Source organism: Schistocerca piceifrons, chromosome 2 (assembly GCF_021461385.2).
Source record: "Schistocerca piceifrons isolate TAMUIC-IGC-003096 chromosome 2, iqSchPice1.1, whole genome shotgun sequence".
In the NCBI taxonomy this organism is placed as follows: Eukaryota; Metazoa; Arthropoda; class Insecta; order Orthoptera; family Acrididae; genus Schistocerca; species Schistocerca piceifrons.
In genome coordinates, this window is record NC_060139.1 from 53,383,224 (window position 1) to 53,455,312 (window position 72,089).

Sequence of the window (72,089 nt, forward strand, 5' to 3'; positions counted from 1 at the left end):
TGCGAATTTCTTTATTGTTATCGATGCCATTAGCTGAACTTCTGAATTTGATTAGTTAAAAGAAAAATACCTTCAGTAGACCAGAAATTTAATTATTTTAAAAAAAGCAAGGAATTGACACGTATATTTGACATTTATGCATTGAAAATTATTTCTGCGCTGAAATATTTAAATTTTAATATGTCACAGCAAGGCTGATAATGCCATACTTTCAGAAGTAAGAGAGATTAGAACTTAATAACTCGCAAGCACATGGCTTAATCTGTATGTTTCTTCTAGTTCAGGACATGGACGTGCAGCACAGTACAGGGTAGAAACTCCAGTAATGTGGTACATAATCACGGCTCCCCAAAGCATGTTCCACACTCTGAACATTATATTTTAGTTATTTACAGGCATCGTTTGTGCTACAGTTATGCAAAACAAACCCCTGAAGATAATATTTAACTTTAGATCAATAAATTACAATTTTGTCATAATTTAGTTCTCGTTTCACTGAAACATGACACCAAGTACCTCATCAGGGCCCAGCAGAGTTTTATGCACGATTACATAAAAGATACTGTGAGGTATCTTACCAATTGCATCTAAATCATTCACGAAACTATTACTGAACAGAGCTTTATCTGCAGTTGCCAGTCTACTGGGTGAATATCGAAGAGATTTTAAATAGGCACGACACTGCTTAGAGCAAATTTTCAACCTGAAATCCTCAGTTCGTCACAATCAATGAATTCAAATGATATGGTCGTAGCATTTATTCATATTGAAGTCACATGTGAATTAAAAGTTATATCCAAATTGGCAAATCTAATCTGCAAAATCCTTAGGAGCACAATCTCAAAATCTAGGTGACACACCACGACCTGTCAAAAGGTACGATGTCGGATAAGGCCTCTTGATACAAACTGTGAGAACTTGCGAAGGAATACTAAGAGGACTTACTAGTCATTCCTGTAAAAAGGAATTAAAGTAGTCTTAGTAGACGTCTGCAACATTGTCCGAAAGCCTTGCAGGTGCAGCAATGTAAGTCAGTCTTCCCCAAGAGAACATGGCAGGTTTCAAATCTTTGCACGAATTGGAAACATTATTTTTAATACAAAAAAATTGACAAATTTTGAATAACAATTATTGTTAATGTTAAAGTATGGTAATTAAAATGATTCCAGGTTATAATCGATGCAAAGGCTTCAGAAAAATCTTCTGTATGAGGAAGGTTACACAACAAAGAGCCACGGAATAATATGGAATGTGTACTGCACAACTGATTATGCAATAAGCTTAAAATAATGCACTGCGGCACAGCAGTCATAACGGAATGCCTTGATTCCAGTCAGTGTCATACTAATATCTGAAAATTTCAGATATTACAGTAAATTATAAGGAAAATAGTAGTATATATAGAAACTTCAGATTTTGCAAATAAAGAAGTAAAAAAAAATATCATAGTATAGATAACATAATAGAAACAAAGAGTAAGATAACACTTGCGCACTTTGGAAACATTTACAGGGTGGGTGATACAGACTAAGGAAAGGGTTGTCAAAGAGTTTTGGAAAAATACTTACAATTTTTCGGATGCAAGACATCTAGAAAGCCTGGGAAAGGAGCCACATAATAGAATAAGTTGAAGTAATGGTAAAGATCATATTTGGAAATAAAGAAAAAGAAAATTTGTGTAAAGTGGTCTGAAGAAAGAAAAACGAAACATTCAAAAATAAAGATGGAAAACTGGAGGGATGAAACAGCAACGAAATATGGAGAGCTGAAATGGGACCTTGGTTCCTAGAAGCCCCCTAACAAGAAAAACGACTTTCACAGCCAGATGATATATGCATCCAGAAGATCTGTGACTGCCCAACTTTTTTATCTTCCATGACCGTCTATGGTGAGTCTTCTTCTGCTTCTTCTTGTCTACGTTTCAGTCCCACTTTCGTCATTATCGTGAGCAATGCAGCAACGGCTTTGAAGAAATGATTGAGTATAAAGGAAACGATATTATGCGACATAAGAATTTTGATTAATCTCGACGGTAAGTTAGGACTGTGATCAATCTCGCTGTCATTTGGTGTCTACAATCAAATTACAGTTGCAGGCTAGTCTCATACGAATCCCATTAACTGGCACAAAACAAGTTTCTCGAAATAACAACCTCAAAAATTTATTGATGCCGCCACAAAATTTCACAGGAATCAGTGTAATAAGAAGGAAGACAAGACGTCCCGTGTCTCATCGACACAGATGTCTTTAGAAGTGGATCACATGCTCAGGTTTGGATAGGTAATCGGGCATTCCCTCTCAAAGGAACCAGCCCAACATTCGACTCACGTGATTTCCATGGGAGGATTTGAACAGCAGCCCTGCTGAATGTGTCCTACCACTGAACAGCCTCGCTCGCTGCGCTAATACAATAGCGTGTGTCTTATATTAAACTGCACTGCAAATCTACGCAGGTGTTTTACGAGACTGTCAAAGAGTACACCACGAAGAAATGGATGATAAAAACTATGTCAATCTCAACGTCAGTAAACCCAGTGCACTATCAAAATAAAAGCCCATGTCCAACAACAACAAAATTTCATCTTTCATTCCCTACTCATGAGAGCTGGATGGGCTTTAGCAGAACTCTGTTCGTCTTAGCCAAACGTAACAGTAGGCTGGGAGTTGGTCAATTGGATTTAAGTGGAATGGAATACCCAGTGCCAGCGTACGTCTGACAACCTGGATAACGAAAAAATGTGTGTGTGTGTATGTGTGTGTGTGTGTGTGTGTGTGTGTGTGTGTGTGTATGTGGAACCATCACTGTGTATGTTGCCCGATTCCGGTACTGTATTCGTGATACGACTCTCTTACGACTAGGTTTTTAAACAGATGTTTTCTGAACACTAAATATAACCCGCAGTTTGCAAGTAGCCTGCAGTTGAATCAAAGACTAAAATGAACTTTATCTGCACTTAAGTATACATAAAAATTCAATCTAATTTATCTGTGCGTCGTTGCTATTCGCTGTATACGCAATAGGACTGAATACTTTTCAAGCTCTTTTTATCTAATACCTATGATTTATTTTACATTAAATACTTATTTTTCAACATCAACCCTGACGTAGGTTCGTTATTTCACTGGATAGTACTACAAGCTTCTCTCAGGGACAGATGCGGAAGTGTGGTTATACAATGTGCACTACCCGCTAAGTTAATGGTCAAATGGTTCAAATGGCTCTAAGCGCTACGGGACTTAACAACTGAGGTCAACTGTCCCCCAGACTTAGAGCTACTAAAACCTAACATCACACACATCCATGCCCGAGGCAGGATTCGAACCTGCGACCCGTAACAGCAGCGCGGTTCCAGACTGAAGCGCCTAGAATCGCTCCGCCACAGCGGCCGGCGCTAAGTTAATGGAAGAAAATGGTGACTGTATCGGAAATTCCGGGATCGCGAGAACATTTTCCTGGGATCGCGAGAACATTTTCCTCTACTTTGTATGTCAGAGAATCAAGTGCAATGTTTGTCGTTCCTAAAGAAAAATTGTATATGCGAAAATGATGATTTTCCAGACTCTTCCTTATTCATTTCCTACCTGGCTGAGAACTCTGCCCCACCTTTCGTGACAGAACTCGTTCCAACGCTGCTGCTGTTCTGATATTTAGAAGAGTAGTTCGTTTCATTGTGAGTGTCGAACTTTCAATATGTCCTACCATAACAGCTGTCTTACCGTTATTGGAAACTTTTTTTGTCAACTTTGGATTACGGAGCACGTGGTACATACATTAACATTCGGTCTTGTAGCTGGCAGTAATTCCAACGAATAATAATAATATAATTTTATGCGGCATACGTATTGCTCACACATACGACTCATTGTATCTCTTACCAAAAGTCATTATGTATGAAATGTTGCACTGTTTGAGCCGTTCGTGGCTCGTGTTCGTGCCATCTCTTATTTGACACCCTGTTCTTAGCGTACAGCCGCTTCGTTATGTTAATTTTCAATTAGTGGTGTCACTGAGTTGCAGCCTTGCCTGCCCGTGAGCGGCAGTAGCAGCGCTTATCGATATAGGCCCTGCCGTATTATCTTTGCTGGACTGTTATTACTTCCTGGTCGTGGTGTGTCGTGAAACGGGTTGGAACGCGACAGCAGTGCGGTTCGGACCGGGCAATGAAGTCAGCTGGAACGCGCCAGTAGTGGAGTTTGGACCTGGCAGTCGGACAGTTGGGACGGGGCAGAAGTTCGGTCGGGTTGGAGCGGCAGTGAGGTTCGGATAGCCATGACTCGTCCAGATGATCCCGGCACACATGACTGGTGACGGTCTTAGTTGATCGTCCGTTGGTCATCTTACTGAACGACGTGTATTTGCTCGCCGATCCCTTGTGGATGGCGGTGTGTGTGTCTCTACTCGTGGTTCGTCCTGGTGATTGCACAGTCACTGCTGTTAGCATTGTCTACTGCTTCGTGCAAGTGTTCGTGAAACTGTGTGTAGTTTATGTGGTTCGTCAGACAAGTTATGTAAAGGTTGTCAGCATACTGGCTCTGAATTGGTCGATTGGCGTGGAGTAGTGAGGAAGGACAGGATAGCCATCACTCGCCCGACGATTGCCAACACACACCTTCGAGTGGCAACGACCTTGCTTGGCCGTTTGGGAGGTCGTCTGATTAGATGACGTGTATTTGGGTCGTCCACCGCTTATGGGTTGTCTGTGATCCGTTCTGGTTATTGTTCCAGTCTCCGCTGTTAGCATCGTTTGAGTTTTGGTGCAAGTGTGGAGCGGAACTGATCTTGACCATTAGTCTGCTGACTGTCTGTCGGTCTGGTTCCCAGCGGACTGAAAATGGTTGGGCCGACTGCCTGTCACACCTAAGCAAGCTTTAGTGTTTGAATTCCAGGCCAGACCCTCGAACATCTGAACGCCCTTGGGTGCACTGCCCTATTTTTTTTTTAAATTTGTATGCCTTCTAGCCAAATTTTTTTGACAATTAGAGTTGCTCTTTAGGCCTTCAGCCTAGTTTAAAGTACTGTTTCACGTAAGCCCTTTGGCATTTTAAAAATTTTAATGTCGTTGAATTTTTAAGTCTTGGGCCTTCAGCTGATTTTGAGTTATTTGCCCTTAAGGCCTTCAGCCTAAATTGAAGAACTGTTTCACGTAAGGCCTCTGGTATTAAAAAAATAATGTTATTGAGTTTTAAGTGTTAGGCCTTCAGCCCATTTGAATTTAGCTTGTTTACTTCAGCCTAACTAAAGAATTGTTTTAAGATGAGGCTTGTCTTTCAAATTTCCGATAATGCTTTCGTTTTAAGTTATTGGCCTTCAGCCGCTTTTAAATTAAAGTGGCTTTCAGCCGGTAACTAACTCCCAAAGATTGAATGTGTTTGCTGAAAAATTTTGTTGGGGAGGCTCTTGTAATGTTTCATCAAAAAAATAAAGTTGTATGTTTGAGTATAACTGACAACCTCTTCTTTTGGCCCCTTTCCACAGCTAACTATCTAACCTGTCCTGCGGGCTAAGCGGGACGTCTCACTGTTGTTTCACATAGTTCGAATAAAAGTAAACTTAGTTGTGTATAATCTGGAACTGTTTACCTTTTTGAAGTCTGAAACGCGAATAATATTATATCTCCGTTCAAACTTACATTATTACCTTACAATTGGCAAATAATTGCAAAGAATGCATAACCACTAAACTATCCTAAATGAACTACCCGACATTAAATAAAGTACCCAGGAGACATGGTTGCTTGTGGACGTAACTTCGTAAACGTACACACCATTGGAAGTTAGCTTAGAGATTAGCGGCTTTCTTTTCTTTTATATTCTCATTTTGTTCGTTTTTTCGTTCATTGTAGCTGCTCGGGGCCGACGTCGCAAGACACCCGTTTCAGTTCGTCGTTGATCCATTAACTCAGATTTTTTATTACAGAGGGCAGCTAACCCTCTGACCGAACACGCTGAGTTACCGTGCCGGCATGGCTAAATAGAGCAGAAGTTCTCTGTGACAGGTAGAGTAGCTGCCAGCGTATGTAAGGCAGATGAAGACACGAGAAGCTGAGTCATCGCGGTGAAGGACACTAAAATCCGCTTAGGCACGGGAGACAACTTTATCGGCACCTGGGCGAGGCCCACGAGAAAGACAGGATATGGCGCATGCGTCAAAGAACGTGACGCTGCAGGTCTTAAAGGCCTGTTCCCACTAGAGCGCGGCAGCGCGTCGTACGACAACGGCAACGGCAGCGGCAAGCGTTTTCCGCTTTGACGCGGCGGCTCGCGGAACTGGCGTTCCCATCTGGAAGCGGCAGACACCAGCGGTAGCCAATGACGGACAGCCACTGAGGTACGGGGCGGGACCCACTGAAACGCTCGGTGCGTTTGATTAACTATATCTTACACCTACATGAAGGAAAGACGAAGTTGGGTGAGGACATACCAATTTTTCATTTTCTGTACAATGTACTCTTTCACATATTTCATTATTCATGTTTTCTCATGTCAACATAAACAGATTTCATGACTACCATTCATGATTGTTTACTATCTCCTAACACATTGAAACAATGTACGATAAAAGAGATTATTCAGACAGTTAAGCGAGACAAAAATTTAAAATGTGGTACGGTAGCACGTACACGAAAACAGTAAGAATACACAGGCTAGGGGGAAGGGATGAAAGTGGAAGCCAACTGATAGAATTTCCCACAGAGCATAATGTAATCATCGCCAGCACCTTGCTTAAGAATCACGAAAAAATAATACATACTTCGAACAGAGTTTTCGAAACCAGATTTTAATTTATAAGACATTTCCTGGTGTACACGCAAACCTTTATTTTTTATTTATTTATTTATTTATTGTTCTGTAGGACCAAATTAAGGAGCAATCTCGATGGTCATGGAACGAGTCAATACATGAAATTATAACACGATAGCAGAAACAGATAAAATGAAATATAAAAAACAGATTCAGGTGACAAGTCGTAAGTTTAAATAACGAAAATCAACAATGTAACACTGGAATTTGCTTAATTTTTTAGCTCTTCCAGGAGCTCCTCGACAGAATAGAAGGAGTGAGCCATCACGAAACTCTTCAGTTTGGACTTAAAAGACTTTGGGCTACTGCTAAGATTTTTGAGTTCTTGTGGTAGCTTATTGAAAATGGATACAGCAGAATACTGCACTCCTTTCTGCACAAGAGTCAAGGAAGTGCATTCCACATACACATTTCATTTCCGTCTAGTAATAACTGGGTGAAAGCTGCTAACTCTTGGTAATACGCTAATATTGCTAACAACAAACGACATTAAGGAAAATACACGCCTGGAAATTGAAATAAGAACACCGTGAATTCATTGTCCCAGGAAGGGGAAACTTTATTGACACATTCCTGGGGTCAGATACATCACATGATCACACTGACAGAACCACAGGCACATAGACACAGGCAACAGAGCATGCACAATGTCGGCACTAGGACAGTGTATATCCACCTTTCGCAGCAATGCAGGCTGCTTTCTCCCATGGAGACGATCGTAGAGATGCTGGATGTAGTCCTGTGGAACGGCTTGCCATGCCATTTCCACCTGGCGCCTCAGTTGGACCAGCGTTCGTGCTGGACGTGCAGACCGCGTGAGACGACGCTTCATCCAGTCCCAAACATCCTCAATGGGGGACAGATCCGGAGATCTTGCTGGCCAGGGTAGTTGACTTACACCTTCTAGAGCACGTTGGGTGGCACGGGATACATGCGGACGTGCATTGTCCTGTTGGAACAGCAAGTTCCCTTGCCGGTCTAGGAATGGTAGAACGATGGGTTCGATGACGGTTTGGATGTACCGTGCACTATTCAGTGTCCCCTCGACGATCACCAGTGGTGTACGGCCAGTGTAGGAGATCGCTCCCCACACCATGATGCCGGGTGTTGGCCCCGTGTGCCTCGGTCGTATGCAGTCCTGATTGTGGCGCTCACCTGCACGGCGCCAAACACGCATACGACCCTCATTGGCACCAAGGCAGAAGCGACTCTCATCGCTGAAGACGACACGTCTCCATTCGTCCCTCCATTCACGCCTGTCGCGACACCACTGGAGGCGGGCTGCACGATGTTGGGGCGTGAGCGGAAGACGGCCTAACGGTGTGCGGGACCGTAGCCCAGCTTCATGGAGACGGTTGCGAATGGTCCTCGCCGATACCCCAGGAGCAACAGTGTCCCTAATTTGCTGGGAAGTGGCGGTGCGGTCCCCTACAGCACTGCGTAGGATCCTACGGTCTTGGCGTGCATCCGTGCGTCGCTGCGGTCCGGTCCCAGGTCGACGGGCACGTGCACCTTCCGCCGACCACTGGCGACAACATTGATGTACTGTGAAGACCTCACGCCCCACGTGTTGAGCAATTCGGCGGTACATCCACCCGGCCTCCCGCATGCCCACTATACGCCCTCGCTCAAAGTCCGTCAACTGCACATACGGTTCACGTCCACGCTGTCGCGGCATGCTACCAGTGTTAAAGACTGCGATGGAGCTCCGTATGCCACGGCAAACTGGTTGACACTGACGGCGGCGGTGCACAAATGCTGCGCAGCTAGCGCCATTCGACGGCCAACACCGCGGTTCCTGGTGTGTCCGCTGTGCCGTGCGTGTGATCATTGCTTGTACAGCCCTCTCGCAGTGTCCGGAGCAAGTATGGTGGGTCTGACACACCGGTGTCAATGTGTTCTTTTTTCCATTTCCAGGAGTGTATATACTGTTAGGGCAATGTCAGAATTCCCAGACTATTGAATAGGGGTCGACAAGAGGTTCTCGAACTTACACAACATATAGCCCGTTTTTGAGCCAAAAATACCCTTTTTTAATCAGAAGAATTACCCCAAAAAATAATACCATACGGCATAAGCGTATGAAAATATGAGAAGTAGACTGCTTTTCGTATTGAACTGACACTTATTTTAGATACTGTTCTAATGGTAAATAAAGCAGCATATAGTTTCTGAACAAGCTCCTGGACATGGGCTTTTCACAACAGCTTTCTATCTATCCAAACGCCTAGGAACTTGAACTGTTCCGTGTCGCTTATAATATGCCCATTCTGTCTGATCAAAATATCGGTTCTTGTTGAACTGTCAGTTAGAAACTGTAAAAACTGCGTCTTACTGTGATTTAGCATCAAATTGTTTTCCACTAGCCACGATCTTATTTCATGAACCACATTATTTGATACTGTTTCAATATTACACACAAGATTCTTCACTACCAAGCTGGTGTCATCAGCAAACAGAAATATTTTTGAATCACCTGTAATACTAGAAGGCATATCATTTATACAAATAAGAAACAGCAGTGGCCCCAGCACCGACCATTGGGGAACGCCCCACTTAACAGTGCCCCATTGGGACTGAACATCACTACCACTCTCAATATTGCGGAGAATTACCTTCTGCTTTCTGTTCTGAAAGTAAGAGGCGAACCAATTGTAAGCTACTCCCTTTACTCCATAATGGTCCAACTTCTGCAGTAATATTTTGTGGTCAACACAGTCAAAAGCCTTCGTTAAATCAAAGAAAACACCTAGCGTTCGCAATCTTTTATTTAATCCGTCCAACACCTCACAGAAAAAAGAGAATATAGCATTTCCAGTTGTTAAACCATTTCTAAAACCAAACTGTACATTTGACAGCTAATTATGTGAATTTAAATGCTACAGTAACCTTGTATATACAACCTTCTCGATAACTGTAGCAACCTACAATAATTTATTGGTTACGAGCTGCAGTTTACAGCTAAAGAGACAGTAAACGGTAGCAAATTAAGGAGACGGAACTTGAGTAACTCAAGACCCACAGTTTTCCGATAATCTTAAAGTTACCGTAATGCAACGACTGACTGATACAGAGGATGGAATCCGCTAGAATACGACTGGATATCTTTGAGAAAAGAAGTGGTGAATGCAGCAGAGTATGTGAACGAGAAAAAAGTACAGTAGAAATCGTTAGATAAAACGTGATACATTAAATCTGACAAAAGGGAAAAATATAAAAATGCTGCAAATAAAGTAGGCCATGGGAAATAGAAATGTCTAAACATGACGTTGACAGAAAGTCCAAAATCGCAGTGCCAGCAGCCGTCTCCGGCGGGGAATAGGTAACTGTTTCAGACGAGTTTAGTTATTCTTGTGAGCGTATTTAAATGCATGCAAGCTCTCGGTAGAACACGACAAAGAGTACCTTTTCAATTGCATACTGATTTCCTGTGGCGCCTGAAGAGAGCCCAGAGCTCACGAAGTGTGACGGACAAGCCGACTGGTGTGACGTTTCAAGTTCGTTGCTAGGAACGTGTTTCTCGTTGGCTCCGCTACTGACAGAGTGTGAAGGGCTCCTTATTGTGAGTTTCCATTCGGGCCGCTGGCTGAATTGCGCAACACCCGTATATTTGGGCCACTATAATGCAAAACTGGCTGGATGTTGGGCAGCATAGGAAACTAAGTGAGGGAACAATCGTCGCCTAAATTCCGGTCGACCACGTCTGTCCGCTACAACGGAGGATCGCCGTATTGTGCCCCAAGCACATCTGCTCCCGCCATCCGAGAACTTGTACTAGAGTCCGTGCAACACTCTGCGTCGTACCACACCAATAGTCGAAGACTTGCAGTAGGTGGAAGAGGGGATTACCGTTCCACGCGTGGGCTACTCTTAAGGCAACACAGAGGACAGCGTTTCGAGTAATGCCTTGGTCCGGAAGGACAGATCGCCGGTGAATGGCGTCGTAATATCTTCAGCGACAAATAGACTACTACCCCGGAGAGTCAGCTTTGACGAGTATGTAGGCGAGCTGGGGAGAGGCCCCATTTGCTTCGTACAGCTAAAGCGGTGTTTGCACTGGTGTCATAGTGCGGGGAGCCATTGGCTACGACCTGATGTCGTGGCTGTCAGAATTAAAGGGAACAGTGCCAGCACAACGTGCGTCACGGACATCCTGTCTTCATGTTTCGCTTTTCACTCTACAGTATCGTGGTGCCATTTTTCAACGGGAGAATGCTCGTCCACTCTTGGCTCATGTCTGTATGAACTGCTTGCGTGACATCGAAGTACTTCCGTGGCCAGATCCTAGGAAACGTTCGTGATTGGACACTGCACCAGAGCCAGTGTCCACAATATCAGGGACAGTTGCAACAGTTGTGCGTCATCTTGCCACTGAAGAGGATACAAAGGCTTTGTGACACCCTTCCCAAAGTAATTTGTACGTACTTCCAGGCCAGAAGTGTGTAACGTTATACTACTTAGTGGGCTTATACCGCCAAATTTGTAAATTTTACTCGAGCTGTGCTCACTGAAGTAACACCACTTACCCCCTTAAGTAGTAATATTTAATTTCATTTCCTCATCTGCTCCTATGTCCTTCACTTTGTTCCCAGGCGGTGTACAATGAAGTGACAAAATTCGTGGGATAGCAGTATGCAAATATACAGATGGTCTTGTACATGATGCTGCCAAAATCTGTATATGTTCATATTACTATCCCACGGATTTTGTCACTTCAGTGTATGCTGCCTGGGAAGAAAGTGAAGAATATAGGAGCGGAGGAGGAAACGAAATTAAACATTACTATTTAAGTGGTTAACTAGCCTGGTCGGTTAGCCATGCAGTCTAATGCAGTGCTTTCCAGGCAGGAAGGCGTACCGGTGCCCGGCACGAATCCATCCGGCGGATTAGTGTCCAGGGCAGGTGTGCTGGCCAGTCTGTGGATGGTTCTTGAGGAGGTTTTCCATCTGCCTTACCGAATGCTGGCTGGTTCCCCTTATTCAGCCTCAATTACACTACATCGGCGAGTGGTGCACCAACGCTTTCTCCAAGTACGCGTACACCATAATTACTCTACCACGCCAACATTGGGGTTGCACTAGTCTGGTATGAAACGTTGGTGTGGGGCGGTGGTAGGGTGGGTGGACTGCTGTAGCCTGTTGTGGGTTTGTGAACCAGTGAGGGCTACCGCTGGGACGAAGCCTCTCCGTCGTTTCTAGGTGCCTGGTTCCATACAGTAAGTATGTGGTGTTCTTTCAGCGAGAACAAAATCAAGTAAAATTTACAAATTTGACAGTATGAGCCTACCAATTAGTATGACGTTACACACTTCTGGCCTGGAAGTACGTACAAATTACGTGGCATCACGTACACGAGCTATAAAAACCCAGCCATTGACAGAGCTGTCTTTTTCACTGAGGTGATTCATGTTAAAAGGAGTCCGACGTGGTTGTGGCGGCACTACGGGAATTAACAGACTTCGAACGCGGATTGGTTATAAGAGCTAGATGGATGGATGGGACATTCCATTTCGGAAAGAGTTGGGGAATTGAATACTCCGAGTTTCACAGTGTCAATAGTATGCTGAGCATACCAATTTTTAGGTACTATCTCTCACCACAGACACTGCAGTGGCCGACGGCCTTCACTTAACGACCGAGAGAAGCGGCGTTTACGTAGAATTTCCAGTGCTGACAGACAAGAAACACTTCGTTAAATAAATGCAAAAATCAATGTTTGACGTAAAAGTAACCTATCAGTTGGGACAGAGAGGCAAACTTAGGTTACGGCAGTAGACGACCCATGTGAGTGCTTTTGCTAACAACACGACATCGTCTGTAGCCCCTCACCTTGGCTCGTGACAATATTGGTTACACCCTATAGATTGGGAAATGGTGCGTTAGTCAGATGAGTTCCGATTTCAGTCGATAAGAGTTCTTGGTGGCGTCCCAGTGTGGAGCAGACCCTACGAAGCCACGGACCCAAGTTGTTAACAAGGCACTGAGCAGGCTGTGTGCCCTGCGTTTACATGAAATACACTAGGCCGCCTGCCCAACTGCAGTGATCCTTGACTGGAAATGGTTATGTTCGGGTACTTGGAGACTATCTGCATCTCTTCATGGACTTCATGTTACCGAACAACGCTGGAAAGCGCCATGCCTCCGGGCCACTGTTGTTCCCGATTGGTCTGAAGAACAATCTCGACATTTGGAGGGATTGATTAGACCATGCATCTAACATTCATAGGACAAAATCAAATGGCTCTGAGCACTATGGTACTTAACTGCTGAGATCATCAGTCCACTAGAACTTAGAACTACTTAAACCTAACTAACCTAAGGACATCACACACATCCATGCCTGAGGCAGGATTCGAACCTGCGAACGTAGCGGTCGCGCGGTTCCAGACTGTAGCGCCTAGAACCGCTCGGCCACTCCGGGCGGCTTCATGGGACATAATCGACAGGTCAGTTCGTACCTAAAAGCCCGCACCGGCAACACTTTCGCAATTGCGGACGGCCAAAAAGGCAGCATGGCTCGATATTTGTGCAGGGGGACTTCCAACGACTTGTTGGGTCTACGACATTTCGAATTGTACTACGCCGGACAAACGGTTGTCGGACCCGATATTAGAAGGTACCACATGATTTTTGTCATTTCGCTTTATTTCAAGCACCAGAATTACGCTTACTGTCATTAATCACCAGGTTGTAACCCAAAGTGCTGGCTTGAATTGCGGAGACCGACCAAAAACTCTGCTATTCTGTTCTATGATGGGGGGGCATAGCATTAAGTTTTGCCCTTATTACCCCTCGTTGATTTATGAATAATTTAACTCAATAGCTGACTGTTCTCTGAAGTAGAACAGCGTATTCGAATGGGATCTAATATCGCATTTATACCAATGCTGAAAGCAGCCTCTTAACCGAGTTGTCTTTCCACGCTCCTTGTCTGTACTGAAAGCCTTAGTTTGCAGCTGCCACTGTTCCGGTTTCACTTAATCATCTGCAGTCAACGTGTATCGATGCGCAGATCTGTAGAACATTAATTGTAGACACTTGTTTGAATAGGTAATAGCAGTTTGTCCGGGTGGAAGGGAGTGGCATGAAGCTATTTCAGAACAATGGAGCCGGTGTCTATTATCCGCTGCATCCAGAGCTAAGCGCCGGAGAACGGGCTGGCAAGCTGCTGTCGCGCACGTCCCAGCATCAATTATTATCGCCTCTCTACCTTCCCCCCACACCACCGCCCGTGGCACAATGGCGTCGCACAATTGTGGAGCGCCGATGAATGCTGCACGTAAGCAGACCACAATGCAAAACGGAAAAGCGAAAACGCCATCTGAACCGGAGTCTGGCCCCCTTTCATCTGCATCTCCCTCACACTCTTCCTCTTCACGTTGGTTCACTGTGCAGCTTCGGAAGAACTGCTTTTGTCTTAGTTGTCAATAGTTATCTAGCGCCTGGAAGCATTTCTAACACTTCTGTGCTCGTCTTCTTATTGGTGTAATGTGTCAGTGAGACAGAAGGCAGCGTCAACTTCCTGTTTGCGGCATTAAAGGCCCACCGTTTCTTCAGCTTCCTGTTTTCGGCATTAAAGGCTCACCGTTTCTCTATAATGGAAAGAGTTGCAGCAAGAAGCACCTGCTCGATATTCATCGGACTTGGTTGAGATACTCATTACATAACGGGTTTTATATCATTAAAGTTACGTCCAGTTCGGAACCACCAAGATCGCAATGAAAAAAATTTTCCATTCCGAAGGTGAGAACTTCGCAACCAAAACTTTTTTTATTCTGAAATACATATCAGTGATGTGTGACCATCAACAGGACGAACAAAGTCTTGTATTCGATATAGCATGGCAGCAAACAGTCTGTTTATGTCATCTTGGAGAATTTCTTGCCATGGCTGAAACACTTGCTCTGTCAGTTCATGAAGACTGCCGGGAGAAGTCCAGCGTCAATGTCTGCAACATCTCATCACATCCCAAATATGGTCTATGAGTGACAAGTGAAGCGAGGAGGTGCGTGAAGTTTTGCTCCATATATTCTTCATGCCGTTTGTGATGTGGAATGCAATGTAAGATCTTGCAGTATATCTAGATCTACATCTACATGATCACACTAAAATTTAGATTCAATTGCCTGGCAGAGGATTCAGTGAACCAGCTTCAAGCTATTTCTCTACCGTTTCACAGCACACGGGATAAAGGAGCTTTTGAAACTTTCTGTGCCAGCTCTGATTTCTCTTATTTTATGATGATCATTTCTCCCTCTGTAGGTGAGCACCAACAGAATCTTATACAATCGGAGGGCTAAGTTGGTGATTAAAATTTCTCGAGAAGATCCTGCCGAAACGAGAAACTGCCTTTGTTTTAATTATTGTCATCCCAATTCAATTATCACGTCCGTGGCGTTCTCTTTATTATTTCGCCTTAATACAAAATGCGCTGGCCATCTTTGAACTTTTTAGATGTCCTCTGTCATTCTCATCTCATGTGGATCCCACACCGTACAGCAGTACTCAAAAAGCGTAGTGTAATCGGTAGTGTAATCGGTCTCATTAATGCACCTGCAGTATTTTGTAACAAGGAAAACTCCCCGCCGCAAACCCCTCATATTTAGTGGTAAGATGGCTCAGTGAATATACATTCAAAAATAGGAGACCTGAAAACAGGAACAAGGTGTACGGTACTGTGAACAAAGCTATAGGTCCTAGTTGGAGATGTACAACATCGAATGAAATCGAGTAGCTACAGCGTGGTGGTCATGTGGTCATGGTTTTGGACTGCGAATGGAGATATCCGTGTTCAAATTTCCTTCGACCCCTTTTCTTCCACAAAATAATGAACTGACGGTCCGGTCATTGAAGTGTCTGTTCGCTGTATTTAGATTTGTGTCTGCGTCGTGGCGTAACGATCGTTTGTAACAGACGTTCATACCTCCTATTTGTTCTACGAGAGTACCACATATTACGACTCCTACTTTCCGTATTGGAAGTTTTTACTCTTGAATTCCATTGTTGTAACATACGTCACATACGTTCATTTCTGTGAGAGGTCTCTGCGGCCTCGCACCTAGTATCCCTATTCATCACGATTACTTGTGACGGTAATATACTCCTACCACATGACTCACATTCCATAACCGATGTATAGTATACTGCCAAGACTACAGAGTCAGAACAGACACGTCAGTAATGGGACGGGAAGCTCATAATTTTGTGGAAAAAAAATGCTGCGTGAAGGGGATCTGAACACAGATCTCCCACTCCGCAGTCCTGCACCATCACCACATAACCACAACTCCGTGGCTCTCGCTGTTCGCTCCACGTTGCACACCTTGAGCTTGAAACTTCCACTATTTCTATTTTGCTTTTTGTTTCACAGTTCAGTACACCTTCTTCCTGGTTTCATGCTTGACCTGTCTTATGTTTTTGAAGGGCTATTCAATAGTCATTTTACCACTAACTCTCAGGGAGATGCGGTGGGGAGTTTGCCTTGTAAGTGTTCTGCCAATAAATTACAGGCCTTCGTTTGCTTTACCTACCACATCATCTATGTGATGTTAGAAACTTAAGTTATTCGTAATTTTAATCCCTAAGTATGTAGTTTAATTTAGTTTTGTGTGATTTATCGTGTAACCGAAATTTAGCGGATATCCTTTAGTATTCATCCGGATGACGTCACGCCTTTCATTATTTAGATTCAATTGCCACTTTTCGCACCATACAGGTATATTGTCTAAATCATTTTGCAATTCGTTTTGATCATGTGATGACTTAAGGAGACGGTAAATGACTGTCTCATCTGCTTACGATCTAAGAGTGCTACTCGTATTGTCCCTTGTGTCATTTATGTCGATCAAGAACAGCATACGACCTACAACACATTTTTGGCGAACGCCAGGTATTCTGTTTTACTTGATGACTTTCCGTCAGTTTCTTAGAATTGTGAGCTTTCTGACAGGAAATCAAGTATCCATTCAGAACTCAGATGATAATCCATAGTCATGCAATCTGGTTAAAAGGCGCCTATGAGTAACTGTGTCGAAGGCTTTCTGGAAATCTAAAAATACGGAATCAATTATAAATCCCCTGTCAGTACCACTTATTACTCCGTGAAAATAAGCAGCTAGTTATGTTTCACAAGAGCGATATTGCCATGTTGACCATTTGTCTATAAATCGTTTTCATCGAATTAATTCGTAATGTTCCTGTTGCAAATCGACGTTGGTGCTGTGGAGCAGTAATTCGGTGGTGCACTCCAGTTTCCTTTCCTAGATATTGGTGTAACTTTTGCAACTTTTTAGTTTTTATGCACGAATCTTTCGAAGAGCTAGCTGGCAAATGACATTTGATACCCTGGAAACGAAGTCCATGACAATGGTGCTAACCAAATCAGTCCTGTTGTTATACCTACTAGCTCTAAACACTTTGGTTACGGCAGTGGGAGAGAATCAATTCTTCCTGTGGCTTTTCTGCAGATCGTCTACACACGTGAACGTCAATTTGACCACCGAAAATGGTTGTCTCTGACTCTACACTATGCATACGACGCATTGCTCTGTTTCCTGTGGTTTGATGTCAGCGGTAAGCTACACTTGGCCACTCGAGATCCTAATGCAGCTCTCAGTAATCTGTTCTGGTGATGCTCCGATTTGCTGGTATGATGATCCAATAATGCTTATCATTCGACATTTCCCAGCTCAAAGTTCACGATAATCTGCATTGTATTGTATTGTATTGTAAGGCACTGGGGACCTAGAAACCACGGAGAGGCTTCGTCCCCGTCATAGCCCTCAGTGGTTGACAACCCCACAACAGGTTACAGCAGTCCACTCACCCAACTGTCGCCCCACACCGAACCCAGGGTTATTGTGCGGTTCGGCCCACAGTGGACCCCCCGGGAACGTCTCGCACTAGATGAGTGTAACCCCAATGTTTGCGTAGTAGGATAATTATGGTCCACGCGCACGTTGAGAAAGTGTTTGCGCAGCAACCGCCGACGTAGTGTAACTGAGGCGGAATAACGGGAACCATTCCGCATTCGCCGAGTCAGATGGGAAACCATCCACAGACTGGCTAGCATACCATACCTAGGTACTAACTGATTCGTGCCAGGGACCGGCACGCCTTCCCTCCCGAAAAGCAGTGCGTTAGAACGCCCAGCTGTCAGGGTGGGCCCTCTGGGCATACTCAGTTGAAAACTACACCTTTGATATACCAGTAAAGTTAGATACACCTAGCTGCCAAGATATAATCAGAGGACTCTTCATCAGTAACAGTGAGACTACTTCGCGCGAATAGACAGACGAAAATAAACTCGCGTAAGAATGAAGTTTTAATCAACGTCACATCTAGGAGTTCATGGTGCAGCACTTTCCATCTCCATTAGCGTGGGTGCTTCGTTCTCCCCTGAATATTCCATTTTGGTTAATTAGTTAATCACTAGTTGGTACGGAATGCATGTGATATGAGTCAGACTGCTTGACATAAGAGCACCAAAAGATGATTTGAGAATTAATTCTAAATGCAACTCTATACTCAAATCTAGGCTACAGTTGGTGTTACGTGGTATTAGCGATTCCTAGTGGTGACTGAGGTCTTGTCCAGCGTGGGTATTCAGCTTTGAAAAGTGTCCATTTCACTGACACCACTTGGTGGCACTTGTGTACACTCGGGATAGGATATTGAAGGGAACCCAAATTTTTAGTTATTTGGATCAGTTGATTATAATGAGAAAGGTATTTGTAGCACCGCACAAAAGAAATAATTACGTTAATTTTATTTATTCTCGAATCAGAAACATACAAATTTACAGTGGCCATACACATAAATAAATACGTACAGTCGTACTCAAAAGTATCCGAACGACTTGAATTGCATTTCGACTGATTCGAATGCAACCCACATAGCGCAGCTGTCTAGCAGGTCATCTAATCGCCCCTCGGTACAGTCGTTTGACTATTGAAAGTGGTTCCAACAAGCCACCACTAGAAAACACTGCTCTGTATCGCAATAACTCAAGATTTAAAGTAATACCAAGGTACTACAAATATCAGGGAACATCTTATCACAGATAAGACGGTCCTTAAGGCTTGTAAGCTCACATTTATTACAATAAATGGCATACCTGAAATGTTAGCACTCTCACTATTACGCCAGATAGGTAATTCACGTAGTAAGTTCGTCGTATTCATGATTTCCTCTTCAAAGTAACATTCTGTACTTATTATTTAACGCAAAATGACATTAAAAATTTAAGTTACTCACGAGCAGCTAGTTGAGAATATGTATGACCTGCAAATGACACGACGAACCGTCTCGTTCTGCATATGGATTCAAACCCGGGTCATGCATACTAAGCAAAGACTTCGTGACTGACGGAAACTAACAATCATTCCTGACTAGGCATACAGAGAGTGATATGCCTCGATATTCGACAGTATCAGTAAACAAATATCACCTTTAAATTACATAACGTAAACATTTTTAACAGACGCGAATTCCTACCCAGCATCTATTGTCCTTGTTAACGAACTACGAGAGATGTTAAATATTGCTTCTTCACAAGTAACTTACTTGAAATGCCGTGAGGTAAAGCTTGGTGTTGGACAGGGATTCGAACCCAGAACCTAATTGGATTGCCATCGATGCACAATTACCTGTGACATATCGGATTTTCTCGGCAGTAGTTATATGTTTTAACTGAAATGACGAGACGAAACATTACCTTTTTCTTTCCCAGGACTCCAACCTGTCGCCTATCGCTGTTATATTCTAGAGAAAACGAACGTTAAAAATGGGTTTGTTACAACAGCAGCGACATGTGAGCCTGTTTGAACTAGAAATAAAATGACGAAGAGTTCAGCGCTCACTGGGAATAGAGCCCCACACATATCGTTGTTGACTACATACAAAGAGAAGTCAGCTACCGAATTTTCCCCCACCAGCAGCTCGGAATAACATCCTTGAACTTACAGTCATCTCGCAAACAGTGCTGTGTCTAACTGGGACTCAAAAACGTCAGATATCGTTATTGTTGACAACGAATGAAAATACATTAAAAATCAAAATTATTATCCACCACCAGAAAGGCGTTCTCATGCTAGAGCTTGATAATACATAATGAAAGCTTTAGTGCCGGGCCAGGATTCGAACCCTTTCACGCGCAATATGTGGAGATGTTGAGGAATCTGCAGTTTTGAACAAACAACAAATTGCAGTCGAGCTGTATTGTCACGAAGGGATCAAATTCCGCGTTAAGGGCGGTCTGAGTTGCATTCCCAGTTCACAACCAATTGTATCGACATACAGAAGCTCATATAAAATATGGAATAAGTGTCCTGTGACTCTACACAGCGTTTGTTTCGTCACTAGAAATAAATACCTTATATAAGGAAGGTTACTGTTAATAGGGTTTCTACGTGTCGCGACTCCTGACTTTATTATGGTTCAACCTAACGTCTTCTAGGTAGAGAAGGAATATCATGCTTAACATGAATGTCACAACACAATGCCATTATACTTTCTTCACTTGGCGTAGCCAGAAGAGAACAGAATCTGCATCTCCTTATCAAAAATCATCAGCTGAAGTTGGAATCAAACCAAGACCATAGGCATATGGACTAGCATCAATTCAAGAGACCACCATATTCTCTCCTGCACTACTCATTTTTCTATCATAACAACGTTGCGCCACATTCGATGAGAATTCTGACACACAGGCTCCCTGTAGTGGTTTGCAGCATGTTCAGTACATTCATATACTTGGTTGACCGAATCGCCATGAAGTAGCTGCCCTGGTTACCCAGTGCATACATTCGACTCTGTTTTGTAATAACCGAAATAAAATCACGTAACTGACACCTACACAGAACTGCCAACAGTGTAGGATGCAGAAATTTAAGTAGGAAGTGTTCCTTTCGACTTGAGCTACTCTATTGCGCTACCTGTTTGTTGAAAATTTCGTGCAGTGCAAAAGAAAAGCTGTAACTGTCTGTCTCTCAGAAGTCTAGATCCGGCCATATGAATTGTCTCACAGCACTGTGCAATGCGGAAGTCTGAAGGAATTGTTGTTGAGTTTTGGAGGTGTTGCAGCTATGCGTCAGCTACTAGCGTAACGGTAAACATCGCGAGTTCGGGTACATTCACTGCTACATTTTTTTTAAAAACGCTGTATTGCTGTCTGCTGAAGTTATCGATCTAATGGAACTTTGAACATAATTTCCGTCACTTCTCAACCCAAGATAGTCGCATGTGGAAAAAGGGCTAACTTCTAATTCGTGCCAATAGAGTCACGCTTGTGTACGAATACTCAGTTTTATTGAAAATGGCTCTCGTCATGAGGTTATCGTGGGTAGTTTTACTTCATTTCTTATAATACAGTACACAATTTTCGTAAGGTTTCTTTTAGTGCTGTTAGAACATTAGTTAACATGAGAGAGAAATTATTCATCAACGATATATGCGAATTCTCTGATGTTATCCATAACAGTCTGACAATGCACATGCAGTTCATTGATTACATGCATGTAGAAAACTTGTTCTGAGTTAAAACTGTCAAACAAGGTTTGATGAAGAATATAATGCCACTGCCACACGACAGCTAATGTAGAAAATACTTTTCTGGCGTATTTTGGCACGATGCGCTCTCCCCAACATAATAGAAAAGTTTCGAGATGCATCTCCAGCCTGACCATCTATTAAACCTGAAAAGAACAAAATGTCGCAGAAGTTAGCCCTTTTTCAACATGCGACAATTTTGGGTTGAGAAGTGAAGGGAATTATGTTCAAAGTTCAATTAGATCGATAACTTCAGCAGACAGCAGTACAGCGTTTTAAAAAAAATGTAGCAGTGAATGTACCCGAACTCGCGATGTTTACCGTTACGCTAGTAGCTGACGCATAGCTGCAACACCTCCAAAACTCAACAACAATTCCTTCAGACTTCCGCATTGCACAGTGCTGTGAGATAATGCATATGGCCGGATCTAGACTTCTGAGAGACAGACAGTTACAGCTTTTCTTTTGCACTGCACGACATTTTCAACGAACAGGTAGCGCAATAGAGTAGCTCAAGTCGAAAGGAACGCTTCCTACTTAAATTTCAGCATCCTACACTGTTGGTAGTTCGGTGTAGGTGTCAGTTACGTGATTTTATTTCGGTGATTACAAAATAGAGTCGAATGTATGCACTGGGTAACCAGGGCAGCTAGTTCATGGGATTCAGTCAACCAAGTAAATGAATGTACTGAACATGCTGCAAACCACTACAGGGAGCCTGTGTGTCAGAATTCTCATTCAATGTGGCGCAACGTTGTTATGATAAAAAAAATGAGTAGTGCAGGAGAGAGTATGGTGGTCTCTTGAATTGATGCTAGTCCATATGCCTATGGTCTTGGTTTGATTCCAAGTTCTGCTGATGATTTCTGATAAGGAGAGGCAGATTCTGTTCTCTTATGGCTACGCCAAGTGAAGAAGGTATGATGGCATCGTGTTGTGACATTCATGTTACGCATCATATTCCTTCTCTACCAAGAAGACGTTAGGTTGAACCATAATAAAGTCAGGAGTCGCGACACGTAGAAACCCTATCAACAGTAACCTTTCTTATATAAGGTATTTATTTCTAGTGACGAAACAAACGCTGTGTAGAGTCACAGGACACTTATTCCATATTTTATTTGAGCTTCTGTATGTCGATACAATTGGTTGTGAACTGGGAATGCAACTCAGACCGCCCTTAACGCGGAATTTGATCCCTTCGTGACGATACAGCTCGACTGCAATTTGTTGTTTGTTCAAAACTGCAGATTCCTCAACATCTCCACATATTGCGCGTGAAAGGGTTCGAATCCTGGCCCGGCACTAAAGCTTTCATTATGTATTATCAAGCTCTAGCATGAGAACGCCTATCTGGTGGTGGATAATAATTTTGATTTTTAATGTATTTTCATTCGTTGTCAACAATAACGATATCTGACGTTTTTGAGTCCCAGTTAGACACAGAACTGTTTGCGAGATCACTGTAAGTTCAAGGATGTTATTCCGAGCTTCTGGTGGCGAAAAATTCGGTGGCTGACGTCTCTTAGTATGTAGTCAACAACGATATGTGTGGGGTTCGATTCCCAGGCAGCACTGAACTCTTCGTCATATTATTTCTAGTTCAAACATGCTCACATGTCGCTGCTGTGGTAACAAACCCATTTTTAACGTTCGTTTTCTCTAGAATATAACAGCGATAGGCGACAGGTTGGAGTCCTGGGAAAGAAAAAGGTAATGTTTCGTCTCGTCATTTCAGTTAAAACATCTAACTACTGCCGAGAAAATCCGATATGTCACAGTTGATTGTTCTTCGATGACAATGCAGTTAGGTTCTGTGTTCGAATCCCTGTCCAACACCAAGCTTTACCTCACGGCATTTCAAGTAAGTTACTTGTGAAGAAGCAATATTTAACATCTCTCGTAGTTCGTTAACAAGGACAATAGATGCTGGGTAGGAATTCGCGTCTGTTAAAAATGTTTACGTTATGTATTTTAAAGGTGATATTTGTTTACTGATACTGTCGAATATCGAGGCATATCACTCTCTGTATGCCTAGTCAGGAATGACTGTTAGTTTCCGTCAGTCACGAAGTCTTTGCTTAGTATGCATGACCCGGGTTTTGAATCCATATGCAGAACGAGACGGTTCGTCGTGTCATTTGCAGTTCATACATATTCTCAACTAGCTGCTCGTGAGTAACTTAAATTTTTAATGTCATTTTGCGTTAAATAATAAGTATAGAATGTTACTTTGAAGAGGAAATCATGAATACGACGAACTTACTACGTGAATTACCTATCTGGCGTAATAGTGAGAGTGCTAACATTTCAGGTATGTCATTTATTGTAATAAATGTGAGCTTACAAGCCTTAAGGACCGTCTTATCTGTGATAAGATGTTCCCTGATATTTGTAGTACCTTGGTATTACTTTAAATCTTGAGTTATTGCGATACAGAGCAGTGTTTTCTAGTGGTGGCTTGTTGGAACCACTTTCAATAGTCAAACGACTGTACCGAGGGGCGATTAGAGGACCTGCTAGACAGCTGCGCTATGTGGATTGCATGCGAATCAGTCGAAATGCAATTCAGGTCGTTCGGATACTTTTGAGCACGACTATATATATATATATATATATATATATATATATATATATATATATACAAACTGTATTTGTATTACATATGCCCAGTACTCTGCAACCTCCAAGGCGCTTGGAGTGGCTTGCAGGAGATCAATCTTCGTGCAGGATGTAGGACACAAAAGGCACAGAAGCATGTGGCTTGTGGTTTGTTCTTGTCCACAATCACAGGACGTATCTTCTGTTATGAAGCCCCATCTCTTCAGGTTGTCTCTGGATCATCCAACTCCTGATCGTAATCTGTTTAAAGATTTCCACACTTGCCAGCTCTCGTTGTGTCCAGGTGGTAGTTCTGCAGCTTCTGGCGTCTGCAGGTGAGGCGTCGACTTCTTCCATAACTCTAGCCCTGCCTTCTCTGGTGAAGTGGTGAGCCTCTCCAATGTTCTCAGTAAGCTCTTTCGCGATCTCAGCCGTTGCTGTGGTAGATTATGTCCGTGCAGTGGATGGGCACTGTCTTTTTCCACTTTCAGTCTCTCTTGTTGGCAGCCACTGTTCTGCGTATCCATGGTGGCGCTATTCCAGCCAGGCAGTAGAGCTTATCAGTTGGGGTAGGTCTTTAGCAACCTGTGATCAACCTGCAGGTTTCGTTGAGAGCAATGTCCACTTGTCTGGCATGAGATAACCTGTACCAGACTGGAGAAGCATATTCAGCAGTAGAAAAGCACAATGCCATTGCAGAACAGCGAATAGTTTGTGGATGTGATCCCCACTGTGTCGCCGCTAGTTTAAGAATTAGGTTGTTTCGAGCGGAGATTTTCGTTTTGGTGTTCTTGCAGTGAGTTTTGAATGTCAGAGTTCTATGGAGAGTGACTCCCAAGTATTAAGGTGCGTGATGATGCTGGAGTTGGATGCCTGACCATGCAATATGTAGCTCACGATTAGATTACGTTAATGAATACCTATCACATACCTTTAGACCTTCAGCAGCGACCTTTTGGAGAAAAATCGAAATGATAACTGCATCTCGCCTCTTTTATCTTGCTTTTTATTTATTATTTCACATGTAAGTTGCACTGATGATACTGGATTTTCGATCTTAGTGAAACTTTGACAATGTCAAACATGTTTAATGTATTTCACTAGCACAGCTACGGAGACAGAGAGCAGAATAACGTTACCACGCTACTGATGAATTTATTATTTGAATCATTTGAATCACTGTATTTCTTTTATACTACTTTATGTAGGTTTTCTAGCTGTTCCATCTGACACATTGAGTGCTAGAATATTCTGTCATATAATTCATTGGGCTTGCGATTTATATTTCCCGTTACAGTTTCCTCACAAAATAATTAAAAAGCGTGGTTTTGAACACTGATTCCAATCTCAGTAAACATTATTGTATTCGTTCTTTGTTGTTATAAGCTTTATTTACAGTTTCGGAGGCTCCAGCCGCCACTGAAGCGAAGAGTACCAATACTGTAAGATACGTTGCATATCTCCCTACTGACACTCAACTAGTAAGAGAAAAAAATATCGCCTTACTTCAATGTTTCATGTACTGCACCTTTGTTTCTTTTCTGTAGCAAAGCTTTCCCGCGTTGAAGCACCTACGCACAGATGCTGCAGCGTCAGCTGCTCTGAAACCCTTTCCCCTCTCTGTATGCAAATGTCGGAACACTCGGCAGACCGCTGAGTTTACCCGCACTTTTCCAACGGTGTGGGATTTGCATTTCCGGGAACCCACCACTGTTCTGAGTTGTGTATACAATCAGCATACAGGGGCAGAACCGTCAATAAAGCGCACAGGTAAAACACAGATAGGTTTCCTGTAGTGAATTTCGGCGCTCTTTCACTCGAATGCACGAAGCAGATAACCGAAATGAGTTCAATGTGAGATTTTTTGCTACCTGAATGAAAACAGAGCTACGTCAGTAACAGGCGCACCTACGAAACTTTCTCGCTGTTATATCCGTACTTGTCTGACGATGTGAATCACCAAAGGAGTTTTCATGACCTTGTAGTGTAGAAGTGTTCTGAACATGAGTTTCTCTCTTATTTAGCTACATGCAGAAGAGATGAATAAATAGAATAGATTGAACACTTAACTAAGCGTTTGTAGCCGTGGTTATGTCAAAATTAATTAGGATAAAACTCTGTTTCAAAGTATGGTCTCTTAACTTTCTTTAAACATGAATAAAGTATCCGACTATGTCTCAAGTCAAATATTAGATACTTCTCTCACGAAACTTCTGTTCTCATTTAGTAGTGAGATAGACGTCTGGGGAAATTTATGTATGAAAACACTGCCATTTGGTGGCTAGAAGCTTTATTAACTTTTTCTAAGCAACTTGCTACTTTTGGAAGCTTAGAGTAAAACAAATATCAAGGTTGCATAAGTAGATTACTAAAACGTTCTGATTATCTAAGAAAGAATTAGAATTTTTTTATATTAGTTGTAACTTTGGCAGAGGTTACTGCACAACCACTTATATTACGGATACTACAGTTTTGCAAACAATGATAATAAATTCAAAAAGTTTGGGACAACTGGAATCTAATAGCCGGCCGGAGTGGCCGTGCCGTTCTTGGCGCTACAGTCTGGAGCCGAGCGACCGCTACGGTCGCAGGTTCGAATCCTGCCTCCGGCATGGATTTGTGTGATGTCCTTAGGTTAGTTAGGTTTAATTAGTTCTACGTTCTAGGCGACTGATGACCTCAGAAGTTAAGTCGCATAGTGCTCAGAGCCATTTGAACCATTTTTTTGGAATCTAATATCCATGATTCAAGAAAACGGAATACTGTATCTGCCCTTAGAAGAAATTATTCTGTTGCAAAACGCATGGTACAAGAATGGTAAATAATAATGCTAATAATAATAACTATAATGCCAAAACAATAAATCAAAAGTGAATATGTGAAATTATAGGAATGTCAATTTTTTCAAATTTGTGTTAAGCGATTTCCTCACTGTGTTCTTTTCAAATGAGGATATTGCCATCGAACAGAAGGGTGTGGCAGCAGTACTCAGGAATTTAACTGATCATGGGAAAACCGCGAAACGATAAGGTGAGTTTGCTGATGAGACTGAAGGAAGATTACAGAAATTTGGATGAGAAGAAAGTGTACAGAGATGGTTGGCTCTGAGCACTATGCGACTTAACATCTAAGGTCATCAGTCGCCTAGAACTTAGAACTAATTAAACCTAACTAACCTAAGGACATCACACACATCCATGCCCAAGGCAGGATTCGAACCTGCGACCGCAGCGGTCACGCGGTTCCAGACTGAAGCGCCTTTAACCGCACGGCCACACCGGCCGGCGTACAGAGATGACTATGTGTTAGAGTTACTGGTGCACTCTTAGACTCAAGGAAAATATTTGAGATAAGCGAGACGGAAAGCTAGACCAACCGAATTTTAATACATGAGGTCTGTTCCATATTCGTTCCCCAGTCACTGCTTACCAGTGTGGTTTACCATTCGTACGCGGTTCTCGACATTTATCCAAGAAATGGTTCTTCACACGGCTTCTAGTGATCTTTCTTTTAAATTAAGTAAATGACTCAACTTGTTGCAGTAGCTTTCTAGTACAGGTACGGGGTTTTCGTTTGTCACCATCTTTATTTCAGACTAATTAATTTTGTATGTTACTTTTTCCCCATAATTATTCATTTTTTTGGAACGCACGTCTCATTAAGTTAAATTACTGTTTCGTTCTATTTACGATCTTTTGGGATCTCGTTATTACCTGTGTGTCGTTCTGGAATTGTACTTAGTTGTCCTGTGTACACCAGGATGTGCGATTTTGGCGTTTAAGGGTACATTTTACCCAAGGACTCTCATTGTGTGTATTTTAAGAACATGTGTTAGTTGCTCACTTGTACTGTTTACAATGTTGCCAACTATCGTCTTTTGTTTGCATAATGATGTGTGTATTTGGATTGATATTCATTTGTAGGTTACGGTAGTATGTCTATAGCTGTGTGTGGTGGTAGTTTCTCAGCAGAAAGAGGGCTTGGGGTTAGGGGAATGTGAGTAAAGGGAATCGCATCATGACTGAAATGTGCTCACAAGCATTTAAAGTCGCTTATCCTGGGGTATGCAAACAATGAACCACAATCCATTGGAGACACATACTGGATAACAAGATCCCAAAATAAGTTAGCAAAATTGAATAATAATTGAACCCTACGAGACTTCTGCAGCGAAAAGTGGTCTCTTACCTAACAATAAGAGAGTATCTCTTCTTCACCATAGTATTCACTCCGTCCAGTATGAGCTCCGCTTTTTCAAGATCTGGCAAATTGTATTTTATTTTTAACTTTTTCGCCGGACGCCCTTCCTCACAAGACAGTCCTGATGGTAATCTATGGTAAGGAAGTGATGACACAAAGCACTGTCTCTCCGTCACTAAACCGCATAATCTTTGTTCTGCATTTTTAACCATATTTTAACATTTTGTGTATCGTATTCCTTGTTGATGGTTTCGGGAATAATACTAGCTTTTGCCCAAACGAATGTGGGAATCAGCCAAAAAGCTATAAACCCGAAATGTCACCACTCGACGGTCGTTAATCCTCCATGCGGATCCTATCCGTGTGTGACACAACTTCCTGTCTCGTGAACTATCGCCCAGCGCAATATGCTACAAGAGCCAGTCTGTAAAGAATATAAAACACATTCATTATAAGCAAAAACGAAACTTTATTACAGTCTACTTTGGATGTTTTGTTGAAAAAGAGATATGAAAAGCGTTCACAAATAAACAGGCCTGGCGCTGGAAAATGAAAACCTCTGAAAGGATCATAATGCCATTGACTGCGGAAGAAGGTGTGGTCCCTGTAAGAGCACTAATTTGCCTTGGAATTTCACGGGCAACCCAACCTAAGGGATGCCGTCGGGGATGCCTGCGTCTTGGGCACTAGAGTAGCAGTGAGGCTGAAAGGGTGTCGATGTCTCCGGCAGGTACATAATTAACATGCTCAACAAAGGTGTGTGGGTGGCACCGAGAGCGTTTTCTAAAATTGGTTCAGATGGCTCTGAGCACTATGGGACTTAACAGCTGTGGTCATCAGTCCCCTAGAACTTAGAACTACTTAAACCTAACTAACACAAGGACATCACACACATCCATGCCCGAGGCAGGATTCGAACCTGCGACCGTAGCAGTCGCACGGTTCCGGACTGCGCGCCTAGAACCGCGAGACCACCGCAGTGTTTCCTAACTTCAGCTTCTTAGAGGGACCTTTTGCTGTTTTATTCACCCACATGTTAACGTTGCGTGTCCCCCAGCCTCCTTGTGATCACACCAAAGGAGGGGCGAAAAAGCATGAACACCCCTTGCTGCTTTGGATCACTTTCAAATTTTGTCGATTGGTTTTGGAAGGTTCCTTGTGATTCCACTCTGTATACCAGAGCAAAACCTGCAGCCACAAAACACTACAAAGGGGTCAGATCACATTCAATGGGGTTGCAGCCCATGATGCGCATACGGTAGGGTTAAATCACCCAGGTGTTGACAGCAGGAACGGCATCCTGGTGCTCGTCTTATCTTGAAGTATCGTTTTCGGCCGCGAAACGTGTGGAAATCAACGCCCCAACCGAATGGATAGTTTCACTGACACCATTTATGCCACCTCCGGAGGACTCTTCGTGTAGATTCTGAGCGAAGGTGTGTCTGAAGCGTTTTCTCCGCCACTAATTGCAAAATCGTGTAATTTCAGCGCTGGGTCGCGGTCATGGTTTCCATCGCAGAAGCGTAACAAAAGGGGTGGAATGTGTGTAAGAAGGGGTGTGAAGACTTTCCCACCATGTGAAATATACACGATGGCGTCTGGCAGAATTTTGGTGAAATTTGGTGAAAATGTGCATTCATTAGCCCACATTCCACCTCCCATGAACTTATTAGCTGGGACCTTTTTTTCGCATGTCTCGACACATTATTTGCCAATCCCGAAGGTGACATCGCAGGGCCCACGCTTCTGCACCGTTACAGTGGAAGGCTGCAGGCACCTTTGGGCCAAATTTCACACTTATGCCTCGCAAATGGAGACAGTTACGGGGTTTCGAAGTAGTGGTCCTTTAATTTCGTTGCACAGTATATTAAATCGCTGATGGGAATCTCTCTCCCAGTTTCTGTTTTATCACTACTGTTTTCTAGAATACACTCTCTTCTAAGGACGTGTTAGTGAGTAGTACGTAATTTCTGCTCTCTTAGTTGCACCTACTTTGTTATGCTAGTGGATGAACAAAAAATTGTTGAAATGTATGCGAAATCTTATCGGACTTAAGTGCTAAACTCATTAGTCCCTAAGCTTACACACTACTTAACCTAAATTAACCTAAGGACAAACACACACACCCAAGCCCGAGGCAGGACTCGAACCTCCGCCGGGATCTGCCGCACAGTCCATGACTGCAGCGCCTTAGACCGCTCGGCTAATCGCGCGTGGCGTGGATGAACAGTTTGCTTAGAGCTTGTTACTTTCATCCACTGCACAACAATAAATAAGAATTGATAAACTCGGTAAATTAATTACACTACTGGCCATTAAAGTAGCTACACCACGAAGATGACGTGCTACAGACGCGAAATGTAACCGACAGGAAGAAAATGCTGTGATATGCTAATGATAAGCTTTTCAGGGCATTCACACAAGGTTGGCGCCGGTGGCGACACCTACAGCATGCTGACATGAGGAAAGTTTCCAACTGATTTCTCATACAGAAACAGCAGTTGACCGGCGTAGCCTTGGAAAAGTTGTTGTGATGCCTCGTGTAAGGAGGAAAAATGCGTACCATCACGTTTCCGACTTTGATAAAGCCTATCGCAATTGCGGTTTATCGTATCGCGACACTGCTGCTCGCGTTGGTCGACATCCAATGACTGTTAGCAGAATATGGAATCGGTGGGTTCAGGATGGTAATACGGAACGCCGTGCTGGATCCCAACGGCCTCGTATCACTAGCAGTCGAGATGACAGGCATCTTATCCACATGGCTGTAACAGATCGTGCAGCCACGTCTCGATCCCTGAGTCAACAGATGGGGACGTTTGCAAGACAACAACCATCTGGACGAACAGTTCGACGACGTTTTCAGCAACATAGACTATGAGCTCGGAGACCACGGCTGCGGTTACCCTTGACGCTGCATCACAGACAGGGGCGCCTGCGATGGTGTACTCAACGACGAACCTGAGTGCGCGAATGGCAAGACGTCATTTTTTCGGATGAATCCAAGTTCTGTTTACAGCATCATGATGGTCGCTTCCGTGATTGGCGACATCGCGGTGAACGCACATTGGAAGCGTCTATTCGTCATCGCCATATTGGCGTATCACCCGACGTGATGGTATGGGGTGCCAATGGTTACACGTCTCGGTCACCTCTTGTTCGCATTGACGGCACTTTGAACAGTGGACGTTACATTTCAGACGTGTTACGAACCGTAGCTCTACACTTCATTCGATCCCCACGAAACCCTACATTTCAGCAGGATAATGCATGACCGCATGTTGCAGGTCCTGCACGGGCCTTTCTGGATACAGAAAATGTCCGACTGTTGCCCTGGCACATTCTCCACATTTCTCACCAATTGAAAACGTCTGGTTAATAGTGGCCGAGCAACTTCCTCGTCACAATACGCCAGTCACTGCTGTTGATGAACTGTGGTATCGTGTTGAAGCTGCATGGGCAGCTGGACCTGTACACGCCATCCAAGCTCTGTTTGCCTCAATGCCCAAGCGTATCAAGGTCGCTATTACGGCCGGAGGTGGTTGTTCTGGGTGCTGATTTCTCAGGATCTATGCACCCAAACGGCGTGAAAATGTAATCACATGTCAGTTCTAGTATAATATATTTGTCCAATGAATACCCTTTTATCATCTGCATTTCTTCCTGGTGTAGTAATTTTAATGGCCAGTAGTGTAGTATTCACTTTTTTAACTCATTAATTTGAACTTCTTGATGTTGATCCATTTTTCTGCTTAAGTATTTTGTAATAGATTTCTCGTTGTGGTGAGCAGTAGGTAACGCGGACGACCTGCTGAAGCGAGAGATGTATACAAATAATAAGCAAAAACATTATGATGATCTGATTAATAACTTGTTCGTCCGTCTTTGGAAAGAAATATATCACTGATTCTGTTTGTATGGGATCCGACAGTTTATTGCTATGTTTGTGGATGTATGTGACATAAGATATCTACTCACAGGTCGTGTAATTGTCGTAAATAACGGGCTGTTGATTCGCGTACGCGGTGATGACTCCCGGTAGTGAGTCATATGGGTTCCATAGGATTTAGATGAGGCGGGACGTCAACGTGAGTTCACTATAATTCTCCTGAAACCACTGTATCAAGGTTCTGGTTCCGAGACATAGCTATACTGTTGAAAGACGACATTGCCCTCAGGGCAAACATCAAGCAAGAAGGGATGGAGGTGGTTCTCAGATGTCAGCGAGTCTTTCATTACCATCACAGGTCCCCATACAAGCGCAGGAGAATGTCTCCCATAGCATAATACTTTTACCCACCAGCCGGCGTCCGTGATCGCTACAAGTTTCGAGCCTTCGTTCACTTCGATGACGGGGTTTGTGGAGACGACCATCGACCTAGTGTAGCAAAAATTTGTGTCACCCGAAAAGCCGGCACGTTTCCATAGATCGACGGTCGAATCCCGATGGTCCAGTGCCCACAGCAAATATAACTGATCACGTCGTTGGATCAACATGTTAATACGTAGAGTTGGTTTGCTGCGGAGTTCCATTTTCAACAGTGCACGATGAACGGTGTGCTCCGAAGCACTTGTGCGTGCACCAACATTATACCTCTTCGGCATAGATGCCACACATCACCATCTATCCTACTTTAAAGAGTAAGCGAGCCTCCGAATCCCACGTTCTGTGAAGAGCCGTGGACGTCCAACCATTTAGCGCCTATAGGTAGTTTCCCTATTCTTCTACCACTTTCCGTAGATGTTCACAACAGCAGCATATCAACATTCGACCAGCCTCGGCGTTTTCGAGACACTCGTTCACAGACTCTGGGTAATAATAACCTGCTCTTTGTCAAAGTTACTTATCTCAATAGCTTTCTCCATTCGCTAGGGTCATCCTCCGTAAGTATCTGCTCCGGTTACATACTTCCGCTACCACGTCACTTGCCCATAACGCCACCAGGTGCATCCTACATCGCGGTGGTCAGTGGTAATAACTTCCTGGCTGTTCAGTGTTGTGCAGTTATCCTCGCACGCCAGCGGTTATGAAGTAGGATCTGACCTGCAGATCGTTCTGCGGAGCGACAATTACCGGTCTACCAAGTACGAAGACATTTAGACGGTCTGTATGGTTATAAAAATGCTATTATTATTCAATTAAAAAGTGGTAGAATAATTAGTAGTATGTCTCAGGAAGCGCAGATTTGTCATATTGTACTCATTCACACGTAATTCATTTATAAAGTAATCCCAACATCGAAGCTGTTTTATACATATGACTTTGATTCCTTAAAGACTCAGGGGTGTGGGTTGAGAGGACGTGGTTCCCTGGTAAAAAATAACACAAGAATCGTTCTAAAATCAATAATTTGTCAAGTACAGCTGGATTCATTTAACTGTATATCCAGTATTTTTAAATTTCTACATGACTTTCATGGCCATTACTTCGAACGTCTTATTAGACGTATATATCAAAACTGTAAATGCATTTCAAGGAGAGTATTTAGCGCGACGTTCACTTAGATTTTATTACAACATCTGCGCAGAATCCGCTGCCAATACCTCCGGTTACGTAAGATCATAATTAATGGGAACCTACTAATGAGTCCGAACATAATTTTCCTGTTCAGTCAGCCGTTATTATTAATTTCTGTTCTGATACTTGTTATAAGATTTGGTGATATTCCAATCTTCGCATTTTATGAAATCCTTGTATTCTAGAGCGAACATGTAGCCTTCTTTCTTTGCAGATGACATGAGAACTTTATACAAAAAGGAATCAACTTAATGTCGGTTGATTCTTACAAAGAAGAAGACAGCAACCAGCCACTGTTAATATTGCTATTTATTTCAGTAAATAGAGCCGTGACCAGTTTAGAACTGACAAGTTCATCATCAGACGGCTGTTCACAAGATATGCCAGATACACTTTGCATAATCGTCAGTTTTCGATTTTTGTTCTTCCACTGTGGCGAAATATTCTTGGTGTTTTGGTGCCATCGAAAAATTTCGCACCAACACACCAAGAATATTTCGCCACAGTGGAAGAACAAAAATCGAAAACTGACGATTATGTAAAGTGTATCTGGCAAATCTTGTGAACAGCCGTCTGACGATGAACTTGTCAGTTCGAAACCGGTTATGGCGCTATTTACTTAAATAAATAGCAGTATTAACAGTGGCTGGTTGCTGTCTTCTTCTTTGTAAGAATCAACCTACATTCATTGTACACAGCCACGGTCTCACCATGTCAGTTTTAGACAAAATACACTCCTGGAAATTGAAATAAGAACACCGTGAATTCATTGTCCCAGGAAGGGGAAACTTTATTGACACTTTCCTGGGGTCAGATACATCACATGATCACACTGACAGAACCACAGGCACATAGACACAGGCAACAGAGCATGCACAATGTCGGCACTAGTACAGTGTATATCCACCTTACGCAGCAATGCAGGCTGCTATTCTCCCATGGAGACGATCGTAGAGATGCTGGTTGTAGTCCTGTGGAACGGCTTGCCATGCCATTTCCACCTGGCGCCTCAGTTGGACCAGCGTTCGTGCTGGACGTGCAGACCGCGTGAGACGACGCTTCATCCAGTCCCAAACATGCTCAATGGGGGACAGATCCGGAGATCTTGCTGGCCAGGGTAGTTGACTTACACCTTCTAGAGCACGTTGGGTGGCACGGGATACATGCGGACGTGCATTGTCCTGTTGGAACAGCAAGTTCCCTTGCCGGTCTAGGAATGGTAGAACGATGGGTTCGATGACGGTTTGGATGTACCGTGCACTATTCAGTGTCCCCTCGACGATCACCAGTGGTGTACGGCCAGTGTAGGAGATCGCTCCCCACACCATGATGCCGGGTGTTGGCCCTGTGTGCCTCGGTCGTATGCAGTCCTGATTGTGGCGCTCACCTGCACGGCGCCAAACACGCATACGACCATCATTGGCACCAAGGCAGAAGCGACTCTCATCGCTGAAGACGACACGTCTCCATTCGTCCCTCCATTCACGCCTGTCGCGACACCACTGGAGGCGGGCTGCACGATGTTGGGGCGTGAGCGGAAGACGGCCTAACGGTGTGCGGGACCGTAGCTCAGCTTCATGGAGACGGTTGCGAATGGTCCCCGCCGATACCCCAGGAGCAACAGTGTCCCTAATTTGCTGGGAAGTGGCGGTGCGGTCCCCTACGGCACTGCGTAGGATCCTACGATCTTGGCGTGCATCCGTGCGTCGCTGCGGTCCGGTCGCAGGTCGACGGGCACGTGCACCTTCCGCCGACCATTGGCGATAACATCGATGTACTGTGGAGACCTCACGCCCCACGTGTTGAGCAATTCGGCGGTACGTCCACCCGGCCTCCCGCATGCCCACTATACGCCCTCGCTCAAAGTCCGTCAACTGCACATACGGTTCACGTCCACGCTGTCGCGGCATGCTACCAGTGTTAAAGACAGCGATGGAGCTCCGTATGCCACGGCAAACTGGCTGACACTGACGGCGGCGGTGCACAAATGCTGCGCAGCTAGCGCCATTCGACGGCCAACACCGCGGTTCCTGGCGTGTCCGCTGTGCCGTGCGTGTGATCATTGCTTATACAGCCCTCTCGCAGTGTCCGGAGCAAGTATGGTGGGTCTGACACACCGGTGTCAATGTGTTCTTTTTTTCCATTTCCTGGAGTGTAGAATCAACTTAAGCTGTGAATTGCCTTTATTCTGAATCGCTTTAGACAAGTGCAGGAACGCTTTCTGTGAATCCCTACCGTTAGAGTTTTAATTAATAAACAACTTAAGTACTAACCGACGCTAACTGTTCTCTAACTTTCACATTTATCACCTCACACTACTCTTTATTCCACGCATTTGATGTATAATTTACATCCGTTGCTGAAAATGGCATATACATTTTCTCTTTTATGTACAAGTTTTACATTCGCGGAAATTTAGATTTTTAGTTATTCTCTTTTCTAAATGTCGGATACGCAGCTGTGACAACTCTAATTTCGGATACAGGATTGTAATACCAAACTGTGTTATGGACTGGATTCGGATTCCAAAATCATTTACGAGAAATTCTCTCTTAAAAATAGACTGGAAAACTTGTTTTCTTAATCATGTATGTGTTCTAATTGGGTACCATAATGAAATTATCGCGCAGAAACCTGAACCCGTTATCAGCACTGGGAAACTGATATGCCAATTCACTTACACGACTCCTTGTACGCGTATGTTGATACATAACATAAGAGTCTCAGGAATTCTGAATGAAATTTTCACTCTGCGGCGAAGTGTGCACTCTTATGAAAATTCGTGCAGATTAAAACTGTCTGCCGGATCGACATTCGAATTCGGAGACTTTAGATTTTTGCAGCCAAGTACTATGCCGGCTGCGCTACCCGTGCACGACTCCGCCTCTGCCTCATCTCCTTTCTTCCAGACTCAACAGTTTTTTTGCCACAATTTGGCTACGAAAGGCTACGGTCTCGAGTTCCAGTCTCAGTGTGGCACACAGTTTTATTCTGACAGGAAGTTCATCTTCAGGAATTCAACTGCACAAAATAATAAATTCCAAATCAGACTGGATGCACAAATTATAAGCTGATTACAGCAGTAAAAACAAAATAAAAATGAGTGAAGTTCTGTACACTCTACCTAGGCAGATAGGCGCACGTGACAGTAAAGTACGTTTTTTCCCGGATTCGGGGGCCGCGCTGGCCCTGGATCGAATCTGTCCGGCAGAATAACGGCGAGGGCCTGTGTGCAGGCCAGTCTAGATGTAATGTTAGGTGGTTTCCCACACCCCAGTAGGTGAATACCGGACTGGTACCCACGTCTTGTGTTGCGCTATCGTCTTTGGCCAAACTGTCATATACCGTAATTAAATTCCAATGAATTAAAGAGTCAAGTCAACCGAAATTACCCAGGTGCTAGAAAGGAGAACAGAAGTATGAGTAAAGTCTGTGATTGCCGCATCCATTTACTAGATAATCATGCTATGTACTTTTCCTGGAATTCTGTCTAAATGTAGCTGATGGTCCTACTGAACTCATGTTGGGCAGAGTACAGGTAGGAAGTCAGGAGAGTATGCCATGCGTGGGCTTAACTCCAAGAAAGAGGCACGATCTACGTTGCGCCCTAAACGACAGGAAGACGTTGTATTACGTTTTTAACGTGAACAGTTTGCAGGTGCTGGATGGACACTCCACGAGCAGACAGTGAAAGAATGCAGTTTTACGGCGCTCTATCCTTAGCAGGGATTCAGCCTTCTCGGAATATGTCGACCCGAAGCAATACAAAGGCTGAAGTGGAATGAGGCAGGCGACAGTCAAGCACTCTTGTGTTCGAGAACACACAGATCCACAGTTGACAGGCTGGCATCTAGTTAACTAGCTTGTTGTGAAAAAATAGCAAGAGCACCTACCATTCGATAGTATGGATAAAATACAGTGAGAGGAGAGGAGCTGCTGAGCGCACACATACAGAAGACATGGGTGACTGAAAATACAAGATAGGTGATGTGAGCAGCTGCTTCTCACAAACTTCAAACACTAAACAACATGGTTAACTATGTTTGAACTGAGTATGAAAAGGCGGATTGTTGGAATTTCTAAACGGACTTGATTTGTCGGCACTCGGAGAAAGCACTCATTTGAGTTAGAAATCACGCACAGGTAAAAATTCTGCGTCTTCTGGGAGCACTCTGGGAAACTGACTTCCATCCGAGACCCGCCATAACTCGCTTGAGTCGAGAGATGGACTTTCATTCCATGCTCTGAGTCAACGCATGTGATGCAGAACTTTCAACCACAACCACCGCAGCTTTCAGGCTCCGGCAATGATATGTATGATAAGCCTCTGCAACGTTCGCTAACCAAGTGATATTGAATTACGTCAAATTTTCAGATCGACTTTAGGGCTGTTACGGTTCTGATTCGAGTACAGTCAGTAATAATGTCGAATATGAGCTCAATTAAGATAGTAACTGATTTCTTCTGTAGTTCGTTGTTTCCTCTCAGATTAACATTTGGCAGTCACTGCACGACATCCGCGAAGTCTATTCCCCTCCGCCCCCAACACCACCCCCCTTCCCCTTACCACCCCTTTGTTGAACTGACTCTAACGTATTCACCTCCAGCGCATTGCCTGACCTTTGCTAGTTGCTGTTAGTTTAATTTCGCTGTAAACATGTATTAATACCCAATGAGCGTCATGATTCCGTGTCTCATGTGCTTCTGCTTTACTTGAAGTCTACGGCAAATTGTAATAAGACGGATTTTATGGTGACCGTTCTTAAATTTAGTTTTTTGTTGAAATTACCTATTTTAGCATTTTGTAAGATACCTCAGTCCAGGCTCCCACGTATGCTAGGGTCATCCCAGTTTCATAAATTAATCTCATTAAGTTGTCCGTTTCACGACACCTGTAATTAAATTCACGTGATTCTGTGGGTGACCAACCGATGGTCGGTAAGGTCACCCGATACACCTCTTCCTGACATCCACAGGTTTATGTCGATGGCTCAGCGTTAACCTTACCCCCGCCTCTGTTTCACGACTCGTAAACATTTAGAAAGAAGTCACTACACAAATTCGATCCCGGGAAGGTTAAGTGGACGGGTAGCATATCAGGCCAACATCGAACAATGACAATACGAAATCTAATTATAACCACGTCGGCGCAGTGTAGGTACGGGATAAAGGCTCAAGTGAAAGATGGAGAAGTAACTTAAACTTAAATCAAATTTCTACATTTTCGTCGGTAAAAGGCAAGATATTGCTTTTCGTCGTGACAAACTACATTGTGGTAAACAGCAAAGGGAAATCGAAAAAAAAAAAGATGTTGTAGTTTAGGAAGAACTAACGCGTTACGTACATTACCATAATCTTGTTTAGCTCTGCAGGGATAGATGCTTTTAAAATAAATGTAAAAATGAAAGTGCTCAGAAATTATTTGTACGCAGCACATTTCCCAGGTGAATTCATCTCAAAAGTACTTCGACAATTAGGTTGCATAACTGACGTACGATGTATGAGGTGTCATTAAAATATAACACCCGTAACTCTGACTGTAAAAACGCAACGTATGGTCAGATAATTCAATCGCAATTGCGTGGTAAATGAAGTAGACAAAAACTTCATTCTTTCTCCCATTACGGTATGATGATTATATGGTACCACTGAACTGCTACAAATTTTTATCATCAGTCCACTTTGGTGTGCTATTTCACATCGACTATGAAACTTTTTACCACTTAGGGCCATCTTTTCGCCGGGAATGGAAGCTTGTAGGTTTCATCTTTATCTCACAACCAAGAATTTCGGAGACACATCAAATTGCCAAGTTTTACTTTGGTATTTATGGTTTAATGTTGAGTAGGTTCACACGCTTTCTGTTTTCTGTAATTTATTAATGCTGTTTAATGAGCTTTGAGTGGAAGCTTTTTTACTGAGTTCTAAATTTAACTACTTAATAATGAATCCATAAAGTTTTCACGACGCCTCAGGAAACAGCCGTGAGTGCACATTGATAATGGTTTTTGCTTCTGAACTGTCGCTAGCCTTCACTGCCAGAAAATTTATCTACACATATTCTTCTATATTCTGATCCTTAACTGCAACAGCAATAGAAACTACTTGACTGTTCAGTTATGTTTAATAAAACAGGTTCCGCTTTATTTATTTCTACATCTGTCTGTTGCTGCTAGAAAGAGCAACGATGCACTGCATTATGAAAATCTTTTCATATAACATAGTGATGTAAAAGCACTTAACATAGGCTTAATAACTTCTTACATCTGTGAAGTTACTCTTATTTAATATGTAGCGCCATAACATGTAATAGTGTTTATGGTGACAGAATTAAAGCAGCCTCATCTTCTCGAAAAATGCAAATTTCGTCTTTAGTTTTAGTTGCTGCAAATACAGTTCAATGGATACTATACCATTATCTTGGAGATTACTATGGAAACATGGCCACTAAAAACAAATTGTAGTAGTAGAAGCTGATTGTTAGTTTCAGTGATGTACATAAAAACAAAATTGCATGGCAGTGTTGTGAGTGTAATGTGGTCATTGCGTAATGTTCGATGAACATTGGCGAAAAATTATACTCACAGCAAGGTAGCTCTCTTTACAACAATTGTTAGTAACGTGTTTCTTATGTTTTCGATTCCTGCAAGTGCTTCATACTTTGACATTGATTGTGATCTGTTTGGCAATGTTTTAGCTGGGATGTCAGTTAAGATACATTAGTAAAAAAATACCAAAGAATATATAACCTCAAGAAACAAACCTTGCGCTATGCTGACAGCAACAGTGTACCATACGAAATAAATTTACCTCACACTTCCACGTCGTCTAGGTGAAACAGCTAATTCTGCTAATTCAACGTTTGTATTCAACTGACAAACATGATAACAATGAAACATTCTTAGTTTGAGGCTGATATGGAATGTTACAGGCAGACTTAAAGAGTGTAACTATGTGGGTGAATATCCGACGTGCTGCAAGTGCCTAAGCACTGAGACATTGTTAACAAAGTAGTTAAAAGGTTACTTTATAACTTACAGGACCATGTTAAATTACTGTCGTGGAAGAATAAAAGATACTTGTTCAAACCGCTTGTAGCGTGGTATAAGTTCATCTCTTTCCGTAGGTTCTCAAGCTTGTTGTTATTTACTGTTTGTCTTTTATGCGTACAAAAAATTCATTAGGTAAGATTAGAAATAATATGTATCTTAATAAATCTGTACCAAACCGTCCGTGACAGCGTGATTCGACCTGTTCAAGTACGCAGAACACACATAAAAAACACTTCACCCATATGTATGCAGCGTTCATTTATCCTTATGCAAAGGAAGTTTCTGCTGGTGACAAGTTTTCGTTATCCCTGAGTAAGATTAATGAAAGACGCGACAGTCATCGTTAAAACTAGAATAAACGCCATTCTGCGAAACACTGAATCCGACACTGTATTAACTCAGAGGCAAGCAATGCTTTATCTATTCGCGGATTGCAACCAACTAACAGAGAACGTCAGAATGTTTCCTGGTTTATACGTTTCCTAGTGTGAGTAGGTCTCTCTAATCTGTCCTTCTCCGACTAGTACACTACTGACCATTAAAATTGCTACACCACGAAGATGACGTACTACAGACACGAAATTTAACCGACAGGAAGTAGATGCTGTGAAATGTAAATGATTAGCTTTCGAGAGGATTCACACAAGGTTGGCGCCGGTGGCGACATCTACAACATTGTGACATGAGGAAACATTCCAACTGATTTTTCATACACAAACAGCAGTTGACCGGCGTTGCCTGGTGAAACGATGTTGTAATGCCTCGTGTAAGGAGGAGAAGTGCGTACCATTACGTTTCCGACTTTGATAAAGGTCGGATTGTAGTCCATCGCGATTACGGTTTTCTCGTATCGCGACATTGCTGCTCACGTTGGTCGAGATTCAATGACTGTTAGCAGAAAGTGGAATCGGCGGGATCAGGAGGGTAATACGGAACGCCGTGCTGGATCCCAACGGCATCGTGTCACTAGCAGTCGACATGACAGGCATCTCATCTGCATGGCTGTAACGGATCGTGCAGCCACGTCTCGATCACTGAGTCCAGAGATGGGGATGTTCGCAAGACAACAACCATCTGCACGAACAGTTCGACGACGTTTGCAGCACCATGGTCTATCAGCTCGGAGACCATGACTGCGGTTACCCTTGACACTGCATCACAGACAGGAGAGCCGGCGATGGTGTACTCAACGATGAACCTGGGTGCACGAATGCCAAAACGTCATTTTTTCAGATGAATCCAGGTTCTGTTTACAGCATCATGATGGTCGCATCCATATATCGCGACATCGCGGTAAACACAAGCGTGTATTAGTCATCGCCATACTCCCGTATCACCCGGCGTGATGGTATGGGGAGCCATTGGTTACACGTCTCGGTCACCTCCTGTTCGCATTGACGGCACTTTGAGCAGTGGACGTTACATTCCAGATGTGCTACGACCCGTGGCTCTACCCTTCATTCGATCCCTGCAAAACACTACATTTCAGCAGGATAATGCACGACCGCATGTTGCAGGTCCTGTACGGGCCTTTCTGGATACAGAAAATGTTCGACTGCTGCCCTAGCCAGCACATTCTCCAGATCTCTCACCAATTGAAAATGTCTTTTCAATGGTGGCCCAGCAACTGTCTCGTCAAAATACGCCAATCACTACTCTTGATGAACTGTGGTATCGTGTTGAAGCTGCATGGGCAGCTGTGCCTGTACACTCCATCCAAGCTCTGTTTGACTCAATGCCCAGGCGTATCAAGGCCGTTAGTACGGCCAGAGGTGGTTGTTCTGGGTTCTGATTTCTGGGGATCTATGCACCAAAACTACATGGAAATGTAATCTCACGTCAGTTCTAGTATAAAATATTTGTCCAACGAATACCCGTTTATCATCTGCATTTCTTTTTGGTGTAGCAATTTTAATGGCCGGTAATGTAATTTCACTTAAAGGTAATATACTCCTGACATCTTCCGCCTCTCCGTGTCTCACTACTTGAGTAATGAGTCAATTGTCACAAAATCATCTGCCATTTTCTTATTAATGCCCCTAGTACCACGGGAATCAATACGACCCCATAAGCCCTATTGTTTTCGAAACTGTTATTTCCAAAATATATAACATTTTGTGTCTGAATCAGTTGTTTCCGAAGATGTTTCGCTCTTTTTTTATGTAAAACACATTTAAATTTGCTCATTGTTTTTGCACTGAATACCACTGGTGTCCTTAAGACCACTTCTATATCGGTTTTTTCTTTTCTTCTCTTTTTGCTTATAGAACGTAATATTTATGAAAACACAATTATGACTGTTACGCTGAATAAGTGTAAGTTCTTTACTTCTGGTTTTATGACGCCCAGTGGCACTGAGTGAAAGTCAGAATTCCTGATACTATGACGGTTCAACTTCCGTCACTGTTTCCACTGGTAATTCGCCATTCAGAACTCTATACTCTGTGGCAAAAGACAAACCTCTGACTGTAGTTTCATTCATTTTCTTTTCCAACAGCTGCCTGCATCCATAGCGTCCTCGACGGCGAGAGTTCATCAGAGACAAGAGTTTCATCAGTAGTGCTCCAAGAAAGTGTGGAGGAACTCCTGTTATTTTCTATGTGTATAATCTGTCGGTCAAGGTAATTAGCGGTCTGCGACTGTTCGCTAATGATACTGTGGTGTACGGGACAGTGTCGGCCTTGAGTGACTGTAGGATTATACCAGACGACATGGAAAACAATTTCGAGTTGATGTGATGAATGGCGTTTAGCTCTAAATGTAGGAAAATGTAAGTTAATGCAGATGAGTAGAAAAGAAACACTTAATCTACGAATACACTACTAGTAGTGTGCTGCTAGAGACAGTCACGTCGATGAAATATATAGGCGTAACTTTATAAAGCAATTTGAAACGGATTGAACATGTAAGGACAGTATTAGGGAATGCAAATGGTCGACTTCGATTTATTGGGAGAATTTTTGTAAAGTGTGGTTCATCTGTAGAGGAGACCGCATATAGGTCACTAGTGCTAGCCATTGTTAAGTACTGTTAGAGAGTTTGGGATCCACACCAGGTTGGATTAAAGAAAGACATCGTGGCAATTCAGAGGCAAACTGCTAAATTTATTACCGGTGGGCTCTAACAACATATAAATAGTACGGAGATGCTTCGGTAACTAAAATAGGAATCATTGGAGGGAAGGAGACGTTATTTCCTGGAGCACTATTAAGAAAATTTAGAAAACCGGCATTTGCGGCTTACTCTGAACGATCCTACTGCCGCCAACGTACATATCTCGTAATTACGATGAAGATTGTCTTAGAGACATTAGGGCTCGCACGGAGGCATACAGGTAGCCGTTTTTCCCTCTCTCTATTTGCGAGTAGAACAGAAAAGCAAATGATTTGTAGTGGTACAACGTACCCTTCGCCGAACCCTTCGCCACGCACCTCACGGTCGCTTGAGGAGTATGTATGTAGGTGTAGATGTATACATGTATTGTTGCCTAGCGCTGTGTAAAGCACGTGCTCTTTTGTGTGTTGGAAAACTATATAAATGACTGTAGCTGTCTGCCGCACAATGTGCTAATCACCACCAAACTGTTCCATTGCTGTGTTTAATATGTCCTGAAACATAGCACATTTTTCATATATCCACTCAGTTCCAAAATAAAGTGTACGCCGTAATGTTAAGTGTAAAGTCCACAGCGGCGTCTCTGGTAGTATTCTCGATCTGTATTCAATGTGCTTTTCAAATGGTTCAAATGGGTCTAAGCACTATGGAATTTAACATCTAGTCCCCTGGACTTAGAACTAATTAGACGTAACTAACCTAAGGACATCACACACATCCATGCCCGAGGGAGGATTCGAACCGGCGACCGTAGCAGCACCCCGGCTCCGGAGTGAAGCGCCTTGAACCGCTCGTCCACAATGCATTTTTGCGCAGTGTATAGACAAACAGTGTAGAGATGAATGTTTTGTTTCGTCATTGGCAGTTTTGCTATTTGCACTTATTTGTAGCCAATTTAAACGCAGAAGAAATGTGCAATATTTATCAAAAATGCCTTGTGAGGTCCGTTAACAAGCTATCTGGTTCGAACGAGGCAAGCTGGGTGCTTCAAGTGGGTAATCATCCGAAACATTGCAGCCGTGTCTGTACAGCGTGTAAACAAGACAATGGGGTGTCCACGATAAATTGGTCTACACGTTCTCCGGATGCTAACCCTACCACAAAATGTCTGGTCGTATATTGCGATGATTTTTAAAGGAAAGCAGCTGTCATACAAAATCAGAACGACATGGAGATCGTTATCGAGAGAATATGCAGAAAATCACGTGAAAAGCCTGCCAAAAAGGTGCCAAACTATAATGGTTAATGGTGGTGATTGGATCAACTGTTAGGTGATTGTGCAGTTAGCAATAACATGTAATTTCATGTAAACATATATTTATAATAGTATCTTTTATTTTGTACAGATATCGACGAAAAAGTTCTTGTGGAACTCACTGAATATCTCAATATGCTAGGGGAACCCGAAATCCACCGACACAATTTTGAAATTTGTTGCAAAATATTTTCTGAATATTTTGTTCAAATGGTTCTGAGCACTATGGGACTTAACATCTGAGGTCATCAGTCCCCTAGACTTAGAACTACTTAAACGTAACTAACCTAAGGACATCACACACATCCATGCCCGAGGCAGGATTCGAACCTGCGACCGTAGCAGCAGCTCGGTTTCGGAAGCGCCTAGAACCGCTCTTCCACAGCGGTCGGCGAATACTTTGTCGTAAGTCATGCGGGATCTCAGAGGGCTCGGCATTTCTGGTGATTTATTATCCCCACTTATGCGCGTATCTGATTTGTTAAGTAAGCCATATGACGGCGGTCTTGGTTAGAAACAAACTTGTTTCCGTCACTCACGGTACATGATGTCGGGAGTGCTAACGTACACTTTATTCTTCGCCATAAAGTTGAATTCCGTATTGCCCAGTCGTATCAAGGTTTCATTTTTAAAGTGTAACCTTGCAGCACAATATTGTTAAATGGAAATGGAGCCAGATGTAAACTCCCCACAAAATATTGTTAAATGGAAATGGAAATGTGCCAAGCGTAGCCTCGCCACAAAATAATAATAATTAAAATGAATTTTTCTAATATTGTAACCTCTGAACAAAATTGGCTCCCATTTATTTTCTGTGTGCAGAAATGCATTCACACTCAATATTCCCACAAAATTCTTTTCTCATTTGATGTCAAGTTTGAAACAGAAAAATTCCTAAGCACCAGAATAATAAAAAAAGTTTTGTAACCTGATGAATCTATAAGGACAGCAGCGCTGACCTTCGGTCCTGTATTCTGAATAACAAAAGCAAAAATTCTTACCTCAATAAAACTGCAATTATATCTGCTCTTAATTAGTCATTTTTCGACACACCTTCGTGCAATGCTGGCGTATTTTTTTTTTTTTTCGATTCTTGGAAGCAATGATAATGCATTGGAAAAATTCTTTAAATTGAAATGAATGCTTTTCTTTAAAAGAGTTGCTTTATATTATAAAAATTATTATTGGGGCAATTTTTGAACAAATTAAATTACAATTAACATACATTATTAAATATGCGCAAAGGCTGCTTCTTTACCTTCTACAATAATACTCATCCTCCAGAGTCCTGACCAGAGTCGCGAGCAGAGCACGCCGCCGACGCATGCCGACTCCCGCCGACTCATGCAGACTACAGCCACTCGCTACCGACTACTACTGGCGACTCGCTGCTGAATCCGACCGACTACTACTGTCGATTCGCGCAGACTAGCGCAGACTAGCGACAAGCAACAACTAACGATAAACTACTCTCCGGTCAGAGATTCTCTCATGCCTCGCCAATCGCCTGCAAAGCATACGTCTTACAAAAGTAGTGTGCATTTTACGACATGCTTTAGCATGGACAGGGTTAATCATGAAGAGCTGTAAACGTTGCAGATTTGAAAGTACTGTAACGTGGATGCTGTCGCGGCGGGGACTGCTCAGCGTACGGTCTCGACCGCTTATCCATTGCATTCAGTGAACACATGCAGTATACGAGGTATGTAATTGTGAACCCTTCATCAGTAAATGTATGCATCTCTACTGATATATATCACTGCCACCCTACGCCTCTTCAAATGCCACTCCAGCCATCCATACTGAGTGGGAAAATTGCAACACTAAAAAGTAATTAATGTAGACTAATGAAATTTCACGTACACATTTGACTAGGAAACATATTTATGTGATTAACTCTGTAATAGCACACGCTAACGTAAGTGCGAGATAATCCATTTTGAATGTGAAATCCTGGTACATTAATAACGAATGAGGCCAATATGTTGAATGCAATCAAGCACAAGTGCCTGCAGGAGCTGAATGTCATTTTGAGGATGTAGTACCATGCCTGCTGCACTTGGCCTGTCAATACAGGGTTGGTTAAATCTGGTTCTGGATGACGCTGTCTGAAGATGTCCTATATGTGCTTGACTGAAGACAGATCCGCTGATAGAGCTGGTTAAGGCAACGAGTAGAGCATGTTCGGTTGAAACAGTGGTATGTGGTCCAGCGTTATCCTATTGGAAAACACCCCAAGGAATGCTGCTCATGAATGGCGGCACAACAGGTCTAATCGCCACACAGACGCACAAATTTGCAGTCAGTGTGGTGGGATAATAATGAGAGTGCTCCTACTGTCATAAGAAATTGCACCAGACATCATTAGTTCAGGTGTAGGTCCGGTGTGTCTACAACGAAGAGAGGTTTGTTGCAGGCCCTTAATTAGCCTCATTCTAACCAATACACGACCGTCACTGGCACCGAGGCAGAAATAGTTATCGTCAGAAAACACAACAGCTCTCCATCTTTCCATTCAATGATCTCTCGCTTGACGCCAGTGAAGTCGCACGTGGCAGTAGTTTGGAGTGAGTGGAATGCATGCTACAAGACTTCTGGCTTGGAGCTGTCCTTGTAACAGATCTTTGTGTCACAGTGGAACCAACTGCTGCTCAAACAGCTGCTGCAGATACGTGCGATGCGCCAGAGACATACGAGGTGCAACAATAAAGCAATGAGACTGATTTTCTTTGCAAGATGTGGCAACCCTCCAGGCTTGCGGAGGCACAATATCTTTGACCATGGTCTATACGCTGCTTTTGGTGCAAGCAGCACATCGATGCAACTGCTCAGTCGTGAGTTGTGCTGTAATAAGTTAACACGTGTTTGTGTCTCTCGTTACGGAAATGGAACTGCAAAATATTGTGCAACGGTATGCCATTTCTTTTTTGCGTTAAATTTGGTGAAAACGTGACTACAACTTACGGTAAGCTTCAGAAGGCTTTTGGAGAGGAGGTTATGTCAAGAGCTCAAGTTTTACGTTGGCATAAAATGTTTAGTGAAGGTAGAACAAATGTTGAAGATGAAGACCGCAGTGGACGACCATCAACCCCACGGATGGATGTCAACTTGGCCAGGGTGCGTGAGCTCGTACGATCTGATAGAAGATTAGCCGTGAACATGATTGCAGAAGAACTGAACATCAATCGAGAAACGGTTCGTCTAATAATAACTGAAGATCTGGGTATGAGAAAGATTTGTGCAAAAATTGTCCCCAATAATCTCACACCACAACAGCGAGAAACACGGAAAAATGAGGCATCCGATCGGTTAGAGCGAACGGAAATCAATCCAGAATTGTTGAGCTGTGTTATCACTGGTGATGGAAGTTGTTTTCTTCAGTATGATCCAGAGACAAAACGCCAAATTCGAAATGTTGCTCAAAGGGGTCACCCAGACCAAAAAAAGCTCGCATGTCAAAGACAAAAGTGAAATGCATGCTTGTGTGCTTCTTTGATTCCAAGGAAATTGTTCATAAACAGTGGGTGTCTCCTGGACAAACAGTTAACCAATATTACTAGAAAGAAATATTGGAAAGACTTCGTAAAAGAGTTCTTCGTGTCCATGCCAACATTGCTGACAATTGGATTCTGTATCACGATAATGCGCCATCCCATACTGCTCTGTCAGTACAGTAATTTTTAACCTCAAAACAAATTTCAGTACTACCACAGCCACCTTATTCACCAGATATCGCTCCAAGTGACTTTTTTTCAATTTCCAAGAGTCGTAACGGCGATCAAGAGACACCATATTCAATTAACACAAGATGTCCAAAATGCTGTGACGAGGCTCTAGGAGGATATTACAGAAGATGAGTTCCAGAAATATTACCATCAGTGGCAGATGCGCAGGAAAAAGTGTGTGCAATCAGAAGGGAACTACTTTGAAGGAGACAACACTAAACTTGACTAAAACGTTAAGCAACATTTTTTTCACATCAGTTTCATTACTTTATTGTCACACCTGGTATGCCAAACACGATGATCTTCCCTCTCAGTAATGTCAAATGTCCGTCCGGAGCCCATTCTTCTTGCGACCTTACATCCTTGTTACTACCGCTGCCAGCAATCACGTACAGTGGCAATATTCCTGCTAAATCTTTCCGCACATATCACAGAGGGAACATCCAGCTTCTAGCATCCGTATTACACGACCTCGTTCAAACTCAGTGCAGCGTTTATAATAACGACTTTGTCGCCTAAAAGACATTCTTGACTACGAACGACTCACCTCTTTCGATCTCACATGTAACTAACGCTCACGACCGTTATAGCGTGCGCTTAAACCAAACCTGTTTTGCTTCCTCATAGTGGCGCTACTATTGCCATTCTTATACGACTGGGGCGAAATTGTAATAGGTTTACCTTTAAGATATTACCAACTTTCGTTTATGTCACACAACTCCTTATTTGTGTTCTGGCAGGCGCACATCACTTCTTCTTCTCCCAGTCTAGATTTTACCCACATTATCCAATGGAACGTGCTCTTACCATTTTTAACAAACGTTTTACCGTTTTACTCTATTTTTAACAGAGTCAACAACAAGCTAACTAACTAGATGATAACCTGTCGACTGCGGGTCTGTGTTCTCAGACACAAAAGTGCCGGACGATCTCCTGTCTCATTCCACTTCACAGATATCTACCTTTCTATTGCTTAGGATCGAGAAATTCCCAGTACACTGACTTCATGCTGAGGGCAAGACGCAGGAAAACTGCGTTCCTTCATTCTCAACTTGTGGAGTGTCCATACGGTACCAGCAGCCTGTTTATGTTAAAAACACGATATATCGGCTTCCTGTCGTTTAGGACACAACGTAGATGGTGCCTCCATGGCAGGATTTGGCCCACGAACAACATTCTCTTCTGACTTCCTACCTGTACTCTGCCCAACCTGTGCCTAATAAATGGTTCAAATGGCTCTGAGCAATATGGGACTTAACATGTGAGGTCGGCAGTCCCCTTGAACCTAGAACTGCTTGAACCTAACTAACCTAAGGAAATCCCACACATCCATGACCGAGGCAGGATACGAACCTGCGACCGTAGCAGTCGAGCGGTTCCGAATTGAAGCGCCTAGATCCGCTCGTCCACAGCGGCCAGCGTGCTCAATTGAACTCCCAACTACATGCAGACAGAATTCCAGAAGAAGAATTTAGTATACACCAGGGTTGGAACTTAAATAGTGGCAACTATTTATTCACGACCGATACAAAAGAGTTACATGTTTGCACCTGTTACTGTCCTTCAAAGTAGTCACCAGCGTTGTATAGAACCCGTTGCCAGCGATGTGGTAGGCGTAGTATAGCGTTAGCTGACCGTATTCTGTTGATGGTGCGAATGGAGAGATCTAAAGTTATTGTGATCCTCGTGTACGACTGTGATGGTGTTATGCTAACGCATTACGTTCCTCCACGGCAGACCGTCAGTGCACAATATTAGTGTTCGTTTTTGGAGCATCACCTGCGACCAGCTTTGCAAAAGAAGCGGCGACACTTTCTGCGCAACCTACTGTGACGTCCCTTCCTTCCTTCTTCACTCGCCGGGAGGAAACGCGACTCGTAACGATGTTCGTTCCAGTCGGTATGACGTGGAGCAGCACCTGTAACTCTTGTAAGAACACAACTCCTGGCGCGGTTTAGAAATATTCTATTATCTGTCCGCAACAGTCTTCTCAGATTGTGCGAACTCGTAAACTGCAATCGTTTAGTTTTATTTTTATGCCCGGTTAGTTCCACGATGAAATGAAATCTTGATTCTTGATTTCATCATTACGGTCGTTTTTCACGTCATACATAGCGAGGATGCTATGCCGTTGCTACGTCCAGTTCAAGGTTACTAAATAATAAGGTTGGGCAGTAAGCGCTCTGCTCTGCCATTCGCTGGTCTAGTGACGTCAGCGTGGAAGCAAGCGCTCAGAAGCAGACGACACGGCATGCGCGTTTACGTCAAGTTTTTGGCGGAAGATTTTGTTTATACCAGAATTGAGATGTCTTAACTGCTTTTCTGCTGCTAAAATATTACAGTTAAAACTGATGAGTTATATTCTTTCGCAGCTTATGCCTCTCACATCGGTAAAATATCAGATCACAACCACACTGACACACGCTTGAAATTCGAAACCTTGGCTCAAACAAATCAGAAACCATTCCTTTAATCGCATTGAAATGAATTTACTTAAGAGCTCGAAGTTGCACGCACTTGTCTGTAAGAACAGCATTCCTTCTTCCTAAAGCCGCTATAGTATTCATCAAAGTAACTTTATCTGTGTCTGAAAAAAAACTGTCATCTGTACATGTGCTCTTATTATGATGTTTCTTATTTGGTGACAGCTTTTCCAAAGTTTCCAGAACCTCTTATGTAGTTCTCGTTTCTTATACCGTTTGGTTCTGTCTTCTGTTGCGGGTGACACATTGACAGTCGCACTACTGCTCGGCAAATTGCGCGAAGGAACTGCATCTGGCTTGAGCATTCTTTTTCGGGGCAAATTAAGCAATTCAGACTGTAAATCCCTTAAGTAATCTGTTTCTGCGAAATGGTGAGAACATATTCGTGCATGTGCAACATTTACACTGTCTTTCCTACAACATTTCGAAAACCATAGTTTTTGTAATGTTTCATTACGCGGGGCACTGTGATACATTACGTCAGTTACCATTGTGCTCCGGTTGTAGGAAAAACAGCCTGTGACAGCACAGCCTGGCATTGTAAAAATTAATTTTCTCACTCACTTGTAGATTCTCCAATAAGAATTTTACAGGACGAACCATAAATTATAGAGCTGGCGAACACAATGTTGATCCCGCTGTCCACTATCGCTAACTATTTCAGTTCCGAATCAAATATCCATTACAGCAAAAACCCTTAACACTCCAGAATTCCGAATGTTTCCGCTGTTGACTACCTCAGAAGAAAGAACTCAATCAAAATACTCCTTCAAACACAAAACAACACAAGAAAAACAATCACACACAATTCGAACTGCGTACTGTTTGGCACAGCTGCTTCCGCCTTGACGTCATGCGCACAACTGAGAAAACACATTGCTTTCTGCGCATCGCTTTCTCCGCCCCCCTGGTCCAGTTATTAACAACGGTCCTACGTAACTCCAGAGATAACTTATGTTGGAGTAAATGTATTCTTTTTAATACAACGTAATACTGGTTTAAACTAATCACTCTTCACTGTCCATTATTCATGTACTCACTTAGTCACTTAAAATATTTAAAGAGTCATTTAACTTTCATTAATACACATTGTATTATCCGTTTAATGAGTTAGGCCACACGTAAGATTTACGTTTTGAGTCGGCTTTTATTGTTCCTTCTGTAATTAATTGTTTGTCCCTACAATACATGCACACCGATATGACATTCAAGATTAACTTGCGTTCAGTTCAGTAATCGTGACGCAGACGACAACTTTTGACTAATCGGCGTACTTGTCTTTCTTCGTGTCTTCGTTTTATTGTGTCCCACTCAAGGCTACGAATTGTTTTTCTGTCGTTGATCCATTGCTCTCAAAGTTTGTAACTGTTCATTAGTACGAAGGCTAAGTCCGATAAACCAATATCACACAGCTGAAGTCTAACACACGTCTTACTATACCGTCGCTTTGAGAAGATTAACTTTCTTCAGTTGAATGACTGAAAAATACTTTAATCCCTATCTCATGAATTATCAAACTTCCAAAACTGAAAAAATCTAATAGAATTTGCATCCAGACAACTATCGCAAAAGTACTCTATAGCGACTCAAGAGCAACTAACTAACTGAACATTCCCATATCCCAGTTGCATTGTAGTCGCACTGAATTTCCTTTTCGATGCGGCTACAACTCTCTTCCATGGTAAATGTTACCTTTGACTGAATTACTTTCTTGGATTTATCCTTCGTTCATATGATTATGAATTTATTCTATAGATGATTGATAAAGAATCGATGATAATCCTTTCCTTTTATCTCCCCTTTTTGTACGCTATTCTCAGTATTTGAATGATATAGGTGTTAATCAAAATATTACCAGTGTAGATTTTATCGTCAATAGTTGCAGTCACTGTCAAGATGGCTCACTTCCCTACTTTAAGTTTGCACAGAGTTTGTTAATTGGTGTTTTCTGTCCTTGGGGCGTTGCACTACTCATCATTTTGCACGACAATGCGAGGTTGCAGACAGCGCAAGCTGTGACTGCTCTGTATATCCAGTAACAGGATCCGGTGATTTTACATTAACTTAAATAATATTTCTACTCTCCCTCGTAGCTTGTGGTTAATTTAGACTTGCTTGACTTATTAATCCACTGGAATTTAATTATGGGACATGACAGGTTTTCCAGAAACGGTCGCGTAACACAAGACGTGGGTACCGGCCCAGTATTCACTGCAGTCAAGTGTGAGGAACCACCTAAGAGTTACATCTAGGCTGGCCTGCACACCGGTCCTCATCGTTAATGTGGCAGAATTTCAGTCCAGTTTTGTTGTTGTAACCGCCATGAATTCCCTTAGCTCTTCTTGTAAAGGATGAAAGTTTGTCAAGTCGTAACGAGAGAGATCAGTGGTATGATGCATTATTGAGTTGCTTCGTAAATCGTGTACTGGTGGCTGCATAATACGATCATAAACAACAGTAGCAGGAATTGGGAAAGGGGTCTTATTCGTAAACAGTTTTAACGTGTAATGAATGATCAGCCATGTGTGTACTTCAAAGAAGCGTTGAAAAATTTATTCTCTTCATAAAAGTCTACTGTAGACGTGATATACCACGAAGAAAACTGAGTAATTATATGGCCTATTAAAAATTATAAATAAAAATAATTCTTTCAGAATGTTGTTTATGTTTCAGCTGATAGGTTAACGTAGACTTCTAAATTCAGTTAATAACATTTCAGAAGGTACAAAAGTTGTAAAATCATTTAATTTATGCAAGCAGTTGATAATGAATTACAATGAACTCTTTAAGTGGTTACGCTTGATTCTAATTTTCGTTGCATACATCGTAAGTTTACGTACACCTGCGGAAAAAAATTGAGATTTTATCTATATAGTTTATGGCAGATGAAATACAACCATTGACAGTCTACAATGGCTTCGTGCTCCACGTGTTGACCGTAACACATCCGTTTCGATTGTTTAACTTGCGTTCCAATATTCAGAGCAGCATATGGCAAGACTGTGTGTTTCTCACTTTTAGTCTGTGCTAACAAAGCCAACTCACTGACCGTTCTTCCAATATAATAGTATCACTTTCCGATAGCGAACTACATAGTATATGCGTTAGCAATCAATTTTACAGTTTACGGCAATTAAAACGAACGATAGTAACCTTACATGTCATGCAGATGGCTCATACTTACGGCTTATCCCGTCTCATAGCAGATGTTTCAAAGATAAATTCTTAAATGTTGTACAGTTGTTCCTCCTAGTTAAAAGTAAACTTAAACCACGTATAACACTGTTTACCGTATTAAAAGTCAATATACAGACAATATTTTTATAAGAATCTGTTGTGACCTATGTTCTTAGCGAAACGTAGCCTTGTTACTTTACAAATCTTAATGCTATATTTATAAGTGTAACAGAACGTGTTTTGTGCGTCTAACTATCGCATGCTTCGTTACCTTATATTTTTCGAGAGAGAAATATCTGAACTGAGGTTAAAATCTAACAGTTTAGGAAGGGTGATAATCGCTAGAGGGAATGTGCGTGAAGAGTACATTCACCTGTAAAATATGTAACCGACATCTTAATGTATTGCTATGCTGTACCCTGAGACGAAAGGTACTTAATGGCGTAAATGCTACATAAATCTGACCTCTTAAGTCGTGCGTTTATGTTACTTTTTCACTAATGATCTAAGTGACTCGGTTTTTCTTGAAATTTCCGACGAGAGTTCAAGCTACACATCCATATGGAATGCATTGTTTTCTGTCCAATAAGCACTTTTGGTTGTCCTTGTTGATAAGCGCTTCGCTTTTGAAACGACAGTGCAGGAATAATGCACTGGAAGGAAAACGTAAGGCGCATTAACTTCACTTCTTTAGGAACTGCAGATATTAATGATAGTTGACGAAAGGGTAATTAAAGGTAAGGTAGTTAGAAGTCGTACCTTACTCTTCGTATATGACTTCCTTATGCCCAACGTCGTGGTAATCGTCTCTTAATTTACTAACAGCACATTCTGCTCCACGTTAGTTAAATATGGCACGAACTGATCACCTGAAATCCAACGCTATCCATGTTTCTGTCGGTTGACAATATTCCCAAAGCTCGATAAATTTGTTACTCTAAATCTCTGCACTTTCGATTATTTAGCACAGTATTATAAAGTACGAAGTTTAGCTACAGCTATGAAGCTACTTAAAAGTCTCTTAATGCTAGGAACATTACTACTGCAAGAAGAATCCGCTATACTTCTTACAGTACTTTCCGCTCGAATGAACATGATATTGTATACAGATCGCTGGTCTCTAGTGAACACTCATCCATAGATCAACAATATAACCACAACCGCAGTCCGTGACTATGAACAAATATGTGCAAGTCTGACAGTCATTGACTCAAACACTATACCTTAAGAATTTGTGAAATTCTTCGATGCACTCACCTACAATTCCTTACTTTCAGAGACATCTTAGGACACCATCTAATTGAATACTTTATAGCTTGCACTGTTAAGTACGATATTAAAAAAGGTATCATAGGTGTAGTCTCAATGACATCGTCTATTTTGTGTAATCAATGGGCCCTTGTCACGTCGAGATGTTGTGAAACAGAAACACATTTAAATTCTGGTTTGTTCTGTATTTATGAGGTTAAAGCCATTCTTACAATACCGACCCTTTCCGCTCTACGCTGTACACTCACATTTCTACCCATGATTATTAAAATTTTTCTGGACATCATGAATGAATCGTCTTTCTACTTTGTAGCGTATCTAATGTAAACCATGTTCAAAACAGAGTTGCATCAACCCAGCAAAGCAGCGTTTCGAATAGCTCGAAGCTCCTGGGACCTCACGTGTTGCGGCTGGCGGGCATGAGGCGGGCATCCATTGAATTACGGCTGAAGGTGAGAGCAGAGCTAGCTCCCGTAATCACATTTGTGGCGCCTCTGATGCCTCCCTGCGACCTACAGCTCAGTTTTGCTTTCGAGTCTTACGCGCTGTTTACTGGCAAAATCCATTTCACAGTATTTACCTTTGTGAACTAGATAGTTAACCGGAAGGCTATATAATATGTATGGCTTTGATCTCCCTGAGCCCCTGCAACGAGTAAGACATTAGGAGCAGCGGCAAGCTTCCATACAGCGTATTCTCCTCCATTTGTCTCAGTGAATTAGAGGTTGAAGGTGTGCTTCAAGTTCAGTCGCTACTGTAGCTACTCAACCTTCTGAACCGGGAATAATACGTCGTAATTCGGTTTTCCATTGTCACTCGCTCACATTGTGTCACAAAATATATTGTAAATAATTTTATTTCTTTGAAAAGGAGGTGTTTGGCAAATTGTACTTCCTTCTTTTTTGTAGTAATTTCTTGGTTATGTTGTTAGAAATATATACCTTTTATGGATAAAAGTGCCTAACCATTTGGCAAACTTCTAACTTGAATTTGAATGCTCATTCCTATTACTAACCTGTTTCGCACGTTACGAAAACCAATGTTTTCAGTTCGTCTTTCTTGAAAATACTAGCCTGTTCCCTGCAATTTCTCCCGTGTATGTGTTCGACACTTATAATGAGCCCACTCTGGGGCGACGAGTGGGTGGTATAATAGTAACAAATACACTCCTGGAAATGGAAAAAAGAACACATTGAAACCGGTGTGTCAGACCCACCATACTTGCTCCGGACACTGCGAGAGGGCTGTACAAGCAATGATCACACGCACGGCACAGCGGACACACCAGGAACCGCGGTGTTGGCCGTCGAATGGCGCTAGCTGCGCAGCATTTGTGCACCGCCGCCGTCAGTGTCAGCCAGTTTGCCGTGGCATACGGAGCTCCATCGCAGTCTTTAACACTGGTAGCATGCCGCGACATCGTGGACGTGAACCGTATGTGCAGTTGACGGACTTTGAGCGAGGGCGTATAGTGGGCATGCGGGAGGCCGGGTGGACGTACCGCCGATTTGCTCAACACGTGGGGCGTGAGGTCTCCACAGTACATCGATGTTGTCGCCAGTGGTCGGCGGAAGGTGCATATGCCCGTCGACCTGGGACCGGACCGCAGCGACGCACGGATGCACGCCAAGACCGTAGGATCCTACGCAGTGCCGTAGGGGACCGCACCGCCACTTCCCAGCAAATTAGGGACACTGTTGCTCCTGGGGTATCGGCGAGGACCATTCGCAACCGTCTCCATGAAGCTGGGCTACGGTCCCGCACACCGTTAGGTCGTCTTCCGCTCACGCCCCAACATCGTGCAGCCCGCCTCCAGTGGTGTCGCGACAGGCGTGAATGGAGGGACGAATGGAGACGTGTCGTCTTCAGCGATGAGAGTCGCTTCTGCCTTGGTGCCAATGATGGTCGTATGTGTGTTTGGCGCCGTGCAGGTGAGCGCCACAATCAGGACTGCATACGACCGAGGCACACAGGGCCAACACCCGGCATCATGGTGTGGGGAGCGATCTCCTACACTGGCCGTACACCACCGGTGATCGTCGAGGGGACACTGAATAGTGCACGGTACATCCAAACCGTCATCGAACCCATCGTTCTACCATTCCTAGACCGGCAAGAGAACTTGCTGTTCCAACAGGACAATGCACGTCCGCATGTATCCCGTGCCACCCAACGTGCTCTAGAAGGTGTAAGTCAACTACCCTGGCCAGCAAGATCTGCGGATCTGTCCCCCATTGAGCATGTTAGGGACTGGATGAAGCGTCGTCTCACGCGGTCTGCACGTCCAGCACGAACGCTGGTCCAACTGAGGCGCCAGGTGGAAATGGCATGGCAAGCCGTTCCACAGGACTACATCCAGCATCTCTACGATCGTCTCCATGGGAGAATAGCAGCCTGCATTGCTGCGAAAGGTGGATATACACTGTACTAGTGCCGACATTGTGCATGCTCTGTTGCCTGTGTCTATGTGCCTGTGGTTCTGTCAGTGTGATCATGTGATGTATCTGACCCCAGGAATGTGTCAATAAAGTTTCCCCTTCCTGGGAAAATGAATTCACGGTTTTCTTATTTCAATTTCCAGGAGTGTATAAGAATATTCCCAATCTTTTACGAGAGCCTGAAAACTATTTCTGCGATGAGGCAGAAAGTGATGGAGATCATACTGACCACAATTTCCAGAGCCAGAAAGTGATGGAGAACATACTGACCACAATTTCCAGTCTGCAAGTCCACATTTTTCTTGTACTCACTGAAATAAATCTTTGTACTCTCCGTTTACTCAACGGGATCAGGAACTATGATTATAAATGAAAGTTTTGAGTTCTAACTGAATTATATTCTGAAAAAGTTCACAGGCAAGACATAACAATATTGCTGGTAATGCGAGGGTTTTTTCTTCAACAATTCTTTATTGAACGTAATGTGAGTTACAGACACGAAAGGATGGTGTTTTATCTACACATCCTATTTTTCCACGTTATCTCCATCCTGTTCTATGGCCTTCCTCCAGCGCAAAACAAGGGCGTGTATGCCTTGTCGGTACCAATCCTTGACCTGATAGCGGAGCCAGTGCATCAGTGTGTGAATCACCTCCTCATTGTCCTCAAAATGCCTTCCACGAATGGCATCCTTTAATGGCCCAAACAAGTAGAAGTCCGTGGGGACAGGGTTAAGGCTGTAGGGTGGATGGCGTAACACTTTCCAACCCTGTTTTGCGGTGTGTTCAGCAGTCCTCAGACTTGTGTGGGGGCGAGCGTTATCGTGGTGGAGCAAAGCATCTCCTGGGTTGCTGTCGCGACGAAGTCGCCGGAAGCGCATCTTGAGGTTTCTTAATAAGTTGACATATGCTTCTGAATTAATGGTACGTCTCTTGGCATCACATCAATGAGAATTAGACCTTCGCAGTCCCAGAACACGGTGATCATGACCTTACTCGCGGAAGCAATTGTTTTGAATTTTTACTTCTGTGGAGAGTCGGACTGGCGCCATTCCATCGACTGTCGTTTTGTTTCGGGCTCAAAATGGGGAACCCAGGTTTCATCACCCGTCTCCATCAGGGTCATGAAGGCGTCCCCCTCAACTTCAAAACGTTGCAAAAAATCAAAACAAATGTTTTTTTTCTGTGCGATTTTTGATCCACTGTTGGAGACACCGCGGGTCCTATCGTGCACACACGTTTGAATGACCAAGATTGCGGATAATTGCATCCACACTTCCTTTGCTGATTGACATCTGCAGCGCCGACTGCCGAGTCTGTCCTCGCGAATGATAACATCAGCTCGCTGCAACATGTCAAGTGTGACAGCCGTGGATGGTCTCCCCGACCGCTGTAAATCGTGGAGCTCCGGCGAAACACCTTCTGATGAACTCACCCTCCGTGTCCAGTGACTAACTGGACTTCTGTCGACAGCAGATGCTCCATAGACTTTGAACTGGCAGAGGCAAATACTTATTGCATTCGACGCCACATCGGGGGACTTGCGCGTCGGAGTTGGGGGTGAAATGATGATGTGGACAACAATATACGCAGTCCCTGAGCGGAGAAGATCTCCTGCCCCAGCCGGGAATCGAACCCGGTCCGTTGACGTGGAATTCCGCCGCGCTGACCACTCTGCTAACGGGGGCGGACTGCAGTTACACTATTTGTTAGAAATGATAGGAACTTTGCGCACTCACTCAGGAGATTTCATATAATACATACGTAACGTTTCGCATTTGTAGCATTGTTTTCAGCTGAGAAAAAAATGCGGTGCATTACTTTCTGGGCAACCCTCGCAACAATAATAAAGTTCCTATCATAAACAGCATTAGAAGCAGTTCAGAGGCGACCTCTACTGTAAGTTCCAATCAAATTAGTCACTCGCTCTGACTTCTAATCATCAAAGTTAATTTCTCATCACAAAAGTTGAAAATAATCTAACCACGTGCCACGCGGTTTTGATAACATTGCGGGCGTCACACAATCAGGTACTCCCGCGAAATATAAGCTATCCAGGGTGGTGTATAGTCCTCCCGAGCTCACTTCTTACTTGTACCGAAAAGATGTGTTCAGTTGCAGCCTGACCGTGACGTCATCCGCGGCAGCGCATAAGCAGGCGTTAAAGTAACGTGGAAAGAGTGATAGCTACCTGTGAAGTCCGTACTTTGAAGAAATCTAAATAAACCAGAACGGTGTACAGTTCTCACGAGTTCACTTTCTATTATTGCTGAATACGTGCGATTCGTAACGGCCTGGTTGTGACGTCATCCGAGGCAGCGCGTAAACCGGTGTTTGACTGACTGTAGCTGAGTGCGATGTTAAGTGTCGCTGCCTCTGAGAGCCATATTTGTACATGGGTGCAGCGGACGGGGGTTCAAAAGGTGGCTCCGAGCACTATGGGACTTAACATCTGAGGTCATCAGTCCGCTAGAACTTAGAACTACTTAAACCTAACCAACCTAAGGACATCACAAACATCCATGCCCGAGGCAGGATTCGAACCTGCGACCGTAGCGGAAGCTCGATTCCAGACTGTAGCGCCTAGAACCGCACGGCTACTCCGGCCGGCTGTTTTTATACAAACCATAGCTATTATGCACTGAAGGTCAATTTATGTTCTTAAATAGTCACATTTTGGGCTAGTTTGTAATTTATTTTATTACTTTAGATGTTGCTTTTTTTTTAGAAAATCAAGTAATCTTTGTTTCTTCTATCTTCATATGGCTCAGTTATCGTACTGATTAGTATGCTAAAGAAGTCAGTTGTTCCACAGCCGTTATTTTGCTTTGTTACACACATCAATATACAGTTTTTTTCATAACAACATGTCAGTACTTTACGATCTGGGTTTCTTAACACTTTCGTCTACATATGTTTCGTGTCTGTATTTATCTGTTAATTGACCATCTGCCTTAAACAAAATCACGCATTTCTCCGGCCCTTTTGCGAGACATGTGGGAATTACTTATCAATATTTCACCTTTCCAGCATATATCTCATCCTGATGACTGCATTACTCCTGTTTCTCTCTATTTTCCTTTATCGCTCTATTTCTACTGTTCTTTCTCCATTTTATCTTCGTCAGCGTACTGACCTTATTATTGCACATATTTTTGGTGTGATCCTCACACCACTTTCACACATCTCTTTCAACTAATATCAATATGCTTTTACTTGCCTCTAGTGGCACCATTTTATTACTTCCTCTTATCTTCAGACAACCTTAATCCAACTAAATATTACTGATCTATGCAGAGCGTATTGTTCCAGATTTGAGAAATTTCAAGCTTCAGTAATTTCTCTTAATGCAAAGTATTCCGAATTTTGTAATTACTAACCGTTTTTATGGAGCTTATTTATTTACGTTAGCCATAATTTTTCTATTATTAGCCCTCAAAAGCTACCTAATGTTATTTTAACTTTTAGAATTCACTATTGAAATCTACCTCTCATATCCATTTGGAAGTCATCGTTTTGGTATAGTCATTTTCGGGGATCATTCTTACTCACTAGGAACACATTAAAAACTAATACCCATGTACAACATGAAGACATATATTCCTAACTTAGTATGATAGGACAGAAGAAGGGAATGAAACCAGAAAGAGAAATAAAGTTTCATCCAGCTGGGACAGCACAGTGCGCCAAATTGTGTATTTTCTAATGAGTGGCAGACTCCCTACAGAAACTAGTTGCTGTCTCGTTTTTATTTCTATAGAACTACAGTGTTGCGTAAACCAAGCTCATTTTTACTCTTCTGTTATTCCCAACTGCATGCGTTTTCATGATGCCTGTGTATTGTGTATTAAGCTGGGGACTTAGAAACAACTGAGAGGCTTCGTCCCGCCATAGCCCTCAGTGGTTCACAACCCCACAACAGGTCACGGCAGTCCACCCACCCTACCGCCGGCCCACAACGAACCCAGGGCTATTGTGCGGTTAAGCCCCCAGTGAACCCCAAATGTTTGCGTGGTTGAGTTAATACGGTGTACGCCTACGTGGAGAGTGCTTGCACAACAATTGCCGACATAGTATACCTGAGGCGGAATAAGAGGAACCAGCCCGCATTCACCGATTTAGATGGAAAACCGCCCTTAAAAACCATCCACAGGCTGGCCGGCACACCGGAGCTCGACACTAATCCGCCGAGCGGATGCGTGCCGTGGATCGGCACGCCTCCCGCTGGGGAAGCAGCGTGGCTAGACGGGCGTGCTTTTCATGAAGCTTACTTATTACCCAGAATGGTACTTGATAAACATGCATAAACTTCTTTGCTTCCACTGAAATTTTCTTAGATTTTTCTTTAGTTTTGACAAACCAAAACCAGTAAACGTATGTTTGCCCTAGCCTGTACCTTCTCCTCATATAAAGAGCTCTGAGATAGGTTAGGAAAATCAACCAAGCCTGAAAGGATGTAATGGGGTTCCTGATTGAACATTAGTTCACAAGGAGAAAAGCCTGTGGCATCATATTAAAGGTTTCTGACGATTTCTTCAAAGTTTTTGATAAGATCCGAACAAATTGAATGCTTCCTGGTACAGTAACTTCTACACAATCTGTTTATCTCACGCATTACTCCCTCGCTCATATTTCCCTGCGGAAAATACACCGAGATGGTGAATTCCAGCCTTTTCAAGACATGCCTTAAATTTGTCTGATACAAACTGAGGGTCATTATCCGATAAGAGACTCTTAAGCTTGCCAACCTTTACAAAACAGTCCTTTCCTAGCTTGTCTACCAGCGTTTTGGCTTTAGCTCTCTCTATCAGGTACTGTTTGACATATTTGCTAAAACCGTCAATCACCTCAAAAACATGGGTATATCCTCCTTTAGTTGTCGGAAGGGGCCCAAAAAAATCGGCTGCACATAATTCCAGAGGTTCACTTTGTTCTACATTGTGCTTATCTCCTCGAACTATGCTATTTACTGCACATGCATGTTATCAAAATGACATTTTCTCTTAAATTAGCAATGCGTTTCATGCACCCATAATGGCCATATCGCAGATACATGTAATTTACCAGCAGACCCACATATTGTGAAGGAAAACATATTTTCCATACTGCTAAATCTAACTTCCTTCTTCGTAATAAAATTCCTTTCTGTAAGCAGTAGTACTGCACTACTATTGGATATATAATGACCTAAATGCATTTTGACTAACCTCAAATGATCATCATCATTTTGCTCCACTTTTAAGTTTTTGCATATTTTCTTCGAGGCACTTTCCTTCTCGAGCTCATGTATGGTTATCATGCTCACTTGATTCCTATGTTGTAGTGGAATTTCTGATATTCTGCATAGCTCAGCACTTCTTGATAGCCCATCTGCTACCAGATTGCTCTTCCCTTCTATGTATTTAAGCTCAATGTCGAAATGTTGAAGGCACATACCCCACCTGCTTAGCCTTGGACGCCTCAGTTTTAAAGTTTTTAAAAACGTAAGTGCCTTGTGATCACTATAGATTATCGCCTTGTTCCCTAACATATAATGCTCAAACTTTTGCATACCAAATGCGATGGCCAGTGCCTCTAATTCCGAAATTCCATAATTTCGCTCAGCAGGTTGCAGTAAACGACTCGCAAAGGCGATTGTTTTGTTTATCTCTTGGTCGTCTTCTGCTTCCATCTGAAACACTTCTACAGTACTCCAATTCCATAACCACTTGCGTCAACCGAATGCAAAATAATATCGAAAAACCTGAATGGTGTAGAAGCAGACTATTCATCAAACGGTTTCTTATTTCTTCAAAAGCGGACTCATACTTTTAGTCCAAACCCATGGGGCATTCTTCTTCAACAAGTGGAGTAAACAAGGTGCATTAAAAAAATGATTTTTTAACAAAACAGCGGTAGAATCTGAAAAAAAACCGAACGTTGGCCTGAGCTGCTGTTTACTTCGGGTGCCTCAGATCTTTCAGTGACTAATGACTTGTAGGGATCAGGTAATATACCTTCTCTGCTAATTTCATGCCTGAGGAATTTCATTTTGTCCCTTACACGCTCAGCATTTTCTAATTTCATACCTCCGTTTTCTATAGCTTCCAGCATCCTGTATAGTAGACTGATACGTTCTACCCATGTGGGAGTTGCCAATAGTATATCATCAACATAAATAGTTACCTGATCCAACAGTTCCTGCCACAAAACATGGGCCATTACTCTTACAAAGTCACACACAGAAATATTTAATCCAAATGGCGCTACTTTATATTGTCAACTCACTCCTTCATACAAAAAGGCTGTATATCTCCGTGTCTCCTTCGTCAGGGTCAAATTACGGTATCCACAAATTATGTCCATAGATGTAAAACGCTTACCTCTTCGGAACGTCTGTATTAGCTCGTCCATATTCTGCCGGACGGTCACTCTTTCTTATTACAATTTCACGTAGCCATCGCGCATCCAGTATTAATTTAACGCTTTCCTCAAGCTTACACACAACATGAAGATTATTATATTCACTGACTGTTTGCTTAATGACACCCAATGCCAACATATGTTGAATTTCTTTCTTAGCCGCTTGCTTTCTTGAAACATGTATCTGATAAGGTTTCTTGGAAAGTACCTGTCCAGGTCTTAAATCAAACAGCATCCCTTTAATTTCACGTGGCGTATTTGAAAATACATTTTGATGAGTCGTTACTGCTTCTCTTAATTCTGCTCTCTATTTATCAGAAATTTGATTTGTTGACTGTACCTTTGCCTCTGTCTCTTCTGGGATATAGTTCTCTTCCACATTAGTATCTTGCAAATTGTTAGTGAACTTAGTATCTTCCTGCAAGTATCCTCTATTCCTCATTACACTAACAGGCTGTTCCCATCTTCATTCTTACAGCGTATATAATTTCCTATGAAAGTTTCTTTTATTACCGGAGAATAGGGTAATGTTAATACTTAGTGGCTCTGATGAAAGTCAATCCTTCCCTGATATCCTGTTAAGAGATCTGTCTCTATTAATATGTCAACACCTAAACCAGGCACGATTAAAGAACGATAATTTTTTATTACCTTACCTATACCAATTGGTATAAGCTTCGTGTTGTACTGGTCTAGAAACTTTTCCAGTAGCACCTGTTGTTCTCAAACCACTTCCGTTCATGACAGTTAATTCACTCTTATAAGGAATAGAATGAAAAAATGCTTCGGACAAAGCACTTGCTTCACTACCAGTGTCAAAAAGACAACGCACCGTTAGCCGTAAGATGTTAGTTTTTATAATACAGTGAGTTATTCAAGTTTTAACAGGTTCCTTATAAACTTCTTCTAATATCTCCTTTTCAATCTGTTTCCAGCTAAAGTAGTTTCGTTCATTTGCAAATACATTAAGGCAGATTCACGGGGTCATCAATCTCTAAATTTCCAGCTGCCTTTTCCAAACTGTCCACCAATTTTAACACTAATTACTTACCGACATCCTCTCCTTTCGTTTGCTGCACATCAGCTAAACTATTCCCTAATTCTGAGCAACTGCGCAACATTGCTATCTATAACACTGTCGTCGGCTTTTACAGTTTGTGGCAAGTCAACACAGATTATGGGTTCCTTGGCCTCATTGTTATTGCTACCCCCTCCATCCATCAACTCCTCTTATCTTCAGTACCTTGCAAGACTGACTCTACTTCCTCTACCGAAAGTTTAACATTCAGATTGTCATCATTGTCAAAGGTGTAAGACTCTACCTCATCTTCGTCCTTATCAGATACAAACCCGTTACTATGTTCCTCTCTATTATTTACAGTGTTTTCTTTCTCCCCCTTGACCCACTTTTCTAAAGTGTCCAAAATGCCGTCAACTACATAACGAGAGTGGTTTAGCACATCGCCGATTCTGTCTGTTCCTATTTCATCATCCCTCTTGCCTGTACGCGTGTGTTGACCGATTGTGGTCTGCGTTTTTGTTACTGGTTATGTTACTGTTTCCACCTTGTGAGCACCAGTTTCCTCATAGACTGGACGTGTTTCCCACACGCGGCGTATTGTGTTCATTAGGTACAGAAATAGATATGGTAGAATTTTGCTCTCTGTCTCGCCTCAAGGGCATATTATTTACATTTCTCTATCACGTCCATGACTACGATAATTAGATCTTGTATTCTGAATCTCCATACTTCTAACATTTACGTTCCCGCTGTAATTATTCCTGTTATTTACACTATTGTTGGAAGGCCTGATATCATTTCACACCTACTCCTCAGCAGCAGTTACTTTGCCTACTCTTTCCAAATAGCGAATGAACCTATCCATATCATCTCTAGGTGCAGAAACGATTCTCTTCCGCCAGTACCAAGGCTACTCACCTTCTAATCTCATGATAGTCATTTCCGGTTTCATCTTTTCTGTCAGATGTGACAGCCGTGAAACCCACATTCTAGAGAGCTTTTTACTGACAAACGTCCTTGAGCAAACATTTTACCGTTCCAGAACTCTCTCAAGACACCGTTTTGTTTGATGTGTGACCAGTACTGATTAAGAAAAGCAGTTTTAAATTCGGGAAGAGTTTTGCACCTAATCATTGCGTCAGCTGACTACCACAAAGCATCTTCTGACAAATGCCTTCTTATGAAAGAAATTTTCTCTCGTTCCGTCCATGTGTTAGGCAAAAATCCTCAAAATCATTTCAGAACTGTAATGGGTGAAAGTGTTTGTCTGGATCAAAACGTAAAAAATTGACGATATCTGATGAAAGCTGCGTCAGCTGAAGCAACATTCTGTATAGTACTATTACAAGAACTACCAGATGTTACTTCGTTTTCTATGTTAGTAATACTAGTGTGTAGTTCTGCTGCTCGTAATCTACTGTTTCCACCCTGTTAGAAAATTTTTTCATCAACATCCTCACACACTTTCTCACAATCAAATTTTACCTTCTTAATATCTTTTTGAAAAGCATTTATTTTATTACTTACTTCTGCAAATCGGTTAGAGCAAAGATTGAGTTCATTGTTTGTTCTTTCTGACAACCTCCCTTCCAAAATTTCATCTGCGTCTTAGAAATTTTTGGCCCGCCGGTATGGCCGAGCGGTTTTAGGCCCTTCAGTCTGGAACCGCACGACCGCTATGGTCGCAGGTTCGAGTCCTGCCTCGGGCATGGATGTGTGTGCTGTCCTTAGGTTAGTTAGGTTTAAGTAGTTCTGAGTTCTAGGGGACTGATGACCTCAGATGTTAAGTCCCATAGTGCTCAGAGCCATTTCAACCATTTTCTTAGAAATTTTTGCGAACTTCGCTAATTTCGCTTTTGAAAGTACTATGCAATTTATTTAGCTGGTGCCCTACTTTGACTTAAAGTTCCTGGTGGTAAAAATTTTATAATTTAAACTACTCAGTTTTCCGGCCGTTTCATCGTATAATGCTTTGTTACTATTTTTCAGTTTTTTAATAATATCCTTTAGTTCTTTGCTGCTAGATTCAATCGTACTTTTTAACTGTTTACTATTTGATTCCTTCTTACTGTTCAGTTCTTTATTGAAGACTCAGTCTCACTGCTTAACTGTTTACTGTTTGATTCCACCTAACTGTTCAGTTCTTTATGAAACGATTCAAGTTTAGCAAACAGTAGCTGCATCCAATTTGATGCCTCCACATATCCACTTGGCATTGCCATCGATTTTAAAGGAGTTTATAACATTTCCTGACTTGGCTGAATTTCAGTCATGTTGAACTCAGTTTCATTATCTATCAATTCTACATTTTCCTTTTTGACCCAAACTTCAATTACCTTGGCATCAGGAAATGGTCCTAACTTCGCAATTGAAATTACTTTCAGGTTGTACTTTAGACAAATCACATTGTAATTTTGGATTTATTAGTTTGACAGAACCATCCTCATTAATGTCAGTTTCTAATTTATAGGATTCACCGTCAGTGACTGGTTCCATCTTAACTTTCACATTATAATTATCAATATTTTCCATTTTCCGTAGCCTACTGGAACAATTAACAAATACTTTAAATATTCTAGACTTCACTTAATTGCTTGACTTCGACGAACTGTGCCGGCGCCGTGTACCAACAAAGGTGATGCGACGCCCCTTTAGAGGGCGGCAGCGCGGCGTGCTGCAACGACAGCGGCAAGCGTTTTCCGTGGTGAGGCGGTGGTATGCGGAATTGGTGTTCCCACCCGGAAGCGGCAGACGCTAGCGATAGCCAATGACAGTCAGCCACTGAGATACGGTTGACGACCCACTGAAAGGAATTTCAACGTGTGACTAGAAGTCGCGTCCATTCGTCAACATGGCACGATACTGTGACTTACAATGTGCAGTTGGAGTACATGTATTTCAACTTCTCTGTAAGTGTTTGTTAGTGAAACAATCAATGAAATAGTATCACCTTACTCAACTCCATCTCTAAACTGCCATTAACCTTACCATAGCAAAGACAGACATAAAACCAAAGCTCACCCACATAGTGGTACAAGTTTACATGTCTACCGACACCACAGATGATGAAAAGTTTGGAAGCATGTACTATAAAATAAAGAAAAATATTCAGATTGTTAGAGGAGACGAAAATTTGATAAAATAATGAAAAACTGGAATTCGGTATCAGGGATAGGAAAATGAAATAGCAGAAGAACACGGGCTAAGGGGAGGGAATGAAAGGGGAAGCCACCTTGTAAAATTTTGCACAGAGTGTAATTAAATCATCGCTAACGTTGAGCAGTTGAACGGAATGGAAAGTGTCTTGAAAGGAGGATATAAGATGAACATCAACAAAAGCAAAACGAGAATAATGGAATGTAGTCGAATTCAGTCGAGTGATGCTGAGGGAATTAGATTAGGAAATGAGACACTTAAAGTAGGGAAGGAGTTTAGCTATTTGGGGAGCAAAATAACTGATGATGGTCGAAGTAGAGAGGATATAAAATGTAGACTGGCAATGGCAAGGAAAGCGTTTCTGAAGAAGAGAAATTTCTTAACATCGAGTATAGATTTAAGTGTCAGGAAGTCATTTCTGAAAATATTTGTATGAAGTGTAGCCATGTATGGAAGTGAAACATGGACGATAAATAGTTTGGACAAGAAGTGAATAGAAGCTTTCTAAATGTGGTGCTACAGAAGAATGTTGAAGATTAGATGGGTAGATCACATAACTAATGAGGAAGTACTGAATAGGACTGGGGAGAAGAGAAGTTTGTGGCACAACTTGATCAGAAGAAGGATCGGTAGGTAGGACATGTTCTGAGGCATCAAGGGATCACCAATTTAGTATTGGAGGGCAGCGTGGAGGGTAAAAATCGTAGAGGGAGACCAAGAGATGAATACACTAAGCAGATTCAGAAGGATGTAGGTTGCAGTAGGTAGTGGGACATGAAGAAGCTTGCGCAGGATAGAATAGCATGGAGAGCTGCATCAAACCAGTCTCAGGAGTGAAGACTACAACAACAACAACAACGTTTTGTTTAAGAATCATGAAAGAAGGATGTGTCCGTGGAATACAGTAGACTTTCCGAAACGAGATTTTTAATTCTATGAGATTTCCAGGTGCAGATGCACACTGACGATACTTTACTACTGATTACAACGGATGAGACAGCCACATATAGCGAATTAAGGGATGAAACCTGAGTAAGTTAAGACCCAAGGGTTGTCGATAATCTTAAAGATTCGGCAACGATTGACTGAAACAGAGGAAGAAATACACTACACGAATGGGTACCTTTTAGAAAACAGGCAGTGAGCGCAACAGAGGATAAAAATGAGAAAGAAGTACATGAGAAATCATTGCGTATCACACGATATATTGACTTCAAATGACAACAGGAGAAAAAATAGAAAGGAGTAAATCAAGTAGGCATAAGACATACAGTTGTCAAAAAAAGATATTCTGACAGAAAGTGTAGAATCGTAAATCAACAAAGGCTTTCCAGTTGCACTTGAGAAAGGTTGATGCCGCATGTAGGGTGATTAAATTTTTTTAAAAAGTCTTTGGAACAAAGAAAAGCAATTGTACGAATATCAACAGCTCAGGTGGCAAGCCAGAACTAAAAAGAGAAGAGATGGTTGCAAGCTGGATGGAATATGTGTATGGGGTTGGAGGGTTGAACACGCAATGCAATACTGTTCCTACAACTATCTTAGTAGATAGACTGAATGAAGACAAACCTACGTTTATTTGTAGATTTAGAGAAATTTTTAAAAAACTTGACGGAAATACACTCTTACAAGCTCCGGAGGTATCAGCGATAAAACACAGGGACATAAACTTACTTACATCTCGTACAGAAACCAGACTGTAGTTGTGATACTTTAAGAACTTGAAAGGGAAAGTAGTTGCGAAGACAGAATTAGAGAAGATATAAAATATAGACTGGTGACAGCAAGAAAAGCAGTCCTGAAGAAGAAAATTCGTTGACACTAATTATAAATTTAAATGATGGAAAATACTTTGTGAACGGAAAGTATACCTGTATGTGAGTGAGTGTGGACAATAAACAGTTCTGTCAAGACGACAATGGATGTTTTCGAAATGTGGTGCTAAAGGAGAATGCTGAATATTAGATATGTATATCGTACAACAGATGAAGAGGTACTGAATCAAACTGAAGATAAAAAGCAATTATAACACAACTTGCCTAAAACAAGCGGTTGATGGATAGGACATATTATGAAGCACCACCGAATCATCAGTTTGGTAATGGAAGTAGAATTATAGAGACGATGGTAAGCAGATTCGAATGGATGTAGGACGCAGTAATCAGATAGAGCTGAAGAGGGATACACGAAACAGACTACAGAGGAACGCTGTATCAATAGTCTTCAGGCTGAATACCACAACAAACAAATAGACGATTTGTAGTCTCGTTAACGGAGTCTTGCCGCAGTTAGCAGCTTTGATTAACAAGGTCAGTTGTGCATTTATTTCGAGATTATATTTTTCTTAATACAGCAGCTACTATGTATCACTTGCCCGCCCGGTTAGCCGAGCGACCTAACGCACGACTTTCCGGAGTGGGAAGGAGCGCCTGGTCCCCGGTAAGAATCCGCCAGCGGACATGTGTCGAGGTCCGGTGAGCCGGCCACTCTGTGGGTGGTGTTTAGGTGGTTTTCCATCTGCCTCGGCAAATGCGGGTTTGTTCCACTTATTGCGCCTCAGCTACACTATGTCGGCGATTTCTGCGCAAACAAGTTCTCCACGTACGCGTACACCACCATTACTCTACCACGCAAACATAGGGCTTCCACTCGTCGGGTGTAAGACGTTCCCTGGGGGTCCACCGGGGGCCGAACTGCACAATAACCCTGGGTTCGGTGTGGGGCGGCGGAGGGGTGAAGTGGACTGCGGTAGTCGTCGTCGGGTTGTGGACCACTGCGGCTGCGGCGGGGACGGAGCCTTTCCGTCGTTTCTAGGTCCACAGTTAACATACAATACAATGCATTACGTGTACGCTTGTGAAGTATTTGTGCATAATTTCGTAACAACCTTATATTAGGAAAAAGGTTCCAGATTCTACAGACACTGAAGACGGTGCACAGAATATTGTATCTGGGACTTTATGCCTACATGTTTCGCGAGGATGCGATCAGGGATGTACAGTCTTTTGGTAGAATAAGCTGGCTTATCAGAGGCTATACAACCCCCCCCCCCCAGTAAAGACTAATTTTTCGATACTGTAAGAAATAACTGGCAAGCAGGTGTTATAACATGGCGCTCTAAATTATTCTGAATGTTGCAAACAAACAAGGTTTCTTTAAAAAAATTAAATAATTAATACTTGTATGTAGCAATTGTACAGACGTCAAATTTAACGCATATGCTGTCATATGCAAATGATTAGCTTTTCAGAGCATTCACACAAGGTTGGTGCCGGTGGCGACACCTACAACGTGCTAACATGAGGAAAGTTTCCAAACGATTTCCCATACAC